Here is a 61,866-nt window from a genome sequence, read left to right as displayed (position 1 = left end):
CACATGCTTTGCTAAAGCGCTATTTGATTCAGTTTCTGCATTTGTTCTTTTAGGGTTCATATTGCATTGAATGAAACCAAGAAAAAACATACTGATCTGAGTGAAGTTGGCCCCCCCACCTTCTTCAAATCAGACAAAATTGGTGTCAAACGTTTGTGCTACGTTTGTGCTGGTTTGTGCAGCAAAAATTTTCGTTTGTGCCGCTATCATTTTAAAGATATAAAGAAATGTTTCCAGAGGTCATCCAAGGTCAATCAACCCCCCACCTTCTTCAAATCAGACAAAATGGGTGTCAATCAACTCAGCTACGTTTGTGTTGATTTGTGCAGCAAAAATTTTCGTTTGTGCTGCTATGGCTTTGAAGATATTAATGAAAGTGTAAAGGTCAAAAGGTCAACCAGCCCGTGAACTTTTATGAAATCCAACTTTCTTTATATCTTTAAAATGTCAGCGGCACAAACGAAAATTTTTGCTGCACAAACCAGCACAAACGTAGCACAAACGTTTGACACCAATTTTGTCTGATTTGAAGAAGGTGGGGGGGCCAACTTCACTCAGGTAACATACTGTCCTAGTTGGATTTGTCCATTTGTATTCCTTCAGTTAAAACTACAGCTTGCTGACAGATTGTTAAATTAGAGGAATTGTACAAAAAGGTTCACAGGAACCAAGCCACAATGTAGAAATTAATAATTTGAGAAAATGTAGAACAGCACTGATATCATGAAAGCTGGCTATTTTACTTAAGTTAGTTTAAAAAAAAAGGAATACGAAATCTGGTCAGGCAGTTTGCAAAGATGCTGACACCAAAAGTTTCAAATAATTGTATGACGCAAAATCAACACAGCATAATCAAACAAGTATCATGCCCTCAGTGAAATGGAAGGGTGGACACATCATGGTCTAGGCTTTCTTTTTGAATAACTCCAATGTCTAATTTTTGATCCAAAAAGTAGAGGATGTGAGCTATAAAGCTGAAGATAAAGAGTGACTTAATTTTTTTCAGCATCACTGAGTCCAACCATACAGCTAAATCTGGGAGGAAATTTTAAGTTTTCTAATGGCCTATCAGCAACTAAAACTGACTAAAAATTTGTTTAAATAACTATGCAATCAGCCATAAGCAAGTACTCTCAGCCCATACTTTAACGGGCTCTTAGCACCTCAGCTTCCGCGTTCGGGGTAAAGCGGCTCGATTGTTTCCGATCCAATACAAATATCATTTACATTAGGTGCTTGCAGTGCTTGGCCAAAGTTTGTACATCGATCCGAAGCCCCAACAAGTCAGCTGGAGAAAGGTTTTAAGATGTTCGCCTCGTTATACATTCACTGACACGAAGGTGAGTTTTACTTAAACTTTGTGGCTAACATTAACGTTAGCTTATGCTAGTAGGCAATATTCTCGGACATTGTTCTTGTAAAATGTGCTATTTAAGTATCTAAACATTCTAACGGACAATGTATTTATCATATTTTCAAGTATATTATGTGTGTTTATTGTCGTTAGTGTCACAGACTAACGGGGAGGTTACGGTTCGGGCTTTTTACTTCCGAAGCCTGACGGAGCTCAACAAGCCTCATAGCTTGACAGTAGCGCAGCTCTGGTGTCAGAGATCTGGTTCAGCTGTTCAGGTTCAAAGTTGCTGCTTTTAGAAAAATATGACCGTGTTGCTTCATGTCTCCATGTTATTTCGTTTTATTACCTTTGCATGTTTCTTGTGAAGAGCTCAGATAGGACGGTGTTTACAGCAGTATGTACAGGCGGATCAGTTGCTCGGCTGTCTGGCTCTGGTCTGCTCACTCGTTCCCATAAACTCTTTCAGGCTGAATACAGAAGTGATTCCATGTAAATAACTCAGGGAGGCTCCTTTGTTTATCATCCGTATCCCTGGTATTTTTAGGCTGATCCGGAGTGAAGTGAAGGCTGCAAACTTTGCTGTGCGGTGTTAGCTGGTAGCCACAGATATTTACAAGCCATCTTCTTAATTCAGGATCGCTTGGAAATTAACGAAAACTTAAAAGCCCATTATATTAGGAAGACAACAATGTTAATAGTATTGATTTTTTGCATCTGAAATACGACTTAGTCTTTTCTACCAGTCATGGTAACTCAAAGCGGAAAAAAGTGAGCCGCATTAGCTCCTGGAGATGTGACGTCAACGCCTTAGGTGCAAAGAGCCCACTGTGCCAAAGTAGATCATTTTAACCATAGACATTGAAAGTGGAATTGAGGGTTTATTAAAAAAATTGTGATAGTCTTACAGTTTTATTTACCTATTTAAATTGTTCTTGCACAATTAGTTTATTGCTAATATCTGATCAATTTTGCTAATTGCATTCTAGGTGAAACATCAGCTTGTTAAAACAAACGGACATTGTTTATATTTTATTTTGAAAATCCGCAGCGGAAGCTTGCTTTTTGACTCTGCTTGGGATGATGCTGCTGCCGGTGGACTGAGAGGGGGGAAGGGCCTCCGCTGGTTGGATCCGAGAACAGACAAACTTACGTAGTCTTGGCTCACCGCTGCCTGCCTCTCTCTATGGACGGCTGGAGGGGAGAGGGGGGAATTGCTGGGATTGTAGCTGTTGTCGTCGGCTTCGTGGTGCCTTCAGAGGGCCTGGTGATGATTTAATTCACGGAAAACCCGGGTCCGCGGAGTGGAAAAGGAGCAGGAGAAAGAAGGACGAGGGGAGTCGGGCTAGAGGAGAAAGGAGGAGCAGCCGTTAGAGATGTGCGGTCGGGCCGAGATTGCTGCGGTAGGTAGTTACGGAGCTCCCCTGCTCCTGCTACGTGTTGTTCCCCCCCCCCCCCCTCCTTGTTAATTTCTCCCGGGGCGTTAAGAGTAATAAAGAGGGATGAGAAAAAGCCAGGGTAGCTGCTGCTACCTGTTTTTTTCGGAAAAATCCAGCCATATTCTCCTGTCGGCCCAGACAAAATGCTAGCAGCCTCCGGCCCCATTTCCACGCTGGTAAAATAGTGAAAAGCTCCTTGTTAGACCGCTTGTCCCCCTTTGCTGCTTTATCACCGTCGTTTCTTAAAACTTGCTGTATTCAGAGGGGGGCTTTGTTTTCCTGCATGGCACGGGCCTGTTGTCTTCTTTTACATAATTCTAGATTAAAATAAACCTGACATCCTCCGGATTAAATTGAAGAAAAAAAAATCCTTATTTTAAAGTTATGTAGTGTTGTTAATTTAAAACCTCTAATGATAGAAAAACAGTTTTGTGGAGGTAATGAGCTGTCATTTGTCTACTGCTAATGATAATTAAAGAATTCTCCTGTCTGTATGTAAAGTTGTGTAAAAAAGTCAGCAGCATAAATGAAATGACTAAAAATGTATGTTTTTCCTTATGAATCTATATTTTTCTTTTCTAATCTATATTCTAATGTGATACAGATGTATACCCTGCACTTACTTATTGAAGGGATTTGTGCTGAGAAATCTGGGGGAAAAGGCGCAAGAAGTCAAGAATGTGTAATTCATCAAGATCCAGAAATCCCAATTTTATTCAGTTTTTCTTTTCTTTTTTTTAGCCTACTTACTATTTTTAGCAAAATAGTAAGCAGCAATTATGTTTACATTGCATTAATTTACTTTCTGGAAGGATTTTTTTTTTAGTGTTTAATATAAATAGAGGTAATAACTTCGTCTTAAGATGTCTATTTTTAGGCTCTGGGTGCTCAACATTTGAGAGCATTTCTGATTTTAAATAAGTATGTAAAGCACTTCTACAGGAGTTGCATGCCGAAAAAGATGATTTATTCAATAGGTGTACTAAATTAACATTTAAGTGATCTCAAGATTATGTGTAGGTTTAAAATGGAAGACAATTGAAACTTCATTCATGGGTTATTTGCATTGAAAACTCTTTAGATAATTCAATAAAGGACTCGGCAAAGGGCATTGTACGAATGCACAGATTTATATATAGTAGTTAGAACAAGTATAAGCATGTTACAGTCTTTTTATTCAACCTAAACATCACAGTCATCACTATAGAAAATAACATTTTCACCATTTACAGCAGCAGTGGTTATTGTGACTTGAACAAAAACTGTTCAGCTTGTATTTTGTTTCCAATGAAACCCAATACAGTTAAATCCTGAAATTAGATTGTAAGTTATTGTTTTTGTTTTTTTCTGCTGGATAAGCCGCTGGGCAAGCTAATCATGTTATATATTTTTAGATGATGCGTATGATTTTCGCCATGCTGAAACGTCAACAATAATAAGTAATGCAATCAGCAAGAATGAATGAATGAATGGGGAGAAAATGGATATATAATAACCTGGGCATGTCTGTTTTACATTATCATTGAAAATTAGCACCTCATCATGCAAACAAAAAGCTTTTTCTTCTTTTTTGTTTTTTTGTTTGTTTTTAGGAGATTGAATCAACCAGTAGCATAAGAGAGTTGAGCACAATCAATAGCCGAAGTTCAACTGACGCATTAAAACAATGCTGCGTAATATTAGAGTAATCTTGCTTTTGATTTTAGTCTCTAGGATCTAAATCAGATGAAGACATAAGCAGATTAAGTTCCTCCAATGCTTAGCAGCTGAAATATTGTAGCTAATCGAATATTTCACCCAGACAGACGATGACGATGTTGGACAAATTGAAGCTGCATTGCTCATTGGGATCCAGTATATTGTGCAGCTCTGGTTCCAGTATTATTTTTTCCAGGTTTTAACATCCAAGTCTTTGCCCCAGTTTAATGTACATACAGGATTGCAATACTCTGGGGAACTGTTGTTTCATGCTTTCCCCCCTCCCCTCCTCCTTCTCCTGTAGGTAACCCTGTCTAGGCCTGGACCGAGCAGATTGTTCTGAGAGGAAACGGATAACAAACGGGGGAAGTGAACATGGCTGGGACCTCTGGCTTCTTGTCCAACGGACCTGTTCCGTGGATGGACGACACGGAGATGAACAACCTGTACCGAGACCTGGAGCTGGGCACAGTAATGACTCTGTTTTACTCCAAGAAGTCCCAGAGGCCGGAGAGACGGACTTTTCAAGTAAAACTGGAGACGCGGACTATTATCTGGACGCGAAGCACTGACAAAATTGAAGGAGAGAGTGAGTAGCTTGCAGAGACACGCTCACACACTGAAATGTTAGTGATTTTCCTTTTGAACAATGTTAGGATGGAATGCCATTTGTGCCAGAACTGGTTTATGTGCACGAAAGTAGGCACGGCGGAAAACGAACCGTGTTAATTTGAAAATACAATAGTGGTTCCCAAAGCCTCCTAATTTGTTTTCTTAATGCTTCAGACTATTTTCTGGGTTGACAGGTCTGACCAGCATATTTTCCGGTTTCTGCGTCCATGCGTCATTGTCGACAAGTTGTTCTTAAGTAGTACGTGCTTGATGAGGTTTGGGATTATCTCAGTGAAATGAGCAGGAGTTTTGTTGAAAAGAGCACGATAAAGTTACTTTTATTTATTTTTCTCCAGCATGTTTTTAAGCAACCAATCGCATCCCCAGAAAACCAAACAAAAACAGTGACACAACACATGACGTCATTTTCAGGAATTTCTCAGTCATCATGAATATTTTTGAAATCCCTGGAAGTGATTTAATTTTAGAATCGCATCACTGGGTCTGCAGCCAGCAACTTGAGCAGATGGAGCTCAGAATAAGCTCCTTTGCGCACACACATGCACACATGGCGCAAAGGATGTGCGATATGTGCAAGCGGCTTCACCATATTATTTAGGGTGCTGGCTGGTGGTTCAGTGGGTGTGAAACTGCTACATTTTAAGAAAGAGGTGCAAGTGTTTCCAATTTGACCTCATGTAAGCGATGATGGGATTCTTTATGCTTTTGTGCATATTGTTGGGATTTATGGGTATGGCTCTCAGGGATTGCTATCTAGTGGAAGATGGTTCTCCCTTTCTTACCACTACATGACCGTCACATGTTTTTCACAACTAGAAATATTTCCAAAGAACTGATTCAAATGATTTGGAATCGAATGAATAATTCAAGAGCCTTCTGTTTACGAGCTGCTGGGCAGTGAGCAGCACTGTATTATGCCAAATTAATTTCAGGTCTACTCAACTTTTTGTAGGATTTATATCGAAAATGTAAACTTTTAGATACAATATAAAATATTACAAAGCGGGCTTAATGAGGCAGTGAACATGAGCCTGTTACAGTGGGTCCCAAGTATTTGCGGGTTTCAAGGACTTAAACCAATACTTTAGACCCCCTACTAAAAAGTGCTTTTAACTCCATTTTTAATTGTTAAAACACCAAATATACCTTAATATTAGGGCAATTGATTAAAATACTTAATCATAATTAACTGTACGTTGTCCATTATTAACTCATGACTAATCACAAATTAATCAGGTTTTTATAGATGTTTTTCATATACTTTTAACTTAGTATTGTTATGCTTGTAAAACAATATACTTATTTTATGCAAATGTATGTTTTAATTTCATCGATGCCAAACATGACAAAAAATATTAAGAATATTTTGCAAAAAGAAAATCCACAAAGGTAACACATTCTCTTGCCAAAAATGCTCTTATGCATATACTCCCACAGATAAATGCATTTTTCCATCATGTAGGAATATTAACCAGGACAACAGATTTTAAGTGGGATTAAGGCAAGGAAACAAAGAAAGTACAGTGAATGAAATGTGACAGTGGGGAGTGAAATACAGAACTAGGACTCTTTTTATAAAGTGCTAGACTAAGACTGGTTTTTGGGAGGTTTTCACATGTATTTGTTTGAGGTCTGATTTAAAGGAAACTGACTAATATAATCATGACAAGTGTTTTCCTGAGAAAGGTTCTTTAGTAGGTGCTTATTAAAAGGGACTTTTAAAAGGGACTTTTAATAATGCTGTTCAAAGCAAGTCATTTTTTAAGCAGGACAGATGTAACATTGGATCCTTTCTCATGTCTGTTGCTTTCGTATTTATCCTTTTTTTTATGTTTTTCATTTGTTTCAAGATATCTAGTGTTGCTTCAGTAATGAATAATGGGATGTAAAATGACGCCTTGCTGCTTTTTTTTATTTTTGCCTGCAACAGTAACATAATTCCAGAGGTTTATCCCGTTGCTAGTGAGCAGCACTCAGAGCTGTTCTTAGTGTAGCGCACAATTAGCGCCGAGTGGGACAGGAGGGTGGGACAGAGAGTGAAAACGACGTTTTAGGAAACAGGGGATTAGCCCCACTGAGAAAGAGCTGAAACAAAGAAGGAAATTACATTTAAAACAGCAGTAGATAATTTTTGTTTAAAAAAAAAAAGAAGTAGGGGTTTTTTACATTTTTGTCTGACTACTAAGGGCGGTTCAATACGAGACAATCTGGAAAAAAAAAAAAATCAAAAAAATCAAGCTCCTTCAAGTTACAAAGCCTGTCTGTTAAACCTATGTTAAATAAAGTAACGACACTAAAAGAAATTTGGGTTATGATTAACAAGTTAACTTTGAAAAGCCTGCTAAATATACCTTAATACCAAGTGGATGCTTCCTTAGCACCACCTCTCCTTTGCAAGTTTTAGTCAATCATGTGCCACATAGCATTGAACTTATGTATTTCAGCTGCACACCTGCTTTTTTCTAAGAAGCAGGTGTTAAATTTTTCTGTCAGTGCACAGATTTTTTTTTTTTTCCCACAGAACCGAGTGTTTTTATGCAGCCAAAGTTCTGGAGAGCTGGACTGTTTTCTCACTTCCCTTTGCTTCTAGCTTTTTTTTTTTTTGTTTGTTTGTTTCTTAACTCAGATCCCTTGATTTAGAGATTTGTGCTTTTGTTTTTCAAGCAAAAACGTGTTTACAATGAAGACAGTTTTTTATGAAATTAACGACATGAATATGTCTTTTACTGGATCAATACGATTGATCCAGTAAAAGACCTCTCCAGTCCACTCCAACTTTTTGCTCCCCCCCCCCTCCCCCAAGTTTAGACGTGAGTATTTGACAAAATTACATTTATAACGTATACATTACATAAAGATAAATCCTGGGTCATTGACAAGAAGACTTAGTAATTCATTTTCCCTATCTAATCCATTAATAAGAATTTTACAGTAATGGGTGTCGAGCTGAAGACACACAGGCCTTCGGTGAGTCGTTAAGTCTCCTGTCTGTCGGCTTGAGCACAGCTGCGGTCTGCTCCGGATGCAACGAGAGCGAGAGCACGCTAAAAAAAGAAAAAAGATGAAGAAATAAAATGAAATGATGGGAAGCTTAGTTGCCTTTTTTAACAGTGAAGGGTTTCATACACCCATGTGCTATGAGCTCATAGATGTTATTCGATACTCATGGAGAGGTGAAATTAGCTTAGGCTGTTCATTAATGTACAGAAATAGAGTCTTTGGGATTTGCTGGAAGTATGTCATCAATCAGGATCAGTCTGGCCTGGAGTATTTACCGCTTATCATATCAGTGGTGTTGAGGAATGATGCACACCTATCGTAGAAGGAAACGGCCATAATAGCTGAAGACTGTTTTTCACGTGAATTTTCTGCGTGAAAGTTGTGTGAATTAGCCTTCATCTGTTTTTTTTTTCTTCTTCTAGCATATTTTTCAAACCTAATAACTTGTGGAAACGCATGATATGATGCTGTAAGATTTACCTGTGGCTTGGTAAAGCAGGATGTGGTTATTTACAGAAAATTGGGGGTTGTTAAATATGAACTGAATTTCAAATTAAAAAGTATCAGATCTCAGTCTTTTTAAGAGGTGAGGGTCTCACTTCACTCTGTACTTGTGCATAAAGTCTGAGTCAAAAATAGATTTGTTGCAACATCATGCTCAGCAGATCCACTCTATATCTCACAGATGATCTGTAGACATTCTGGTTGGGCATGGTCCTGATAACAAGTGACATGAGCATGCATCAAAGCCATTTGCCACTTTTAACTTCTGAGATGTAAAGCGAAAGTTGCACTGTCTTTATTTTGAAACCTAAAGGCAACGATTTTGCTCGGTCTTCTATAGCAGACTTTGGTGCGCATACTTAAACATTTCCCTGACTTGTTGCCAACTGTGCAAAATAATATTAAACTTGCATAATTACTTTCATTCATGTTAAGGCATGCAGCTGACTGAGCAGCATCAACAGAAATGTCTTATGTCTACAGGTGGTCAAATATATTTGAACTGAAAACCTTTGCTGTAATGCTTTCGGCTCCCTATTGCCATCAAACATCTGACCTCCAGTAACCTGAAGGAGCAGCCAACACGCCTTTAAAGAAACGTTTTACACCTTTCGTAGTTTCCCTAATGTAATTCTTAAGCTCTTCACTGATTCCGAACATGGTTAACGAAGTCCACTTCCCTGGACTAAGGGACTTCCACATAAAAGTTTGTCAGTATGACATGATGGTGCTTAGTAGTATGATATGTAAGCCTGTCGCAAGAAATCAATTAATCGTATAATAAATTAAAACTGGTAGTTTTGTCTGTTTACCTGTCTGAGCTTAATTATTGATAGTTTACAGAGACTTTATAATCCATTATGTTTATGGTTTTGGTTGCGTTTTGATTTTATTTCCGTTTTATTTTTTGTTTAGAGTTTTTTATTTTGGGTATTTAAAATTATTAAATTGTATTTTAATTGTTCTTAGAAATTCAATCTTATCGATGTTTGAGAGACTAATAAATAGTGCAATTCTTGGATTATTATGCCAATATCATATTATTTAAAATTCATCTCAAATCAAAAATATTATTGCTTATCCCAATAATTTCTGGGACAATTTATCATCCAGTAAAATTTTATAATCGTGACAGACTTGATATGTTTGGGAAAAGGATAAACTCTTACTATCAAACCACTGGATGACCTATCAGGGTGACTTTTACTAGTAAAAGCTGCACTTTTCTTGAATTTCTGTACATTTTTACCACTGGGACAGTCACCTCTTGAGATTAATTTGTCTTTGCTGTGTCAGCCGGGGTCTTTATCTCTGGATGTAGAAGGTCAGTGGGGTCAGAGCTGCATGACAAGGTTCAAAAGAGTCTCATAGTAGTCCCAAATATTCGCAATGTGATTACAAAGTGCTCCAAAATACAAGTGCTGATTGGATTCTTAAAGCACAAACGATCACAAATGCAGGTGGTGATATGTTTTATGTACACATTTACCCAAATAATGAGGTTACAAAAATCTGTCAGCTGCAGAAAAGTGACAGCCATATATTGTGACACTTAAGTTTAAAATGAAACCTAATGATTAAAGATTGTTTCTATGTAAGTTACAGAATGTGATGAAAGAAACGATTGTAGAAAGGTTTCGCTTTATTGGGCTTGACAAAGTCAAGTTTCTATGACTCGCATGTGAGCAATAGAAACTAATCATTTGTTAAATTATTCTGTGGATTCATTTTCAGTCACAGCCTTTTCACTGTTTCATATATATTTTTTTGCAATTGACATTCTTTCAAAAAATAGCTATATTGTGGACCTTTTTGAAATTGTGATGTGAAGCTTATCATAACCTATTCTGACTGGGTTCTATAAACTTTGTGTTGCTCTCTCTCACTGTCTCACAGCCTGAATAACCCTCTGACATGTCTTAGCATGTTGCAGCAAGTAGAGTTTCATTTTAAATAACTTCAGGTTCTATAAATGGTTTCTATTTCTTGGAGAAATAGAAACTATAATCAAAGTTTTTCTGGCCTTCCGGAATGGTAGTTGATTATTTAAATAAGGAGCAGAAGCAACATCAGTATCTAAGAGAGCAGAATGCTAAGCACCGTTTTGCTGTAAAGGTGAAATAATTACAGTTTAATTTTAAAATTGTAGCATCTCTGAAATTAGCACAGTTAGCAGTGTGTGCATTACTAAAACGGCTTTCTCCAAAAGTATTCTGTGAGACTTCTATAAAGGCTGTCTTCATTAGCAACAACAATTTTGTGCAAGTGTTGCCCTCTCTCACTGTCTCACAGCCCGAATAACCCACTGACATGACTTGGCATGCTGCAGCAAGTAGAGTTTCATTTTAAATAACTTCTTGCGTCTGTTTGTGTTTTTTTGACTTTGTTTTCATTATGAAACTAAAAATGGCTAACGTCAAGTTTTCTCTTAACATTGTCCGCAGCAATAGGTCTTGTGTATTGTGCATTCACCAATTGGAAAAATAAACATTTGAGTTTATTATTGTTAAGCTATTACTAATCAAGGCTGATTAGGCTGAAAATTGTGCTTTTTCTGTCAACAGTTCAATTTTAGGTGCATCTCTATTGAGCGCAAACATGAGCTCACCAGCTGTTACTTATTTTATCTGTTGTTTGCAAAAGGCTTGAAAGAGTAGATTTCTTCCTAGATGTCACTTCTAAAGTGAATGATTTTAAAAGTAACAGTTGTTACTGCTAGCGTTTTATTATTATACTATTTGGAATGCAATAGCCACTGGCTAACAATGCCAATGAATACATATTTTGCATTGCAGTAGGATATTCAATCTGCTGGATGGACTCTAATCTGCACTTCAGAGATTATTGTCCAAGGTCCTGATTGTTACACAGAGCGCTGAGAGGACTCGAGTTAAGCAAAAAATGTACATTTATCACAGTATTTGCCAGCAATGTTGCCATTGCATGGATTTCTATTTAGGACTTCTACCAACAGTTATTTTAGTAATCGATTATTCTGTCAAGTATTCTGACAATCAGATTTTAGAAATACAATATTAGACATGCATGAATGTAAAAAAAAATAATTCATTCCCATAAACATGTTATTGCCAGAAATGTGGCATTCCTTTAGTAAAAAAAGTAAAAAAAAAATTTAAAAAAACAGAAAAAAAACTTCTTACATCAACATGTGAAAAGCTCGGCCCTTTCTCCTTGACTTATCATGAATAGTGTGGAGATAATATCTTGATGCTTTTTTGAATTAACCGAGTGGCACTTAATATGAAATTATTTTTTTTACAGTATTTGAACCAGTTTAAACTGAAACTTTAAACGCCACTTGAGGAAATCTGAGTTGAGCACATTTACAGACGAACAGTTTTTGTGTCTTTAATGCAAAATGTATAGATTTTTCTTTTCTTGACAGTTTTGGCATAATTTCTGCACTGGCCTTTTTTGAGTCTGTGTGCTATACTTAACAATTAATCAGTTAAAACAATTAGTTGATTAATCTGATTAATCATTCCAGCGTCATTTCTCATATCATGCAGCGATCTGTGCAACAGCATACGGAGTGATGACGTACCGTGTGGGAGTGCATTCAGAGTACTTTTGCACTTTATTCTAACAGGAATATGTGATGAATCTGTGTGTCGTGTCCTATTGCACCATTACGATCTGCTCAGAGACCAAAAAGTGGTTTCAGTGAAGCCAGGTGAATGTGTAGTGTTGTTTCACTTGCAGCTGTTTACTCTCACATCTTATTTGTGTGTTTTCTCACAACGATCATATTTTCTGTAATCTGACAGTCTGACCCCATAGCAACAGCTGTTTACCGTTTACCCTAAAGTTTATTTATCAGGATTTTCGGCTGCATTTAGCTCAAATTTGCCTTTTAAAAAAAAAACTCTTGTTTTACTTTGCTGAGAATAGAACAGAGCTAAAGCGCTATTTTGTCACAAGTTTCTGCCTCTTGTTAGTCCCTTAACTATTTCAAGACTTTAAACACGGACATGAACGTAAGAGCAATCAGTTAAAAAAAAAATCAGAAAATATGTCCTATTTTCTTTTTAAGTAGCAAGTCATTCATTCGGGTCTGTGTAGCTGATTTGTAGAAATGCAGAGTGAATTACCTGCGTTCATGTGTGGAAAGTTTTTTGTCGCTGTGACCTGCTTTTTCCAGCCCTCCTGCAAAAGAAGGGCACATGCACTCAGCTCAGACCTCTCGTCTCTTTTCTAGGTGACGCACTTTTTTTGGGTTTTTTACAGTCTTGACACTCATTTCAGTGTTTTTTATGAGATCTGTATCAACAAATTAGTGGGACACAAGCACGCAAGCAGAAACGTGCTTCTGAATGAGCTCCAATAAAAATGTTGCCAATTTCGTCTTTTATTTTCTTCCCCCATTGGAAAACGAGCTCAGCTCTGGAGCAGAATCGATCCAGTTTAAGTGTTCTGGAGAAGGTTGAGTTATGTTGTTGTGGGCAGCTGTTTGAGAAAAGAGGAGTCTCCAGTTTAACTTAAGCCAATAAACTTACTAATGGGGATTGTGTAGTGTCAGATTGTGAGCTATAGTGTTTCTTGAAGGATCCACTTAAACAAATGATACGGCAGTAGTCCTAAATATTTAAATAAAAACCTGAAGCCATATTAGTTGCTCGTTCATGAGCATTTTTAGTTAAAAGAAACAAATATGAGGACTTTGTTGTGGAACTGGGGTTTGCCCGATATGGGAGGAGGACCTGAAGAGGGTGTGTTGCAGGAATACCTTCTGTCAACTCCCCGGGTTAGGTCACACCTCTGGCTATCTCCTTTACTTCCTGACACAAGCCTCCAAATATTTTTGACTCAAAACGACTAACAGTAACTCCAGCTCCTCTGCAGTCAACGGATGTCTGCTGGCTGTGCAGTGGGTGAAGTGAACTGAGACGTGAGGTATGACTGGCAAGCTACGAGAAGACCTAGTTTTAAACTACACGACAAAAGAGCATGCACACTGTCACCTATGCACAAGCACAGATGTGGTGTGTAGGCGACAAAAGCACAGGATGTGTGGTACGGGGGCAGGAAGAGGAGCAGGAGCTGAAAGAAATGTGTGTTTTTAGCAGGAGAGTTTTGGGTTTTCAAAAGTTACTAAAGTAGTACCGACAGGGACCCAACGAGTTTCTTCAAGCCTTTTACTCTTGGAAAGTTCCAGACTACTTGATAATCACACACCAAGACACACCTTGGAGATGACAGAATCTATTTGCTGTGTCTCTTTGTGCCATAGTTGGCTCAGTTTCCTGTTAGAATACGGATTCTATGTAGAAGTGTCTATGATGCAATATGCAATTTGAAGTGAATTTATTGGTGGCAAGCTTCATATTTGTCTCATTCGTGTTGATCGTTATCTTTGTACTGTATGGCACGTAAAGTGATCATTTGTGGTTTGGCTGATGCTCTCAGCCTGTGCTTCATGTCATTAGAGGGCGTATAAAACATGTTACTCTGTTAGCTCAATTGTTATTTTTAACATTTCTATATATAAGATTTAAATGAAAAGAAGAGAAACATTTCTTAGGAAGCTTGAAGCTATTTCAGTAGGTATATAACATTAACACAGAATTATGTCTTAGAAAATGTTGTCATTTACAGGCCCAGAATGGAAAAGGTTGTTTCTTATTCTTATTTTTCTTTGTCCCTGTCAGGCAAATGTTGGTATGAGTTTCTGACTATAATAACCTGGAGTAAAAATTGTATTTTCACATCACAAGATTTATATCCAGTCAAAATAATCCAAATTATTTTATTTAAAATAAAAACTACCAATAATTCTTGCTTGCAATAACATCTATTCCTAAAATAATTTAACGATGGTTGTATTGTTATGATGCTCTTCTTAACTATAAAATGTTTTTTTTTGTTTGTTTTTTTTTTACTGTAATGTAGAACAATAAGATAAATATGATGCAGACTTGCTAATATTAGTAGTAGTTTTCAGCTGCTTATTGCACAAAATATGAGAAGTTTTTGATGGGGATGCAAAAAAAAATATCAACATTAACACGATGTTGGTCTTTTTTTTTTTTTTTTTTTTTTTGTTCTGTTTTGTTTTTTATATCTATGTTGGTCCCATAACTAAAACCGTGCTGAAATCAATATCCAGTGTTTATTTCCAACTTGTTACCGTTTCTGTTTCGGGAGGGAGAAGGAAGCGAGGTCACTATGTGGTATTTGTTTGCTCATTATGACAGTGATGCAGTGCAGGATTGTGGGATTTTTGTAACTGCAGCAGAGAAGCAATGGCAGCGGTGTGGTCGTCTTTTGACTCTTACGAAATCTAGATGTAATATAAAAGACATTGTTAAATATTGGCCATAACTGCAATATTAATGCTGGATATTGATATAGGCAAAAAAAAAATATATTGGTGGATCTCTAGTTGTTGACATTTTGCTAGTCGGGCTGTCTGCTCCAGCAACTAGCCTGTGGTCGGCTGCTAAACACTAGTGGATAGGACTCACCCTTTTACTTTCCACACCCTGAATGACTGTGTTTTTCCTATTTTTGAAATATCCCCAAACACTGAATATAGTTTTTCTTAAGAAGGTCAAAGGGTAATGATGTTCCTACAGGCAGTTGTCTGGCAGTACGTTACATCAGATTAGTAGAGGCGACACCGCATTATTCCCTGAAAGGATGTCAAGGGGTGGAAAATTCCCAGAAACCTTTCATGGGAATTTTGGTTGGGAATTTGTGGAAATATTACAAATTGTAAACTTTCCATGAGAAAATAAATAGAATGTTTGTTTTTTTTAAATTCATATGCTTTCATGGAATATTCTCAAACAATACCATATATAAAATATATTTACCCTATCATGTCATCAAAGCTGACTTCATGAAGTTCACAGACTCATCTGCGCGTTCCTTAGTCTTGTGTTCTGGGCTTCAAAGTGCAGGTTCAGTGGCAGAAACCTTGCAGGCATGTGATGAAGGAATGCACAGTGCATGCAGGGGATGTTTACTTAATAGCCCAGCAGTGAGTAGAGTACTAAGTGCATGTAATTAAGGAAATGGAATGGCAAAAAGTGTTTTTATCAGTTTTTAAAAGCTTGGGTGTATCTGGATTCCAGTGAATGGCCCCGTGCCTAGTTTCCCTTCGTCTTTGGAAACGGTCTTGAAAAGAAATGGCGGCTGTTTTGTTTTGCTCACTGTTTTCCGTGTGTCTGCTCCTACAGTTGACATTCGAGAGATCAAGGAGATCCGTCCTGGTCAGAAGTCCCGGGACTTTGAGCGCTATGTCGAGGACTCAGCAGTACGGCTTGACAACTTCTGCTTCGTTATTCTCTATGGCACGGAGTTTCGCCTTAAATCCCTCAGCTTGGCAGGTATGCGCACAAACATTCTTCATCTGTCATTGTAGCAAACCTCGGTCAGTGGAAAAAGGGACATTTTGTTTAAACTATGACTGTTTTTTATATGTAATGCCTTCATATTTGTGACTCTTGTTTCTTACTAACTACTTTCCTCAGCAACGTCTGATGAGGAGATGTCCATGTGGGTGAAGGGGTTAAAGTGGCTCAGGGACGATACATTGAAATCACCAACACCATTACAAATAGAAAGGTACCCTAAAGCAAACACGTCATTATCATCCAATTTTTTTTTTTTTTATTAAAAATGTTAAGTCCATTCATTCTCATCTTCCAGGTGGTTACGCAAGCAGTTCTATGCTGCTGATCGCAACAGAGAGGACAGGTGAGTTCTAGACAGCACAACTAAATATTTGTCATTTATACTGAGCATATAATCCATATATGCTCTCTATGCACAAAAAGTGGAATATTTCAAGCCTGTGTTTCTTGTAATTTTGATGATTATGGCTCACAGATCACAAAGTCTGTGTCATGGAAGCGGTAGATCTGGTGTCCCTTATCTTCCTCTTGACAACAGCACCTAGATTCTCTGTGGCACAGGCTCATTCCAAAATTGCTCTCAAATACTTTGTCTAAAAATGATATAGAATCAATTGTTTTCAAATAAAGATATAATAATAAATGCAGGTTTTAGCAGTTTTTCTTTTTTTTTATGGAATTATTGCTTCGGAGTTCCACAACAGAACTACACTAAGAGTACAAATTATATTTGTTTAGATCTCTTTTTGCTGCCATTAAATTGAATACTAGATGCTTTTTTAATGTTTTCACAAATCCCATCAAAGAAAATGTAACTATCTTCTTTTTGCAAAGGTTTTAACTTTGTATGTCAACACATTATTACCTGCTGTAGGTATTTCTCAAGAATTGTCAGTTGCACTTTTTTCAAAAGGACTCTAGTGTTGATTTAAAAACAAAAAGCTTACTTTCCTTTGAAATGAGGACTTTTGGCCACTGAGCAACAGTCCAGTAATTTTTTCTGTCCAGTCAGCAGTTTTCGCCCCCCCATTACCGTGTCCTACTGACCCAGACTGAGACGGGCTCAGAAAACCTTTGCAGGTGTTTGTGGTTGATTAACTGATTAGTCACTCAATGGGCAACTTTTACACAATGTTCTAAATTTCTATAATCCATCTACAAGCCACAATTATCGAAATTATGAGAAATAAAGCCTTAAAGTGTTTATCTCTGTATAGGGATTTTGTATGATGTTATATGATCTTCACTATTTGAATTTAAGTTTTTAAAATTGATTTCATTCATTCAACAGGTTCATTGTTATTATTTTTAAATCACTTGGCACTTTTAACTTTATGGTTTTGGCAAAAAAACAAACAAAAAAAAACAGTTTGGTCGCCATTGCAACATAGAACAAGATATTTTCTTTTAGTTTGCTTTGTGAAATGCCTTTTTTTAGATCAGCAGCAAGTAACTTTCCTTTTTCAAGTGGTTGTTTAATAATCAAGAGTAAAGTGAACTGGTTCTATCTGGATGCTGGGTGTTTTTGTCAGCGCTCAGTTGAGGTGTAGTGAAGGAACTGACCTAAGAGCCAAACACTAGCCCCTCTTCCTGCAGCAGGAAACAGACCGCAGAGCACGAAGGAGATGTGCAGAGATGTTTGTCTGTAACATCCCTGTCTTTGTTATTTTTTAAGGCTATTCTCATCGCCTGCCAACGATTCCAGGCTCTGTAGTAAAAGCGAAGCAGTAGAAAAATAAATCTGATCCGACGGCGTCCAGGCTTGGGCGGATTTTACGTGCTCATGCATTTTAGTGTTTAATCATTTTTGTTTTCACAAAACGTGCCTGTGTGTGTGTGCGTAGGATATCCTATAAGGATCTGAAGAACATGCTGAGCCAGGTCAACTACAAGGTGCCAAACATGAGGTTCATTAAAGACAAACTTCCGGTAACCTCTCTCCGTCTTATCACAGACCACCTTTCCATTCTCTCTCCCTGCCCACTTCCTGCTCCACCATAAGATTTATGATTTTTATCGTGACGGTTCTTCCTTACACACTCATCCTTCTCGTCTTGCTTTGTAAGGACTCTGAAACCAGGAATGGAGACGTAACCTTCAGCCAGTTCGCCCAGCTTTATCGTAACCTCATGTTCGATGCGCAGAAAAACGTAAGTGCAGACATTTTATGTGCTCCCATCGCTCTTCCCCTCCTGCGATCCCCTGCTGAGGCCCACTTCATCCCCCATCTGTGTGTTCTCAAATGGCTGCAAGATCAATATGCACCGGCTGAAACCCACCAAACCCCTCTAGTGGAGGCCATTAGGACACACAGATGAGCAAGCAGACAGACTCTGGTCACATTAAATGGATGACCCCAGTGGCCTCACCCAACCTGCTGGAAGTCTGTGTCTGTCTACATAAGCTGAACTGCACACAGAATTAGTACAGTACTGTGATGGAAATTAACTAAAATATTCTGTTTTCTTTTTTTTTTTTTAACCTCTTTTCAGGTGGAGATCCCTTTTATGCAAAGGTAGGTCCTAAAAACGAGACTCTGATGTGAACAGTGAATCTTTTTCTTGAATGTCAGTTGTTAATTTCCTGCTTCCTTCTCATACAGGTTCATGGGTAACGTAGTTGATGAAAGGATCACCCTGGAGGATTTCCAGAGCTTCCTCGTAGAATGCCAGAAGGTAATCCCTCAGCTATTTAACATGTCACTGAATTTGTTTTGGTTCGTGCTCTAATCTGACTGTATTTTTTATTTATCGTTTGGGCATTTAAGGAACTGTGGGCCTCGGACAACAACAAGGTTCAAGAGTTTATGTTCAGCTACCTGAAAGACCCCCTAAGGGAAGTGGAGGATCCATATTTCCATCCAGAGGAGGTAAATAAATTACCCTCTTCTGTTCTAAGGGTTTCACCTGTTAATGGAAACATTTCAGATGTTTTCAGAAGTAAAGTTTTCCAATGCCCCTCATTGTGCTACAGCTGTGGGTGGGAGTTTATTCAGACACTGATATGGTGGATACCGGTGATCTCGGCCTAAAATACCATCTCCTACGCATTCAGAAAAGGTTATTTACCAAACTGGTGCATGACAGTTCTGCAGAATGCGAAGGATGCTTTTGTGGTCACCAATAATGTAATGACTTAAGAGGAAAGGAAGCTGGTGAGAACCAGTCTGCTGGAGACGCTGGCAGAAGTTAGACAATGCCTTCGTCTAACAAGCAGGAATGCAGTCTTCAGCTGGACCAGAAACTCACTTCAGTTCATTAAAGTCATTTTGCTTTGTTAGCAGTTTGCAAAGTTTGCAAGATGCTGCATTATATCTCATGTGTCACCACTGACTTGTAATGAAAGTCAGGGTAAATCATCTAAAAACCACTGCAGAAACAAAGTAGCACCGAAACCGTACATTCCACACAGAAAGGCCTCAACTTGGGTTTGACTCAATAAACTTCTTCCTGTGCAGAAACAGTTGAACCTGCACTACTGCCTGAATATTTTTTTAAAGCATTTGCAGCACTCTGTAGAATAATTGATTCCAAGATTGACTTTGTCCAGAACTGCTGTTTCAACCAGGACCTCATCTGAAATGGCACCAGTGCTAAATTAGTAGTACAATCACCCTGTTTTTTTTTCTGTTTCTGTTTTAAAAATATATTTAGTGTGTCCTGTCGAACAATGTGGTTTTAAGGATAGTTGTCAGTGGAGCGTTGTCGCTTTCAGTCAAATTCTACATTTGATTTTTATAAAACACTTCAAATGTAGTAGACAGAGACTGTAAATAAAGGAAAAAAGGGAGAGAGGTGAGATAAAAAGTTTAAGAGGAAATGAGACAATACTAGAGAAACAGAAGGATAAAGAGAAAATACCCTAGAAGTCTGCTACTACACCTTCAGAAAGAGAGAGAAAAAAACTGAACCGAGAAACCACAGTGACAAACATCCACCTGGGACGGCGTTGTCACTGATAGATGATTGGAGCCACAGACATTCAAAGATCTTAAACCAACCCGCTGACGCAGGAGGCAATCCTGTTCATTCCAGGGTGGACCACCCAAAGGTTTTTAGATTTTAAGCCAGAGATTATCAGGGGATACGTATAACGGTGAAACGGGCCTGAACTATCTTTCCTTTAGCCCACAAACAAAATCCAACAACTTCTTGTTGCGTTTTCATATACTGACTCAAAGTTGAAAAAGCTTTGCCGTAGTTACATTTCAAACAATCTGTAATTATTCTAAAAGCACCCAGGATGTAATTTTGTTTGTTTGTTCATTTTAAGTAATTGCAAAACATTCTCGTCTACCCCTCTGTTTCTGATTATTTTATTTATGTGTTTTAGTGCTGAATGCAAGCTTAGTATTAGGAAGTTGGGCAGATGGAAATAAATGTGGTGGAAAATGTGTCAAAGCAGAAGGAATAACTGCATCCTGGAGACTGCTGAAGGAAAAGCTTTTAAAAAGGGAGTGGACTGCAGCTTACAGTCTGGTTCACGAAGTCCGTTTACACACATCATCTGTTGATGTTGCTCCACTGTATTTTATGAAGTAAGGTGTTAGTGCCATCCATCAGAACATTTTAGACCACTTTATGTCTCTCCTGACGAGCTTTATGGAGATGCTGGTTTAAATTTTCCATCTGCACTTGATACCTTCTCATACTGCCAAAGGTTCCAATACCTGGTTTAATCACCATGCAGTTCAGACAGGAAAAACCTGTCTGATCTTAAGGTCATCTATTGTCTGACGTTCTTGTCAAAATGAAAAGGAGAGACATCACACCCAACAATGTAATGGCTAATGGTGGCTAATTAAGCATCCTGAGCTTTTTAATGCAGTAATTTATGCAAAATCAGGCCTGATCAAGCATTACATACATGCTCTTCAGTGACCTGACATTTAAGAATTAAATATAATGTGTTATTGCAGTGTAATTTTGAGTTTTCATCTGCAAGCCGTAACCAGTTTAAGATATATCTGCGTGTTCGATACACGCAGATATTCACTTTTTGAACTGGGCTAACTGTGGATAAACCAAGCCAGGATTTCTGAAATGGTTTCATTCACAAACTTTTGCTCTTTTCTCCTCTCCGCAGTTCCTCACGTACCTCTTCTCCAAAGAGAACACCATCTGGGATTCCTCCCTGGACATGGTGTGTGCCGAAAACATGAACAACCCCTTGTCCCACTACTGGATCTCCTCTTCGCACAACACGTAAGAAAAGCTGCCCCCATGAAGAACGTTTTCTTCTGTCAATTGTAGTCGGGTCCTGGGAATGCTGAAGCCTGGCATCCTCTTCCCCAAACAAGCCTTTTACACTGACTTCTTGTATCAGATAAAAGCGTATTATTTCCTCATTATGTCCCAGAATAATATTCATGCTGGTATTCAGTAAGAAGAAGAAGTATTTTTCCAGGCATTGAAAAGTGTGAGAAAGGCACTTCTGATGATAACCTTTTTGTCCTGGAAGTGAAACAATACTTTCTGAGGGGGTGAAGTGAAAATTTCCCATGTTCCTTTGAGTCTGTTTGAATGGATATGAAACAAGAACTTCTGTTGACAGAAGAGAAACAGGACTTGTAATTTTGCTGTGCTTTTTTTTGTTGTTTGCTTAATACATAAACAAAGACACTGTGTGTCTGTTCTTTCTGGTTGACTGTTAATGTATGAACTTGCTCTGTGTGCATAAGTTATAATTGCGTGGTTATTTTTAGCTACCTGACGGGAGACCAGTTTGCCAGCGAGTCGTCGTTGGAGGCGTACGCCCGCTGTTTGAGAATGGGATGTCGCTGCATCGAATGTACGTAAGCACACATGACCTGCTCTGTCATCATAACTGTCAGATTACTTTTCAGCCTTCTAGCTGAACCGTGACAGTGACAGTTTCTTGGGTGTATGCACATAACGTCATGTTTTCCTCGCTGCGCGTTACTAAGAATAAAGCCCTGTGTTTGCTTTCAGTGGATTGCTGGGACGGTCCCGACTCGATGCCGGTTATTTATCACGGACACACCCTCACGACGAAAATCAAGTTCAACGATGTTCTGAACACCATCAAAGACCACGCTTTTGTCACATCCGAGTGAGTCTTCCCGTCTTCGCCAGCTTGTGTTTCTCCTTTTCGATTTTTATTCTCGATAAGATAACGGAAGACTGAGAAAAGACTGAGATCAGAAGATTACACAGAGGAAAGAATCTAGATGCGTCATCCTTTATCAATATGTCTGTCTGCAGTAGCAGATATTTTAGGAAATGTTCAACCTATCTCGGTTTAATCTGTACATCTCCGTCAGGTATCCCATCATCCTGTCCATCGAGGATCACTGTAGCATTGTTCAACAGAGGAATATGGCCACCCAGTTCAAGAAAGTGTTTGGAGACATGCTGCTGACCAAAGCAGTAGATATGGCTGCAGACGGCCTGCCTTCACCCAACCAGCTCAAAAAGAAGATTCTCATTAAGGTCAGGCCTTAAGAAAGCAATAAAGGGCTTTTAATATTATTATTTTTATATCTTTTTGCAAGAATTCTGGATCTTAGCTTCATCCTCCCTACGGTTGGGTGGGTGGGAAGAGAATCTTTTTTAGCAAACATGCTCATTCCATCCAAATAAATCTAACATTTAAAAAGAAAATAAGTTATTTTTTTTAATCAAGAAAACAATCCTTATCCTATTTGTAATCATGGCTTATCAGACAGGGTGGATCCAGGTGTTGCACTAATACCCATATGATATGGTTCTCACTTCCTGGTTCTTTGAGTGCTCTGGCTCTAGTTTGTCAGTTTTTTTTAGTTACTTATCTGACCATTTCTTTATGTCGAATCTTTTCTATATTTAGATATTGTGTTGCTCTAACATATATTTGTCCTTTAACACTCTTAGTCTTTTAGGAATAAGATTTCTACGCAGGTTAAAATGTTGCTGCTCCTGACTGTCCTTCTCTGTTTTTGTGCCTCAGCATAAGAAGCTGGCAGAGGGCAGCGCCTACGAGGAGGTGCCGACAGCCACACCTTATTCTGAGAATGATATCAGCAACTCCATCAAAAACGGCATCCTTTACCTGGAAGATCCCATTAACCATGTAAGCATTGTTACTGCCTGGAAACTGCAGAGCTGCCGCCACATGAAAGGCCGTTCAGAGACAGATGGGTGGCTGGAAAGTTGGAGCTCATATCCCCAAGTCTTCCAGTCGTTTTAAATGTTGTAGATGTAATGAAGACACAAAGTGCTGCAGTTTTTCCTTATCTGTTTGTTTTGAAAGTGTTATACACTTTTTTTTATTTTATTACATCTTTTATCTCCTTATTTTTACAGGAGTGGTACCCTCATTTCTTTGTCCTGACTCACAATAAGATCTACTATTCAGAGGAGACCACCAATAACCTGGGTAATGATGAGGATGAGGAGCTCAAAGAGGTTAGTACATTCTGTTCAAAGTGGGGCCCAGGAACTATTTGTGGCCCTGAATTGATTTTATGTGTGTCCTCCCTCCCCGTACCACAATTCAATTCAAGAATAAATTAAATAAATTGGGACAAAACTACAACTTTTACTTTAAAATCTACTTACAAAAATATTAGATGCAACTCAAAGTGAGTATCTTTGTCCAGCTTTCTGAATTCTTACTATTTCCTTAGCAAATAAGTCCACATCTACTCATTGACTTATACAATAAAGTACAGCTTGGTGCCCTCAAATCTGATTTTAGTTTCTGTATTAAAACAACTAAACACAGAAATGTTCTCAAGTGAAGACTGGCCTAGATCCTGTTTTTATTGCTGAGAAGAGACGATATTTTTTTCAGTTTTCTTGAGCCCAAAATAATAAGCAAGCTAGTTGCTTTTCATTAAACAAGGAAAATGTGGAAAAAAAAAAACTTTTTTGGATCTATGATCCCGTTCCTAGAAACAAAAATTGCATTAATGTATTTGTTTAATTAAAATAGCTCATGCTTAGTTTATTGTTGCGTTGGTGATATATATAAAAAAAATCACTATTTTTGGTCATTTTATTTTTAAAAAAGTTTTTTTTTTTTTTTGTTTGCCCTGCATGTACTTTTGAGCTGACCAGTTCTATGGAGGTTATTTTAATGCTGAATGCAGGGTTTCTGCTGGGTGCTAAAATGTCTTAAATTTAATCATTTCAATGCTAGACGTTCAAAAGTTGGGCCCAAATTTTCCATATTAGTTACATTTAGATGCGTTTAAACTTTCTTTGTTTATCCGTTCTCTGCTCTTCGTTAACTTTTTCCGTGTTCAAATCCATCATTACATGCGAGTTTTGTAATTCTGGCTGATACAAAACTACAAGATTTGAAAGCAAACAGCGCATTAGGAAGGGCTTAATTGCAAAACGTTTGAGCTATTTTTAACGTTTTTATGCAAATTTAAGCAGACTACTAATTAGGCGTACAACTTACTTACATATTTCTAAGTGTATGTTTGGTCTTAAATTGAAATAATGATGGTCCTAAAAAGCATTTAATTGAAGTTAGTGAAACTTGCACAACCACACCTGCTACTCCAGGAGATAAAGGTGGCCAATGAGGAAACGGTATTAAAGCTGATGTTTTCTGCAGAGTATGGAAACACGGTAGCTGCAGTTTGACTGATGTCTTTGTTTCTGTTAAGGTGCTCAATACTATGGACCAGCATGTGACGGAGAAATGGTTTCACGGAAAGCTTGGCGCTGGGCGGGACGGTCGGCAGATCGCCGAGAGGCTCCTGTCGGATTACTGCCAAGAGACCGGAGCTCCTGACGGCTCCTTCCTGGTCCGGGAGAGCGAAACCTTTGTAGGAGACTACACACTGTCGTTCTGGTAAATGCTACAGTCACAATGCTTTAAGACTTTTCTATGAGACTAGGAAAAAAAAAAAACTGAGAGAAGAAACTGAGATCGATCTGTTATAAATGTTAAACACTGATGTTATAAATACATCAGTGTTTAACATGTATTAAACACATGTTAAACAGCAGCCGGGCTGCTGGTTCCGGCTGGTGTTTCTATCTTGAATCTGCAACACAGTTGAGCAGAAAACAAACTTAAAAAAATAAATAAATAAAGATTTTGCATTGACCAGTCAAAGTTCAGCCTTGAATTGGAATGCACTGTGATGAGCTCAGGAGGCCGGTGCAGAAATAAACGTCTAAAACAGTCAATGAAAGGAAGCAACGTCTAAAATAGCAGCCACCATTTCTCCTCAGAGATATTAGAGGCTGATGAGGTCATACAGAAACGCTTCAATAATTTTACAGATAAACGTGGCCCTGCATGCTGCTCAGACATCCATTGCTTTTCATTTTGAACAAATTATGCACCAAATTTTTACGATAAATTTGTAAAATAAATGTGTGTTAGTAACGATAGGCAATATGATTTTATTTACTTTTGTCTTAGGGGTCAGTCAGGGTAGGCGTCATTTTTACAACGCCCAGTGTCAGGGAAACATTTTGCCATACTGAGATTAATCGAGGTAACTTTCTGCCAAAGCACGAACAGTGAAAATACGAAGCGGCACCCGGTTGTTCTGACTTCCTCTCCTGTCCTCCCCTGCGGTACGCTAGGCGGTTGGGGCGCGTGCAGCACTGCCGCATCCACTCTCGCCAGGAAGCTGGCAGCCCCAAGTTCTACCTGACGGATAACCTGGTGTTCGACTCGCTCTTCGCTCTGATCACCCACTACCAGCATGTGGCGCTACGCTGCAATGAGTTTGAGATGAAGCTGACCGAGCCAGTGCCTCAGACCAACGCTCACGAGAGCAAGGAGTGAGTTTGCAGGAAATCTTTTAAATTCCTAGAGAATGTTTTGATGGTGTTGTTCACGGGTGTATTCACTGTGTTCTTATTTAAACTCAGATTTTACCCGGCTTTGTTTTCTCTGATAAATCGATAACTTAGAACCATAGAATCGGAATGAAGTTATTCATGGTGTGTTTTGGGTTGTTTGTAGATGGTACCATGCCAACCTTTCCAGGAGCCAGGCAGAGAACATGCTGATGAGAGTTCCTCGTGATGGGGCTTTCCTAGTCAGGAAAAGGACAGAGCCCAACTCTTTTGCCATTTCATTCAGGTAACTCCATCCTGATGCCCTGTTGATTGATGCCTATATTATCCTTTTTAATCTATATAGAGCTTTTATTTAAATTCACTAGACCTGGTTTAGCCATTAGCTGTTAGTGCAGCTCTCCAGTATTGATGCCCCTGCATCCTTTCTATGTTTTGTCTTGTCACTCTTAACTGCAGTGTTTTATTGGGTTTTTATGTGATAGGCAAACACAATCTACTATTAATAAAGTGGAAGGGAAATTACATGTTGTTAATCTAAACTAAAGTGAGGGTAACACTTTATTTGAAGGGGGGTGAATAAGACTGTCGTGACACTTTCATAAACATTAACCAGGAAATCATTACTGTTTAAACTTTACCTTTAATAACATAAAGTTATCTCATTTTTAAAGTGCAATCAGTAATACTTTTATAAAAAAACTTATATCAGTAATGATTTCTTGGTCAATGTCAAGTTGTCATAATAAAGACATTTTGAATAATGTCAACTTTGTATTAAAAGTGTCATAATTTACCGAATGACGCTCTATGATAAAGGTCATAAATATTCATGAAGGCTTATTCATGTTCATGACAGATGTTTATGACCCCCCTTCAAATAAAGTGTTACCAAAGTGAGCAGTCTGTTTGCATTCACCTCTCTTTACTCCGATACCCCTAATACATTTCTGTGCAGCTCATTTCCTACAGCAGTTGCCTAATATTCAGAGTCCACCTGTGTGGTTAATCTTGGTATGAATACCACAGGATACACTGAGCATGTAAAAGAAGTTGTTTTGAACATACACTAAGATATTGTAAGATCTTACAGTAATATCTTATATTTTGATATTAAGATATTGTAATTTAATGTGACAGAAATCCCTAGGTTTAAAAACTGCACATAATGCAGAAATGGGTGATTCTACATAGCAATGAGTAATAGTAACTGGATTCAAGTGTAAACTACAATTTTTGATTTTTAATTTCTAAAAAAAAATAGTGAAATTAAAAGACTAATTTTCTATCGTTGTGTTTGTCCAAATACATTTAAATGTGGCTGCAAAACGTCAAACCTTTGTCGGGCATTGCACGCTTCTAAACTTTATTCCTCATGTTCTCATTGTGACCGTGTGGATTCTTGTTTGGTTTCAGGGCCGAGGGTAAAATCAAGCACTGCCGAGTGCTGCAGGAAGGTCAGGTTGTGTTGCTGGGCACCTCAGAGTTCGACAGCCTCGTCGATCTCATCAGTTATTATGAAAAGCACCCCCTGTATCGGAAAATGAAGCTACGCTATCCCATCAACGACGACACACTGGAGAAGATAGGCACTGCTGTGAGTGCTATCCGCTGCGTGTTTACTAGACATTAATTAAAAATAAACAAACTCCACCGGTCGGAACGCTCCACAGTCTGTAAACACTGCATGTTGACCAACAGGAGCCAGACTACGGGTCGCTGTATGAGGGCAGGAATCCGGGCTTTTACGTGGAGGCCAATCAAATGCCAACTTTGAAGGTGAGTTTCCAGCGTCTCTGAACACTCGCGCTTCCTCACCGGTGGCATTTGTCCGTCTAATAAGTCTCTCTTGTTGTTCCAGTGCACAGTCAAAGCCATGTACGAGTATAAAGCTCAGAGAGACGACGAGCTCTCCTTCTCCAAGAACGCCGTCATCACCAACGTAGACAAACAGGAAGGTGGATGGTGAGTGAGAAGTGCAGGAAATTGTTTTTCCATTTGCAGAGATTGCATTTTTTTCTAGGAAGAGAACAAGAGCAGTGAGTGTATTATAACAGAGTGGTGCTGTGTTATAAATGCACTTTAACTTTTTGTGTTTGGCACAGGTGGAAAGGTGACTGTGGGGGGAAGAAGCAGATGTGGTTCCCTGCAAACTACGTTGAGGAGATCAGCCAAGCGGCAGCAGAGCCGGACAGAACTGTGAGGATCGTCGCCTTGTTGTTTATTCTGCTGATCATCACTGATCTCTCTCATTGGATCCCTGCATAATGTGGAATAAAATGTCGACGGAGATCAAACACTTTGTAATCTGTTTCTTTTTTTTGTCTTCTCTGTCATGCAGGAGATGACAGAAAACAGCCCTCTCGGAGATCTGCTGAGAGGAAGTGTGGATGTAACTTCCTGCCAGATTAGTGAGTAGCCCCTCCACTTCCTGTCAGCCTCTGCTGCAGGGCTGCAGAGCAACCTGCTACCTTGACAGCGGGCCCCATTTCAGGCTGAAAAATGGAGGCGCCTGCTTTCTGCGTTATTACTTTCCTGACTGCCGTTTTATCGGCCTCCTTCTTAATTCATTGCTCATAGGGCTTGATTATTTTTTTTATATAGGTTTTCACACGTTTTTATCTCATAGTTTGATCATGTTCAGACTAGGAAAACCACAGTGAATTAAAAGATAAGGTTCAAATTTTACCCACAGAGCATTCATTTGGAAACCAACATAAAGCTTCTGTGCAGACCTGTTTTATCAGTTTGCCTTTAAGCCACCAGACTGCCGAGTTTTGACAGTTTCATGAAGAAAACGATAAAGTTTACTGTGCTGGTTTTCATTTTATTCTCTCATTGTGAGGAGAATAACATTTGTCTTTAAGTATCAAAGGGTCAATTTTTTTTTTAAATAGGCAGATAAGCTGAGTTATTTACTGAGGAAAACATTTAATCCAAACTAATCGGATCCTGTGTGAAAAGGGGGTCAGGTGTAAACCTCATCACTGCGCTTCAGGTTTGCTTCCCCTGCAAACACCCAGATAGTTTTGCAGTGAATTCAACGAAGCCTCTGACTGAAGACTGTTGCTGTATGAGCGTGTCATGACTGTCAGAACATGCTTCCAGTTCAGTTTCAAGGCAGCAGAGATGATATTCCACAGTAACCCTCTCTGTCTGATGACATCATCGTCACTTACCGTGTTTTCGCTTTTTGCCACCGCTCTTTATCTGACCATGTGGTTAGAAAGCTGGGCAGAGAAACGCTGGAGTCAATCTTTGCCCTTTATCGATATAACAGATAGTTTGAACTTCCTCTTTCTTTCTCTTCTCTTTAGTTCTGCTCTGAATCCATGAAGTCTCCTCTTCAATTCCTCTAGGATTTGGAATTGTAGTTTACGTATTATCTGAGCCGTTGAGATGCTTATCAGCTGCTCTCGATTGTAAAAACTACACCTTGTTGTCAAAGTTACACATCACAACAACTGGAAAAAAGTTTAAAAAAACAAAAAGACAAAAAAAAGAAAAAAATCTGTCCAGCTGCACAGCATCCAAAACAAGAGGAAACAATTATCCTAACATCCAGTGTCTCAGACAAAAAAAAAGGAAGTATGAACAAATTAAGTTAAATATTGTCCCAGCAGATTCTCTTATTGTATTGTTTTGTGGCTCAACATCTCCATCTAGTGGCATTAAAATAAATCATTTTCATTTTTAAAAAAAAGTGAAGCAAAACATCTTCATCACAATTCTTAGTTCTTTGCACATAATCTAGATTTAACTTTATTATTTGGTAACTTATGCAATTTGTGTTGCTTTTATTTAGTTTTTAACCATGGCCTAATGGAAGCCCAACATGATATGGTAATGTATTATTTTCCCCCCTTTTTTTCTTTTTCTTTTCTCCTCTCCAGTCACCCGCACTGAAGGGAAGGGCAGCAGACCGTTTGTCTTCTCTCTGGTTCAGAATAACACGGTGCAGGCCACTTTGCTGGACGTGGCTGCCAACAGCTTAGAGGAACTTCAAGACTGGAAGACGAAAATCCAGGAAGTGGCTGCGACTTCTGAGGCCAAGGTGAAGATGCATATATGAGATATGCGTATCAGGAAATGCACAGAAACATGAAGTCTGTCTCCTTTATAGTAGCTGTAAATATTTAACCCCTAGAACCCGACGGACCCACCGGTGGGTCCAGCTGCCGGGACCTCGGCTCGCTCTGTAAACAAAGGCTCCACGTGCCTTTAAATTTTTTTTTATTTTTTATTATCCGCTAAAAGAGGCTTTTTTTCTTTCAAAAACTATTCCGCATAAAGGTTTTGCCCAAAATGTTAAGTTTAAATTTATTTATACCCCCTGAGGGTGTAAGAGGTTAATAAGCACCAACAGCGCGGTGCAGTGAATGCTAATGTTGTTTTCACACACACACTGAGCTGTATGCTACCCTCACTGCTGCCATGTTTACATTTTTGTGTTTCTTTGCTCAGCTGGAAGAGGGCAAGATAATGGAGAGGAGGAAGAAGATTGCGTTGGAGCTATCAGACCTGGTCATCTACTGCAGGCCGGTCCCGTTTGATGAAGAAAGTGAGGACAACACACAACCTCCAGATAGCGATCTGTGATGAAGTTAAACCTGTTCTGAGATCAGCCGCGGTTCCCTCCCTCTCTGCCTCACTCAGAGATCGGCACGGAGCGGGCCTGTTTCCAGGACATGTCGTCCTTTCCCGAGACCAAAGCGGAGAAGTACGTCAACAAAACCAAGGGGAAGAAGTTCCTGCAGTACAACCGGCTGCAGCTGTCCAGAATCTACCCCAGAGGCCAGCGGCTCGACTCCTCCAACTACGACCCGTTCCCCATGTGGCTCTGCGGCTCTCAGCTGGTCGCGCTCAACTTTCAGACTGCTGGTAAGTCGAAGTGCAGACAGGAGAATTCATCTTTGGGGTTTTTTTTTTTTTTTTTTTTTTCCCTCACTCATTTCACCTTCGTTGTCTATTTCCGCTCCGTCTGCCCACAGACAAGCCGATGCAGATGAACCAGGCGCTGTTCATGCTGAATGGAAGGAGCGGCTACGTCCTCCAGCCTCCCATCATGAGAGACGACTCCTTTGATCCCTTCGACAAAAACACACTACGCGGCGTAGACCAAGTCTCAATGAAAATAGAGGTAAAGTCAAAGGTTTAATTCTAGTAAAAGACGATAAGGAGAATTTATGAAGACGGCTTGGAAAAGTTGATTAATTGTGGTTTAGCTTCGTTACTTACGAAATAAAATTAAAAGACTTAAGACATGTTTAGGTACAACAGCAATAGTTATAATTTTGCCTGACAAAAATAAATGTAGTGAAGTTATTATTTTTGAATTCAAGTGTAAAAAAAAGCCTGGAGGTGAAATATAATTAGAAAGAGCTGGAAATGAACTGCAATAGAACCGAAAGGGGGGAAAAAAAAGAGTCTTTATTTAAAATGTAACTTTGACATTTTATTAGATTTTTTTTTTAAATGTGTGGTGCACCGATAATTTTTTTTCTTGAACTGTGCATTCATGCTTAAAGTAATTAAAATCAATTAAACCCACTTTAAATCCGAGGCTTTTAATCATTTCTGTACATTTAGGGTTTGATTAATTTTCCACAGAGGTTTCTATTTTGATTTACTTTGGTTCAGGAGGTAAGGACTTGATGGAGTCGATCATGTGTGATTTTATACACTTCAGCTATAAAAGTTAAATAACTTTAAAAACGGAAAAGACCCTCTTTTTTATCATAAATTTGTTATTCCAGGTGCATGGGGGATTGCTGTTGCATTTTTTATTTTTTTTTACACTTTTGAAATGAAAGTTATTTCTACCTTTAGGTAGAAAAAGGATTAGAGCAATAGAAGCGATTCTTTACGGTCAGAAATCCTGTTTTCCATCTTTAGTCAATTCTTCAGCTACTTTCAATCAGAAGAAACATGCTGGTAAAATGAAGAGATTATTTTAAATTTAATTTTGCCCTTTACTGTGTCGCTGTCTTTGTTTTGTTTGACTTCGACACGGTAAGCGTTGCAGCGACATAGTAAGACAACTTTCAGCAATGTTTTTATACTTCAGTCGGCTGTTGTAGGGAGCACAACTCGGCAAGAAGGCTGCAAAGATGGGAAACCACCTCCTAAGAGGAGCTGTGAGATTGTTGTTCCCCCTCAGCTCAGTCTAACCAGGGCTGTCTTTCACATGCTTTCAGTTCTTTGTGGTAATTTGCCACAGAAAAACTTTGCTCACAGCAACCTGGTTTTTTTTTTTTTTTTTCGTCTTCTGCATGCATTCTTCACCACGCTGCACGTTTTCTATGCTTGCAAAATCCCAGACTGCATCCGCATCTCAGAGATGTGAATTTTTTTTTTTAAATTAAAGTCTAAATACCTCAAAATAAGTCAAAAGCAGTTTTGCAAAAATTGTAAATCAAGCAGTGTGAGAAATCATAAACTTCAAGCTGACTGAAATTATATGCAAAAACTAGAAACAAGTTGTATAAGTCCAGCTCAGCATAACAAATCTAGATATATATATATAAAAAGAGTCTAATGAATGATTGCATATGTATTTGTAGTTTGAGGTATGATGAATGTGAATTTCGTTGCTTTTTCTTTCAAGGTTTTGGGCGCTCGGCACCTCCCGAAGCACGGCAGAGGCATCGTCTCTCCTCTCATCGAGATCGAGGTGTGTGGGGCGGACTACGACAACGACAAGCAGAAAACGGAATCCGCAGGTGAGCGCCGCTTCAACTGCAGCCGCAGATCTCTCTTCCAGGAATGGGCCTGTGCGCCAAAACCGTAGGAAGGAGTTATTTTTAAATGTATTTTTTCATTGTTTATTGGATCAATTACCTTTTGTGTAAAAAGTCCTTTGTGGTCCTAGAAAAACAGGAAGTTGTGCAAACAATTTGGCCTTGTCTGGGAATACAAAAGCAAAACATTGTGCAGCGTTGACATCATCGTAGTTTGTCAGGTGGAATGGTTAGCGTTGAAACTTGTGGGGCTTTTTTCTAAAAATGTTGTAGATTTTTGGTTTTGTATTTTTCAAATGAATCCAGTTGATTGAGTCATCAGAGCTTCTATTAATGCAGTGATGCTCTGATCAGACAACATGCCTAATAGCATGTGGCTCCTTCATGTCAATAAAAGCCGGTTGGCAACGTTGTTGTAGTTGGTGGATTGTGAGAAGGGAGCGCCACACTGCCCCCTGGTGGCAGAGCCACGATGGTGTCTCCAAAGTAAGCATCATTCACCCAGATTTTATTTTAAAAAATCTTATTAATCAGATCCAATTCAGATCCTCTGTTTGGGCTGGTGATGTAAAGACCAAATATTATGTAGTATATTCCAGTCATTATACGGGAAAATCTTCTCTTAGCTGTTATCAATAATATTGATCTGACTGAATGTTTTGGACCAGATTTTTCTTTTGGAGGGAGTAATAAATGAATGCAAACAGTTCGTCACAGGTTTCCAGCTGGTTTTGTTTTAGTCCAATTATTCTGCATATCTTGTTTTGAGGAAAATGTAATTTTGATTAAATCATATGTGGATACATATTGTAGAGTTCTCATGTTTCTCTGATCATTTCTTATTTTGTATCAGTTAATGAGACTGCTCAGCGATTATTTATGAAAACTTCTCATAAGCCTCGTATCTATGAATCGGTTTGTGAGCTCTGATTACATAACTTATCAAAAGGGCTGATATTGGTACACAACAATGGGTCTCTGAAGAATAGTAATAGAATGATTATTGGAAATGATTCCCTCATACAATCAATTAATCCATTCTAACTCAAATTAACCTAATGCAATGATTCAGTAAAGAAACAAACCAAAAAGCTCAGCTCAGTATTCCTGGATTTCTGAGTGTCTCCTGCGGTCTCTTCCAGCTGACAACGGCCTGAACCCGACCTGGCCCAGGAAGTCCTTCTCCTTCACCGTCTGCAACTCCGCCTTTGCTTTCCTGCGCTTCGGGGTTTATGAAATCGACATGTTCAATGACCAAAACTTTCTGGCTCAGGCGACGTTCCCCATTCAGAGCCTCAAGACAGGTGTGTGTGTGCGTGTGTGTGTGTGTTCCCCAGATCTTTGTCTTTGAGAGGAAACTCTTGATGCTGCGTGGATGTAAGCAGCTGTAAATGTGCGTGTTTGTGTTTTTCAGGCTACAGGTCGGTACCGCTGAAGAACAGCTACAGTGAAGATCTGGAGTTGGCTTCTCTGTTGGTCCACATGGAAATCACCAGAGGCAGGGTGGGTTAGTCTCTTTAACCGAGCTCCTTCTAAACCTGCCGGGTTATAAAAGCCATAAGGCATCATGCACTTGCTTCGTATAGATGTTATTGTTTTGTGATTTTAATGCTAAACCAGGAGGTTTGCTGTTTTTAATCGAGGAAAGCCGCAAGAGTATTTTATTTTCTTGGCTTTATGCAAAGACGGTTAAAAGTGTCCAGACACTCTCAACTCTGGGAGAGTCGATTCTCTCACCTATGAAGAAGTGATACTCGTCTATTTACAGATGCATATCTGGAGCTGCATGTTCACACCTGCTCTAGGTGCGAGACCATGTCGCTGACCAGTGTGAGATGAGGGGAAAAACGTGTATATATTTTACAAATTGTTAAATGTAATTCCAACCTACTAGATTTACATTGATATTTTGTATGTAAGTGTTATATTCTAGGTTTTAAAATGCCTTAATTTATTATTTTAGACAAAATCTTCAAATCAATATCTTCATTGATGTTAAACCCTGAAGAGATTATGGCATCTCCATAAGACAGCTTCTGCCACTTCTGTAGCTTTGCACCAAAAACCTAAACTTTATGTTGTAAATGGGGAATTTTATTTCGGTGTCGGTGGTGGTGTTCACTATTTAAAATGTAAATACTATTTTTAAGTCAATTGTACTTGACACCAAATGGCAGAATTGTACAAACTGAATAAAATATGTTGAGAAATGTTCCAGTTTAGTTTTTTTTTTCTTTTAAGTCTTCAGTTTTTACCATTGGATCGGGTTTTGGGGGGGACGACGATAGTTTCAACACACCGCCTTCACCGACGTTTGTTTGTAACCTTTACTTAACGAGGAAGAGGAAAAACTCACCGAGATTAAAAATGTAATTTACCAGCGTCCTGGGCTACACAACAGCAAACCGAGACAATTTCAGCCTTTGAAGCGTTTTAAATATAGTTTAAAACTGTACAACGAAACAATTTCCTCAATCTGTTCGATCCTGCTATAATCCCCTCCAGTAATGAGGAGCAGAATATTTAAAGCGCTCTTTCCCAGTTCTGTCCTGGTAATTTGAATCTCACTTCAGAGTAAGACTAGACGGAGGAGCTGACTGGAAATTCACACCAGGTAGAAAAAAAAAATCCTCAGAGTAGAAGGGTGAGAGTAGCGACTGATGAACAGTCAGTCGCCTCCTCCTGTCATCAGCCGGTGAATCAATCAGACTTTGAACTGGAGACGAATTCAAGCCGTTTGGTGCAAAGAGTTACAAAAATAGATAAAAAAATGTGAATACCGTGAAAGTTCATTACTTTCTGTTTCTCGTTTGCAAAAGTTAAACCTTCATGCACGTTCCTTTGGTCAGACTACAAAACAAAATATACTGGCTGGCACAAAAAAGAGAGAGAGAATCCTTTTCATGTTTTGTAAGAACGAGTTTCGCTTTTATTACGGCATTTTCTGTGACATCGTTTCAGCCCAGTGAGTCGCTGTCACCTTGTAAAATTCCCCCACGTCATCAGGGAAGAACAAATCATTTGATAAAATAATCTGGTCCTTCAGGTCAGCTGACCTCATAATGTTGCTGAACTTTGACCTGACCACCCCCTCCAGATCACAGTGCTGCCCTAACAGGCTTGATATGGGTGCTTCACTTCATCTGCCTCTCTTCTTACCCTGATGCGCCTGTCGCTCTGGAAGAGAGTAAATCTGGACTCATCAGGTTACATCTTTATGCCTCCGTCCAAATTAAAGCCTCCCCCCCCCCCCCTCCGGTTAGCCTCACTGATTAGTGGTTTTATGGTCACACAGCTGTTCAGTCCCAGTTCATTGAGTTTCCCTTGACGAAATGCTTCTACTCTGGTTTTTCTTTAATTTGGTGTCGCCAAACGTTCAGTTGACCACGATCACAAATTCCTTTTATCCACCCACATTTCTTCCTCAAAGAAATTAATAATGTATTGATATTAGTTTCTCCAGCCTCTTTAGGTGATTGGTCTGCTTGATGCCAATGATTGGACTCGTCTTAAACAGACTGACATCCTTGTTTAAGAAATGAGAGGCGGCTACTCTTTGCATCAGCTGGGGTGGAAAAACTTTCCAGCTGGAAGACGGTCACCAGTGTAACAATAGGAAAGTCCTGCTGGACAAAGAACCTGGCATCTCCATGCGGCTTGTCAACAGAAGGAAGTGTGAGCTGCTGTAAAACTTCCAGGTAGACGGAGGCGTTTGGTGCTGGAAACGTCACACTGGACTTTAAGCAACGAGGCTTCTGTGCCTCTTCACTTTTCCTCAAAATTCTGCGACCTTCATTTCCAAATGAAATGTGAAGTTTACTTTCATTTGAAAGGATGACTTTGAACATCTAAACGACAGCGTGGTTAATTTCCTCCTTAGCCCAGGTAAGATGCTTCTGACGTCTCTTGATCAGCCATTGATCGATGTGTGCGCTGGAACTTGATGACTCCAGCCTCAGTCCACTGAATGGATTTTGCTTTTCCTTTCACCCAGCTTTCTGCGAATTATGCTTTAGCTCTTTCCACAATATTCTACTTTCCTGAGGCACTGAATTTTGAGTTTTCGTCACCTGTGAGCGACAATCTCTAAAACTACAAGAAATGTCGGCTCGTAATAGTTTGAAAGTTTCACTTCCTAAATTAATGACAAAATTGTTTAACTTTTTCTTCATATTCTAAAATTTTGAGCTGTGTCTGTAATAGAAGTCGCTTCAGATTTCTGCTGAACGTCCAGCCTCGACTGACAGTTTCTCTTTAAATAGCTTCAGGCTTCCTGTCCCTTCATTCTCACCTCCCCGATGATGAAAATAGCGCCGAGTCGTCTTTACTTTGTAACAAGCTGCATCCTGTTTAAACAAGTCATTATAACTCCTCTAACTTAGAAGACCTGATGATCGCTCAGCTTCATCGCCTCTTCTCTTACCTGTTGAGGAAATCTCTCGTCTTCCTTTAGTTTTTTAGACCCGAACCCGGTGAAATCAAAAGCTTTTACTGTCGGACCAGCTGCTGTGCTGATCCTGGATCATCTCTCCTGTTTTGCTCCGTGGTTTCCAGGATGAGAACGGGGAAGTCCTGAGCCCGTTCTCCGCGGCGGGGAGCGCGTCGGCGCCGGCGTCGGCGGCACAGGTGGGACGAGAGCTGGGCTCCGTGTCCTCGACGTCGTCCACCACGTCCCCACTGCCCCAGTCGCCGGCTCAGGCCATGTCCTACAGAGGGAGGGAGGGCTCGTTCGAATCCCGCTACCAGTCACCCATCGACGACTTCAGGGTGTCCCAGGAGGCGCTGCTGGACCAGATGGACCCTCAGAACCGAAGGTGAGCGTGTGGACAGCTGGACAGCTGCTGCTGTTGGTGGTGTTAGGAAGACGTGGAGCTCACCCCGTGGAGCTCACCCTCCTCTCCGTCTTCTCTCCAGGATGCTGCGGAGGACCAGTCGCCTCTCCCCGTACTGATGATGTCACTGACTGCTGTGTGATTGCTGTTTCCATGGAAACGCCCACCACCGCTTTGGCCTACATTTCAGGCAGCTCTCCCTCCTTCGATTCCTCCTACAAACCCCCCCCCCCCCCCCGCCCCCTCCTCCACTTCCCACATCACCGCCTCTGTGTCCCACTGAGGAGGAGGGAAAGGACGCTGCGGGGTGGAGGGGCGCTTGACAGGAAGCAGACGGCGGCAGACAGGAAGAAGAAACTGGAAGGCTGGAGGAGTCCTGGACTGTGATTTCCAGTGTTGTTGTTGTTGTCGTCGTGACAACAGCTGCTGAGTTTGGAGACCAAGTGGAAGAAAAGGGATAGAGCTGGTTCCGGTTCCGGTTCCTCCTCTCTCTGCTGCTTGGACAGATATTTATTCCTGCTGCGCCGTCGGCCGGAGAGCAGCAGCAGCAGCAGCAGCAGCAGCCGGCCTGCTCTCAAAGAGCTCCTGTCTCCATGTTTTTAAATATTCCAGTTATTTAAACCTTTAAACATTCATAATGTGACTTCATGTCGGCGTGAACCATGAGGGCTTTCTACGGCTACGTTTTAACCTCACTCTGCTTCGTGACAGACATTTTACGTGCCTCCGCTCTGACGCCGACTTACGACCTGGACTGAAATCTCAGAGGCGTTTCTGTTTTTATTGTAATTATTAAAAGGAAGAGGAAGAGGCCGTGGCCTGTTTTTTGCGTTCCAAGGAGCATCGCGTTTCTCACTTACATTCCAGCAAAAACAAAAGCTGCACATCATTCCATCGTCTTGCTTTGCTAACTGGCTCCACTGACCCTTCTGGCACTTCGGCCGCGTGGTGATGGAGGTCAGGCCCTGGACTCTGATGGTGACTGTTGTTTGTTTTTGGTTTTTCTGTTTGCACCCGCTACCATCACGTTCTTATCCACATCAGTGTCTTAAAACACGCAACTTGGTAAACGATACATGTTTAAGATGTTCAAAATTCATCTGAGGAATGTCAGAGAGCAGGGATAACCTGGTTTCATAAACACACCGTTCAGCTTTTTAGTTTTGAGGAAGTATGTCGCATATTTGGCCTCTACTTTTCAAAATGGCCTCCAAACTTATCATCCCTCAGGTGGAGCCAAAACTTTTATTTCTGGCGAAGAGATTCTTTTGTCTCTTGCCTGATTTAGTGAAATCTTAAATCGACTTGATTTCCAGCAGACGTCTGAATTTTAACGACCCCAGATCATAATGCTGCCACCACCATGTTTCACTGTGTTCTGCCAGAGGTGCTTTGTGTTTTTCCTGTTCAAATTCTAACTTATGGTAGTTATGTTTAAGTTCGTAGCAGATTCTCTTATGGTGTTTTGAGAGATTTTATCCAAGCCTTTATTTTTAATCTAGCATTTTTAAAAAAAAAATCCGGACAGTTGGAGAAATACAAGAAATGTTTGGAACAGAACCAGAATATTCAGCTTTCTCGGAGGTCCTGACAGCGACTTTGCAGCCACACTGACTGGTCTTAAATATGTTTAGTCAATAACTAAAATGAAACTTAGGTTTTAAACTTAACTTCTGAAACCAATTAGGAAAAATAAAACTCTGTCAGCCAGAAATAAAACATAATTTAAGGGCACCAGTGCAGTTTTCTTTTGGAAAATGAAATCTTGTGTATTTAAGAATCAACAAATGGATTAAAGGGCATAAATATCTGCAGATTATTTGTAATGGCTCATAATACACATTTCTCTAAAACGTTTTAATGCGTAAAATTGAGATTCTTAACTGTAAGACACTTACAGACCCCCAGAAACTGTGAGTCTCTTATCTAGTTTCTCCAGTTTAACGTCTGCAGACGTCAGAAAATGCCTCCTCCGGGAGGAAGGTGTGCTAACTTATGCAACGAGGTTCAAGCGGATTTGTTTATGTTTAAGTTCAATCATACAGGCTGCGTCACATTAAAAGTGTAAAGGCCTTTAAAAAAAAAATCATCTTTTTTTTATCAAAACAACATGAATATTAATAGCAGTGTGTGAACTTAAGATTCACACAGGAGTCTGCATTGATGCTGATCATTCTGCTCATTCCTAATACAGGATATTCATGCAGGAATTATGGGTAAAAAAAAAAAAAAAAAAAAAAAGATGGGACTTTGTAACAGTGACCCGGCTTTGCAGCCCAGTATCCCAGTCTGCATCGCTTTCTGCTGATGAATTCAGATGTAGGTCGATTCTGAGGCGTCACTGAAAAAGTTTTAGCTCTGCTCACGTGGCTTTCTGCTCTTCCCCCCCCGTGTGTTTTTGGTGCAGGTGGAGTCACAGTATTAAGATAAACGAGTATTGAAGACCAGCAGTGACCAAATGATAATGAATGAAAGGTCCAAAGAGTTCTGCTCACCGCTGCGTCTCGTCGTTACATGCCTGGAAACGGATTAGCCTTTAGCTGGGCTCAGGGTCCAGGCTCGCTGAACAAACAGTGTTTTCCCTGATTTGACTGAACGGTCGATGATATTCAGATTCTTGCTCAGTGTTTTGAGACGCATTTTAAGCCATAAAGGACAATGAAAGGTGAAGGGCGGGGTCATCATGCTGGACGGCTGGGGCATTTTGTTGCATTTGCACTTGATTGTTTCCCAAAGCTCCTTTTGTGTTACATGTACTCTTCCTCCAGTGTGTTTAGTTTTTTTTAATGTGTGTGTGTGTGTGTGTGTGTGGAACAATGCATTGCTCTCATTTCTGGCCTATCTCCACACACACACCACATTGAAGCCACATTTCCCACAGCCCATGGTCACGTATTTTGATGGTTTGCTGCTCGGCACCGTGTGAGCATGTGCAGAACGACTCAACTGTTTGATGTTGTCGGACTATTCTCCATAGTGACATCAAATCAAGCTGAATAACAAAGGACGCCTGTGTGGGGCCTTTAACTGTAATTTGTTTCGCTTTTTGTTGTAATTTTATCGATTTTTCTTCCTGCTAGCGTCGGCCTCATTTTACATTTGCCTTCCTGTAATGTGCCTAAACCTCAATGACGAGAAGTATTAATTTTTATTTTTTTTTTGCCTTTCATATGGAACATATTCAAGCCTGAAAAGTAAATAAAATACTCACTGCTTTATACATCCTTACTGGTCCTTATTTTTCTTATCAAATTGTTCATTGAGGCGCAGATACTTGTCTTTTTAAACTTCCGGGAAAACTGAACGGAAACGAACGGCTTTAAGACGCGTGAGCAGCCGACAAACATGAGGATGAATAATCGAACGGAACCGAAAATGAGTCACGTGGAAGCAAAGGGCATGAACTTTTAAAACTTTTCTGAAATAATTTGGTATTTCAAATGGGAAAAATCAAGTATTTATGGAAGTTGAGCTTTTTTCATTTTTTTTTTTTGTTCAAAGCAAAAAGTGAATTTTGTTGGAATTTTATGTGATTAACCAACATAAAATGATGCACAACTACCAGATGGAAGGAAACACAGTTTTCAAAAATGGTTCCAAAGTAAAATATGAAATTTGTTGCATGTGTATAAATGTATTACTTTGTAAATTCACACTTTTACAGCTGCAGACGTTTTGAGGCATGTCAATTATCTGTGTACATCTAAATACTAAACATTTTCAGCTATTCTTTGCAGAACAGCAACTAGGAGCATGTATTTGTGAGTCTGGACTTTGACTGAGCCATTCTCTCCCACATATTTGCTTTAAACTAACCCTGGGTTGACCAAAGGTTGGGCTTTTTGCAGCCATCAGAATGAGTTTGTGCTGCCCTGAATCCCTGATTTAAAAAAAGTGAATCTTTAAGGTCCAGGAAGCCTTTGAAAAATGCAAAATGCTAAAATTGAAAATGCTAGGTACAACTTAAGACATTTAGGTTGCTATGCATTCTTTTTGCTTTCATTTTAATGTAAGTAGGACCACATACATCCAGCAACTCTTGCTTAGAAGCGGATTAAGAAAACTCAATTACAAACCACAATAAATGATCACCTTTACTTATCAACTGCTGTATTTATCAAACCTAACTTAATAGAAATCTGACTGCAATTGGCCCGTGTCTTTTTAAGCACGTCAACCTCCACGCAGTTTATATCACATTAAATCTCAGTAAAATTCAGTTTAAAGTTTCTGTATTTTGTCTCCTAAACAAATTATCCTTCAAACATTAAAAGGTTTCAGGTGGTTTTGTTTGGTTCCCTCATCTTGGACCAGTGAAGGAGAAACGAGTTTGAATTCATTACATTCTGTTTATTCTCCAAATGCGTCTGTAAAAATTGTACATCGAGCATAAGTATGGAACTGTGGTAAAAGTTCAGATCTTTAGCATTTGTTCCTAAGAAAGTTCCATAAAAACAAACGAGACGTAGAGAAGCACGCGATGCTACGAGAAGATCCGAACTCCACGTGGTTTTAGAGCGACGTCCCATTCCTTCGGGCGTCGCAGGGTGCCCGCCTCCGTTCCAAACGTCTCCCAGACCAAAGTCCGTCCGTCCGATCCGAGCAGAGAAAACGCACCGACAGCAGCCGAGTTCCGACGTTTAGCTGAGCAGATAGAGCAAGACTGGGAAACAGAAAAAGTTCATCGAAGGCCTTGGCGAAAACGCCCAGCGGCGACGACTTGATAAACTTTCCCATCACTCTTTGTCAGACCTCCGTCCACCAAACATGTGGTCATCAAGTAAAACCGGGGTGATGGCGTCACGTGGCACACGGAGGGACCGAGGGCTGGCTCTGGTGTCCGTCTCTAGTAGAGGTCAGTTTCAAACCACTGATCCGGTTACAAACCATCTGCCGTCCTGCCGGAACAAAGACCACCTGCCTTGTGGTCCTCATACTAAGGCCTCTTCACTTCCTGTAGAGGAAAAAAAAAAAGCAACAAATGACTCAGAAAAGATGTAAATCTATAGTTGAGCTGTTCAGTTGGGCCAGACAGGCGGGAAGTGAATATCTGCCACAGCACGCCTCATTGCTCATCATCATAGTATTGGTGTGTTTGTAGGTTCCACCCTGGTATTTCTGTGCCACCTGATCATTACACACACACACACACACACACACACACACACACACACACACACACACACACACACACACACACACACACACACACACACACACACACACACACACACACACACACACACACAGCTGTTGACGCAGCACTCAATTTCTCCCACAAATGACGTCAGTCTTTCAAATGTCTTCCAGTTTTTCTTTGTTGCATTTAGTTATTAAAAGGTGTGTGAGCGGTAGCTTCTTTAAAAAATCTAATTTTACTTTACACACACACACGCACACATTTTTCTTGTAGTTAAAAAAAAAAAAAAAAAAAACAACCATGGAGTCCAGGACTACCTGTAGCAGCAGCAGAGCTGTCGGCGTCGGCCTCCGCCCCGCACACCGACTGCTCCATCTTCTCCTCCGTCCCGCCGCCCGGCTGTGGCTCCGGAGCCGAGGATCCTGTTGGCGCCGCCGCTTCCTCTGCGCCGATGGCTCCCGTTCCCGCCCGCTGTGCAGCGCTTTGCTTAGCGTCGGGCATCGCTCCCCTGGTAGAGAACCAATGCCGCACCAAGTCGCTCGTCAGACCAGTCTTCTCAGCCAGCTCCTTTAACTAGGACGGAATAATAAAGGTTTTATTAACTAGATGCAGGCGAATGTTAAAGCTGAACACCTCGAGACTGCAAGGAAACCATTAGGTTGGTTCTGATTTATCCTTGGTTCAATTTTAAGACTTTTCTTGTTTAGACAGTTATTCACTCTGGTTAGAACATCTTGACTTCTTTCCGCTCTCTCTCCGATGTGGAACTGAATCTCTTATTGTGATCCAACTAATTATTTCTTCTAATCTAACAGAAAACAAATACTGCATGCAAAGAGTCCTTCCAGATATTGATATGGTGATGACGTGAGAATATTGTGCAGCTCTAATCATTATAAATGTCATATTAAATATTTACTATAGTTGTTTATACCGGGTGTTTTGTTTTGCTACTTTGCTTTAATCAAATAATTTCCGTCATACAGAGGGGACATGGATAATAGATGAGGACGAGAAAGAATGTTTATTAAACCAAAATAAAATACCAAAAGGAGAAACTTTTTTTTTTTCTCCATACAAATTAACAAAACTACTACTTGAAGTTTGCGTCTCTGGAGTGGGAGGATAAAAACAGCAAAGAGATGATTTCACTCACAATAAAAACATCTAAAACTTTGCTCTTTCATCAGGAGGTTTTTCTTTTTTTTTCCATGTAGTTCAGTGAACAAAAGACTTATCTCTCTTGAGATAAAAGACGACAGATGAATTTAGGAGGAATCGAGACCTGAGGTGTGTCTTAAACTTCAAAGATCTCAGCAACGAAGGAGCTTCCTGAGAATCCCCTCAGCAAACAGAGCAGCACGGCTCGTATCTGAACAAAACACTTATATACATATATATATATATATATATATTTTTTTTTTTTTAAACTATCTAAAACATCACTCACTGTGCTAGGAGAGTTTCATGGTACGACGACGACGACAGTTTTACAGCTTCATGGTGCCTAATGTGAACCAACTGCAGTTACTCAAAAGCAGAAAAGCCTCAGCTACACCTGCTGCTGCCAAAATGACAGCCACCAGTTTTATTAGACTCATATTATTGTTGATATTTATATAGAGACGAAAACAAAAAAAAATACAGGATTAACACCTGTAAGTTTAGAAAACGCTTTCACAAAACGTTTCACCTCCTTGTTGTTCTGCTCGCTGGTTGGTCAGCTGAGCTGCTCGACCAATTAAAAACCAGCGTTACAAACGCAAATAAATCACAGGAATGTTGATCACTTGGGTAGTTAACCTTTGAACTTCTGATTGAAAATCAATCATTATTATTCAAACTAATAAATGTTGTAACATTATTACTAAACACTATCAAATCCTTTTTTTTTTTTTTTTTACACCATTTGGTTTTTATGCGTCAAATGGAGCTGGGACTTTAACATGCTCATTTTGATTAATTAATTACATTCATTTTGACATGTTAAAACATTTTAATGCAGTTAATCACATTACACATACAGAACTCGTGAGTCAGAAGCTTTTTATACATGCGTTTCTGGTACGCTCATGAATCCGATGCACAAATTAGACGGACGACAAAGCGGCTTTTCCTCATTTGTGCTTCAAAAAGCGATTTGGTGAAAGAAGTTGTGTGAAAGCTGTGCAAACAGGAGGAGAGCAGACGTTCCCAACGACAACGTCCACATTTCTAGTTGTTATAGTAATTATTTTTTCATAGAAATAACATGAAGGTTCAGCTGAATGTGTATATTGGCACTTTGCACCAATCTGATGGTTTAGTGGCCTGAATAATTAAAAACAATACATTTTTGTTGTTGAGCTTACATGCATCTATTTATTCAAAAATGTATGCAAAAAGGGGCTATGAAGTTAAAATGATTGTTTTATTGATTCATTGTACTTTCGATTGAAGTACAATGAATTTTTAATAATTGCTGATCCTGCAATTAACTTCATAATTTTCTTTTTGGTTTTGTTGGCTCTAGTGTCCGTTTTTTTTTAGAGTGGTCAGACAGGAAAGTGAGTAATGAGAGAGGGGGGAAGACATGACCTGTACCTGGGAGTCGTCCAGCCTGCCGTGGGCGTCCAGATGGTCCTGCAGGACCTTGGAGCCGTCCCTCTGCAGCTCCTCCTCCAGGGCCAGGTTCTGGTACTCCTCCAGCCACTTCAGCAGCCCGTTCTTCTGGACGTAGCGGGAGTCCCCGAACCAGCGCACCACCTCGGGTCGGGGCAGCCCTGTTCCTGAGATGAGCTCATCGTACTGAGTGGCGCTGGGCCACTGGGTTCGGGCGTAGACTTGCTTTAGCAGGTGGAGCTGCTCCGCCGTCTTCTTCCCTCGGACGGTTGTGGGTTTGGGGGAGTGGGAGGTTTTCTGTGTTGGGGTGGAAGGTTGGGAAGGTTTAGTGGTGGTGGAAGAGGTGGGGCCCTGGGAGGAGGCAGGCGTGCTGCCGGGCTGAGAGCTCGTACTACCAGATCCCTCCCCCTCTGCTTTACTGCTAGCCTCAGTCACCTTCAGCATCTTCAGATTTATTTTGATGGGGTTCACTTTCGGTTCCCCTGAACCGTCATCCCTCTGCCTCTCTTCTCCATCCACCTCCATCTCCTCCTCGTCCTCCTTCGGCTCCCGCTCCGCCTCCTCCTTCTTCTTCTCGGCAGCCACTCGCTTCCTCTTCTCAGCAAACCAGCCGTGTATCTCCCGCCGCGTCATCTTGGTCTCGGAGCGCAGCCTGTCCACTTCTTCTCCTGACGGGTCGGCGTTCTGGGCAAAGCTGGCCTCCAGGGCTATCACCTGAGCGTAGCACACGCAAAGAGATGAATATTACTGTCGAAATCATGAGAAGGTTGATTTATTTTAGTTATTTAGTGTTCCCATGTACCGTACTCGTGCACCGATTAAGTAGTCGGAGCTCATTTTGCGTGATTTACTGCATCGACGATGTGAGAGGGATTAGCCAGCCAATCAAACGCAGTCGGGTTTTGGTACAAAGTCTACCAGGATCTCCATAAAGCTTATCAGCGGCAAAGAGAACTCCTACAGATGACACAGCTACCCAAATCATCAATGGTTCTCTGGGTTTCAAATTTCAAATAAAGAGAAAAATGTGCTTTTATCTGAAAAGTCACAGTTAAGGCCTTTTTCTCCCGAGTTAGCTTTTGACCTCGTCTCTGGGTCAGGATGGCTGACCACAAGAAAAGCAGGAGTTGAAGACCAAATGAATCTCTGCTTCAGACACGCTTCAGTTTCTCCAGGATCATGAAAAGTATTTTGCGTGTGTGATTGTTGCGGCCTAAAATGACTGATTTTTGACACCCTTTTCAAAAGCTTTTAGTCAAATTTGCACATTTTTATTTTGCCTTATTTTTGGCCTGATGTGGTCTTGCAAAAAAGTTTCAATTGCTGCACATAATCTTCCCAAATGACAGAATTTGAACTATTTTAAGTATCTTCTTGAAATGGCACCTTTAATCCATATGAAGTAATGGACATGAAGATTTTGGCAAGTGTTAACATTTAGCGTTATTTAGGTTTTCTTCTTACAGATTAGGCTTTCAAGAGACATTGTGAAACAGGAAGTGAAATTAGCAGAGGGCTAACGGGATTGGTCAAAATTCAGCAGAGTTGCAGTGAGAGAGAGTTTGGGTCTCACCTGGTGGGGGTCTCTCTCCTTATAGCGGACGGCTGTGAAATCAGGTGAGTGCAACCTGAAGAGCCTCTTGGAAGGAGCTGTGGGCGATGTGGGGGTCTGTGTTGGCGGTGGGCTCTGGGTGGCGGTGCTGGAGCTGTGCTGGGGAGTTTTGGCACCAGAGTTGCTGCTGCTACTTTCCGACAGATCAACGGGGGCGTTACAGCCGGCGGCGCTGCTACCAGGCGTACCTCCGCCATTCCCCGCTCCACCACTGGTCTTACTGTGCCCACCCGTGCTGGAGCGGGAGCTCTTGCAGTTGCGGAAGTGATAGCGTCTGTCGCTGAACCACTTGCGGACCTCGCGCACCGTGAGGCCGGTGAGGCCGATGAGGCGGTCGACCTCCTCCTGGTCGGGCCACTGGCTCACCAGGAAGCTGTCCTTCAGGGTACTGAGCTGCTCCTGGGACTTCTTGCCTTTGTAAAAGCTGGGGTCCAGGAAGGCGCTGGAGGGGGTCCGGGAGCCGGAGCTGCTGCCCGGACCTGCAGGAGTCGGGGAGGAGGACTTGGAGGCGGGGGATGAAGCATCCTCCATTTTGATGGTTGGAGAGTCACAACCAGAAGGATCTGCATCCTCGGTTCCTGCACTGGCCAGGTTGTGATGGTTGCTGCTACCATTAGCATCTTTGCTCTTCAGGTTTTCACAGCTGCTGATGACAGCTTTGTTTTCCGTGGGGGTCTTACTGTCCGTCTGACCCGCGCCGCCGCTGCCCGGTTTACTGTCCGTGTTTCTGGCGCTAGCACGGCTGCTAACATCACTGCTGTTTTTCTCGCTGGAGTTAGCATTAGCACTGCCATGTTTAGCATTGACACTGCTTCCCTTAGCGTTGCCATGACTACTGCTTCCAAGGCTAAGGTTGATGACGCCGCCCTCAGTGCTGCTGGTGCCCCCTCCCACAGCTTTACTGCTGCCCACCGTTCCCACCAGCATGCTGGGGCTTTTGTCCGCCACCAGAGCGGCGGCGGGTCGGGCCTGCATCGTGGGCCGAGCCGCCGCCTGGGGCTTCGGCGTGACCGCCAGGGCCACGGGGGCACTGCTGACCTGGATTCCATTTGCCACGACAGGCTGCGTGACGATTACGCCGCCTGGGCTGACGAGAGACCCCTGCAGGAACTGAGGGATCCCGGTGGGCCCCAGGGAGGCGGGCAGCACTGTGATGGTGTGTGGCGCCGGGCTGTGGTGACTCTGGGTTTGGTTCTGGGAGCTGACCGGCGCCGTCTGGATGATGGTGTTGAACATCTTCCTCCTGGCCTCCTCGATCTCCTCCGGGGACCAGCTGATGCCTTGCTTCAGCCGCTGAGCGGTGAACCAGATCTTGATCTGCTCCTCGGGGAATTTGGTGACCACGGTCAGGTAGCACAGCTCAGCCTTGGTGGGGTACGGGAACTTGCTGAAAGAGGTCTTCAGGAAGGAGGAGGAGTCCATGGAGGCACTGTAGGTGGGGATGCTGCTCAGAGGGATCATCACCTGCAGGGAGAGACGGAAAATCAGTGCGGAGTCGGATTGAACCATACAGGTTTAATCACACTTAGGGCTGGACGACATGGATGAAAAACGTATGAAAATATAAGGGTTTCATATCAGTCAATATCGATAATTATTGATATTATTTTAAATATCTGAAATATTGCTAAAACTAGAGGCATAACCTTTTCCTGTTTCATCCACAACAGGATGAAACTACTTATCCTGATGTTCCTGCAAGTTCCACATTGTTATAGGCTCAGTTGGCTGTTCCAACAAGACAATGATTGTGGAAAAAAATTTACATAATAATAATAATTTGTATTGAGTATATATGACGATGTTTACTTGCAAACTGTTTAAGCCACGTTTTTCAAGCTGGACCTCATTGAAACAAACTTTCCTGTCCAACTTATTTTTGTTGGATTTTTTTTAAGAGCCCACAGAAACACTGATGACCTAAAGCACACATCAAACTAGTTTTGCATTAACCCCTTAACGATCACTCCAAAAGCACTTACTTGCAAGTCAATGGGTTCATTGAGGACATCGCTGTTCTCATGAATGTTAAAGGGCTTCCTGAACGGCCGACCCAACCTTCTGACCTCAATCACATTCAAATTGAGTGGATTACTCTTCAAAACCAGATCCGCAGCAGAAAGGCAACCATTTTAAAATAGCTACAAAGGAGAAGCGCAAAGTATTCCACAAAAATGTGAGATTTCAAATTATCTGACCTAAATGTTGTTTTTAATTCACTGTTGTGTTTTCATACCATCCTGGAATATTGTTTATATTATAAAACCCATAATTAAAAAAAGGAATAAAATGTACGTTTCCTTTCACTGATGATTGCATATAACCCGTTTACTTGAATGGTAAATTGCGCAACACTGACACAAAAGCCAATTCGTACCTTGGGAAGATTTTGCGAGGATGAGGATGAAGAAGCGGAAGAAGCAGTAGAGGAAGCTGTGATGGGTGCAGAATGGTGAAGACTTCGGTTCTGAGCTACAGAAACAACCTGAAAGGAATTTAAAAACACAATTAATAAAGTAAATTCACTTAAAACAAATAAAAAAAGCATCAGTATCCGGGCCACCTGTGTGATGGGCGTCTTCAGAAGGGGTAACCCCGTAGAGCCGTTGACAATCTGGATGGCCGAGGGCAGGGTGGTCTTGCTCGTTCCGTTGTGGACGATCGTGGAGACGTGGGTGACTGTAACAGCAGAAGATTCCTTTCTTTCAGACTCCCTGGATATGGAGGCAGAATGCACGTCCGAGGCGGGCTCGTCTGACACCGAGTGAGACACCACAATCCTTTTGGGTTCAGATTTGCCCTTCAGCATCCTCATGATTGGCGTCTTAGTGATGGAGATTTCGCTGTCCCTGCACAGCTCTGTCCCTATCAGCAGGTTCTGCTCCACCACCGCCCTCCTCTCCCTCCTCCTCAGCTGCAGGGTGGTATTCAAAGTGCTGGGGTGGACCCTGGCGTTGTGCAAAGCTAGCCCCTCAAACTTTGGCGCCGAAACGCCGCAGCTCATGCAGACGAAGCCAGGGTCCGCCCTAAAGTCCGGGTGCCCCGTGTAGACGTGATCTAGGAACAGGTTGAGGTCGTGAGTTTCAAAATTGCACAGCTTGCAAGTGTAAATGCCACCGTCCTTATCTGCATCCCCCGCCTCCTGTTTCGGGTCGCTGCTGGCGTCCAAAGGGCTGCGTCTGTCGCCTCCAGAAACCCTGGAGTGACGGAGCGGAACCGGAGAGTCCCGCTCCGCCTCCTCCACAGAGCGGATGACCTTACTGGGGATCATGCAGGGTGTAGTGGACTTCCGTTTGCTGGCCATGGTGAGACCAGAGGGACAGGAGGTGGGGGGGGGGTCAAATGGCTGAGGGGCTGAGAGAGAGAAGATGGATTCCTCCTTCACTATCGACCAGACATGGGGGAAGGAGAGTGGACGGGCTCGTCCATAAGTCCCTGAGTGATTCTCTGCAGAGGTTTTAGTAGAATCCTGAAAAAGAAAGGAGAGAAAATGAAAATATCTGAGATCACCTGGAATTTAGACAAGAAGATAGGCGAACAAAAATAAAAGGATTTCTTACAGAAGTTTCAGGTAATATCTGGATCTTCAGGGTAAAAAGAACATCTTTAAGGTATTAAAGCCAAAAGTAAGGGTAAACTTTTCTGTCCCCTGAAACTCAATCTCATTTATGATGCTATTCAGTCTCAGTCTGCCTCCTCACTACAGGGCTTTTGGGAGAGCCCCTGTCCCACCCCTACTACTCCCCTCCCCCATGCTGCTGCGTCTCACTTCCTCTCTTTCAGACACACCCCCACAGAGACTGTGAGCTGTGTGCCTCTGAAGTGGCACTAAACACATTTCCAAGCACTTTGAATATATTTTTCTTTGAAATTTGCTGCTCAATACAGCTGGGAACTTGACAATGAAGCAACACAGAATTTCATCAAATATTTCCTGGAAAGCCACATTCCTGAGCAACCAGGACCAACAGCAACACACCTGCATCTCAAAAAAAAAAAAATAAAATAAATAAAATCGTCCCACGTCCAGAGTCCGGGTCTTTACGGGGAGATGGCGTAGCTTCCTGTGGAGTGGAGGGGTTCGCTCCTCCCTTTCTCTCCACCTAACATGGAGGCAACGATGCAGGATTGAAGGACGGCTCTAGGGCAATTACTCTCCCAGCCATTCTGCCCTGACATGACATCTCATGCAGAGCACGAGAAACTCACCGAGCCTCCTCAGTTGAAACGCAGAACAGCGTTTCTTGGTGCAAAAACACATTCCTTAAACACTGTTAAACACTGAACACAAAATTCACCTAATAGAAGAGGCTCCAAACTGAAACAAGATGCAAACCTCTTCCTGCAACGTATTTGTGCCAAGGTGTGAAAGAAACCAAGATTGCATGTGGTCATTAAATAGACCCCTCCTTTTCTGGTTGCATATCTCTTTCTCTAATTGCAAACCTGCTGCTTTTCTCTGCACCTACAACGGCATGAGTAAATGCTTGGTTTGCCCCACACATGGGTCATGGTACATTAGCTCGGCGCTCAGTTAACCCCCACAGGACTGGGGTGTGACACAACGTACAAAGAGTTCACTTTGACTCAGGCACCAGAACGAAGTCAGCCTCCAGATTTAACTTAAAAGAAATAAATCTGCATTAAAGGAGGACTCTTTGGCCCTTTTAAAAGGTAAATAAGGGGTCAGTGTGTGTGTGTGTGTGTGTGTGTGTGTGCGTGCGCGCGCTTGCATGTGTGTGAGGGGTTAACAGGCGATTGAGGTTTGCCTCTGAGGGAACGTGATGCCCCCTCTTCCCCCCTTCTTCCACCCCACTGAGAGCAGCAACTGCCCTCGGTTTGAGCCGCCGTCTGCCCCTCCTACCTAGACCCCCACCCCAACCACCACTGCCATTCAGTTCTGCATCAGGGGGCACCGTTCTGCCAAGCCAGGCTGGTCACATGACCAACACAATGGCTTATGGGTGGGCAGTCGCAGTCATCCATCACGTGGTTGTGCTGGGTGTGGGTGGCAGGCGAGAGTAGAGAGAGAGAGAGAGCGAACGGTAGATGCTGATGATGGTGGGGGGATGGGCAGGCCGTTTGGGGTGGGGTGTGTGTGTGGGGGGGGTGATGGTGGTGTTAACTATCGTGAAGGAATCACTGAGGTGTTTCAGTGAGGAATTTTCCTTCATGATACACCCCCCCCCCCGCCCCACCATCTCCACCACTGCAACCAGTCTACCCCCGCACTTCCGAGCCCCCGTCGAGCTCCGAGGTTCAGTCACACACTGTTTCCCTCCCTCCCTCCCCACCTCGCTGTGAAGCCTGGAATGTTCTGCCAATGGACACAACCTGGAGCTCATGAAAACCAGCTTACAGTGTCTTTCGAAACCGAACTGACGAGTTTAAAACAGATCAAGAGACATCACTTAACTCAGGTGACGGCTGAAACAAAGTCCCCTGACCTCACATCAGCTTTTGCTTGGGCAACTTCGGTCGACTTGAACACCAATTCTGTGCGTCGACATTCACCGACTGACCATCCTAGCCATGATGGCAATGCGGATGTGTTTTATGTGACACCGTCAACGTTTGTATGTGTGAATTTCCTGTGAGGTTGAGAGTAAAGTGCAGGGAGGTGGGTGTGTGTGTGTGTGTGTGCATGTGCATGAAACGTGCGGGGGTGGGTGTCTGCATGCCTGTGTGAAGCCTGTTTACGAAGGTGGTGAGGCTGACATTTTTTACTGTGCAAGAGATCACACGTCTCCCAGTCCCTCACACACACACGCGCGCACACGCACACACACACACATAAAAACAAAGTCTTAAATGTCTGAGTTTGAAACTAGAGATGCATCGAGAGGATGAGATTGGGTCTATTTTTTTCCTTGATTGGCTCAGATCGGAAATCAATAAGTGAAATAGAGAAGAAAAAAACTTTTTTTTAAATTCTCTATAATAAAAAAAAAACAGATTAAAACTGATAAATACCTCCATACCCTAAGTTCAAAAACTACCAATGCACAAAGTCAACAAGAGAGTAGAATAAACACAAATTTCCCCTCGATTGGCTCTGATCTTTGATAAGTGAAGTACTTTCCTTTGCCCAATAAATGAAACAAAGCTAAAGTCTGTGAATGCATCAAGAGAATGAACTTCTATGCACATTTTTTCAATGTTATTAAAAGATCCAGTTTAAGTAGTAGTGTTAAGTAATACTTAAACTTTAAAGCAGTAGTAAAGTATTATTTCCTTTGTTTTCTATTGGGTTGCTAACCGCTACCACTGACAAAAACAAAAGACAAAATAACAGATATTTTATCTTTGTGTGTCACCAGGTTCCAGAAAAAGTCTGGTCTTTTTAAAACCAAAGGCATCTTCGCTTTAGCAGAGTATGACGCCAAATAATCAGCTCACCTGAGTAATGCTGCAGCTGATCACCTGAGATTACAGATGCTGCTCTAGGATCTGTGCAGGGAAACAAACCTTACCCTAATGAGTGTTCTGCACAGGCCTTTCCTCGGCTGCTCCCATTTTATTCCTCCCTCTTCCCCCTCCTGCTGTTCCCTCACCCCGCCTCCCTCTCCGAACAAGTTTGGCACTCGGAGACAGGTCGGCAGCGGCACTGGTGTGTTACTGTCCCCATGGCAACCACCTCCTAGCCCCCCGCCTTCTCTCACCAGCTCACTTCTCTAAAGCACACACATGTGGGTAAACACACACGCGCACATGCACACACACACACACACACACACACACACACACACACGCACACACACACACGCACACACACACACGCACACACACACACACTCACACACAGAGAGACCTCCTGTGCCATGCAGTCCCAGGCCAGAGTGGGGCTTGTTTGTTCCACACACCCCTCAGAGTGGTATTTGGAGAGTCCCTGCCCTGCTCCTATTTCAGTGCAGCTTCCCGCACCGAGTGTTCCCGTCTCTCCAATAGGTGTGGCTGCCGTCTCCATTGGCCGGAGCCGACGGCGTCTCTTCCTGTCAGGGTTGTGTCCAGACATCTGCCATCCTGCCCCTGTGCCCCCCTCCCCCCCTCTCTCCCCCACAGCACTCTGTGGTCCTGCAGGGGCCTCGGTCACACAGGGTTGCTATGTTCTACGCTGCAAGAGCTACGCCAGATGCTATCTTACTCATTCAGCGGAGGAGGGCCCTAAAAACGGCCTCAAACCCCAAGTGTGTTCCAACCAATTATCAAGACTGCACCAACGCGGCGGCATACACCCGGTTCCATCTTCCAGTGTCTGTCTCTACGTCCTCCGCCATGTTTTTCTTTGTCTTAGTACAAGATAAAAGTGCTTGTTTCAGCTACTTTTTCCCACCATAAACCAGCACCTTTCAGCTAACCTCCAGCTGTCAATCACGCTCGCATCATGTGTGCATCTCGACTTGTGTCTTCCACAACAATCGGGAAACCGCAATTACAGCGTTCCTACATCGTCCTTCCTTCCTTCCCTCGGATCCCTGAGTGTCAATGTGGGCTGCTCCTCGGGTCAGAGAGAGGATGGGCTGCGTGGGCTGCACCACTGTGGCTGCTGCCGCTGCATGGATTTAAACTGGACTGCTGAGAGGGGAGGGAGAGAAACATGGCGGTTGCTCTTTGTAGTCCAACCTAAAATGGCCGACATCACAGGCTGTTCCCCAGTCCAGCAGACTGAAGAGATTGCGATGATCCAAACCAGTCGGCTACAGGCCCTGTCGGGTTTTTCTTGGTCATAACTGGTAAGAAGTTAATTATAAATCACACGGTTGGATACAGGAAAGACAAAGCGACTCAACTCGCCTGACGCAGTCAGAACATTTCTCATGTTAACCGATTCATTAGAAGAGTTATTAGCTAAATAAATCTTGAGCTACTCAGGCAAAAATAAAGCAGCCTGTAGAGCAAAGTGGCCATAGCGAGGGCGGAAGCAATTAATCGGATAAATTTATCAATAAATTATTATTTCAATAATCGACTAATCGTTCCCTGGAGCATACATAAAAAAGGCTATCTGCTGACAAAAACAACACACTTAGAGCAGTAGTTAAGCCAAAATTATCCAAAGAATGTCTTCATTTCACAATCAAGATAAAAAAAAGAAACACATTTTGCTAAGTGCCTTTTACTACTGAATTTTTAATTGGTTAATTCAAAACAACAGTCAACAGATCAGCCCTATGCCGTGTTGACGTTGAGTCAAGCAGAAAGGGTTGAGCTTTTCACATGTTGATGTTAAAAGTATTTTCAGCTGCAAATGGATCCTTTGCTACAAATGATCAAGCATGCAGTAAGGAAAGACTTTTGTATCGAATTTTAGGCAAGGTTTTTTTTTTTTTTTTGCTGCATCAATTTGCATCTTCTAGTGTATTTCTAATGTATAAAAAAGGCTTAAGTGGGTAAGCAAAAAATCTGCACAATGTCACTTGTTTTTTTTTTTATTCATATTAATTGGTTGAATAGTAAAAGACAAAAATAATCATTAGCTGCAGCCCTAGTTTTAACATTACTTTATATACCATTGGATTTGGTAAATTAAACCACAGGATCAAAGACAGCAGCGAGGGAATAACACAAATATGGAAAGCCATATTGTATTCTAGCTGTGTTAAACCTAAGGTTAAACTGGGCTGCGTGTTACTGAATCTTTCTATAGGATTGGACTGTATCAGATTAATACATTATGGACATGAACTGGACCTGCATTTTTTATAAAATGCCTTGAGATTTTTATGTCCTACAGGAAGAACATGAAACATAATTCTAGTTACACACCAAGATGAGACACAGCACCAACGAGACCTTTTTTTTTGTGAGAATCAAACTCAGTTTAGTTACAGTTTGTCACTTCCACAACACCACCATTTGTTTTGCTATGTTGTTGTAAATTGTTACATAACTTGGATAAAATCTAACCTCCCACAAACCAGCTTCCAAACGCACACGCCTCTCGTGACGTCACATAAGGCAACCGATTGTGGGGATTTTGTTGTTAATTTGTCACTTTATTTTTAATCCAATTCCTCATTTAAATGTGTTTATTTGTATTTCTGTGCAGCTGCAGCGAAGTGCTTTAGCTCTATTTGACAACACTGCCTTTGAAAGAAAGATTTGGCAACAATAAAACAAACGTAAGCAGTTTGTGAAGAGAAGGGGAGCACATTGGAATAGGACGCTTCACATTATATGCCAACTTCTGTCAAAAGTCGTTTGTCTCCGACAGTGTTTCCTAACGCCAGATGATCAGCCCGTTTCTTTTTAAAGAGGCAGCAAGAGATCAGGTGGTGACCGGAGTCGCCCAACTTCTAGCTTCATCAGCTCCGACCACTGGAGGTCAGATGAAAACTCAAAAATGTTATGTTTTCCTGAGAACATCAACACTTCCCAGTATGGAAGTTACTACTGAGTGAAAAGGACTCCAAGTGTGCTCTTTTTCATAAGTGATGTGAGCTGTTTAAGAATGAGACTGTATTTTCTGTTATCGAGACAGGTCTGTTATTCAGTCAAGCTGCTGGAGAGATCAAAACTTTCAGAGGATAACAGTAAGGTTTAACAGAATAAAGCGGTTGATTTGTTTTTAATCCATATAAAAACCATATTTTAAAGTGGAAATCATCACCCAGCTGTGTTTCTAATGTCAATTTAATTTTTAAAAAATTGCACACCACTGGACAGTTATTATGAGTTCAACATATTTTCTCGCATGATTGATAAGTTGATCCACCTCAAGCTTTTCATGAGTCCTTATTTTCATCAGCAATAACGAGGCAAGCGGCCACTACTGAGAGTGGACCGTTGGTGATAAACAGAAAGCTGGATTAAGCTGTGCGTCGAACCTGAGACTCACGTGGACGTCAGACACAAATTAGCTTCCTGGGAAAGCTTTGGTCTAATCCTAGGAGTGACACACACTAATGACAACACTATCAAGATAAACAGAAATGCACAGACCAGGCTTTTCTTGGTCGACAGCAATATCCGGTTTCCTTTGAGATCTGACCTGCTGGTTCTGGTCATTTTTATATCTAAAGGGCTAAAACACAGTAAAGGGAAAGGTGTGCTGCAGATTTCACTAAGATTAAAAGCAGTTTTCACTATCAGAAAGCAAATGTTTATCTCTGCTTATGCATCATAGCCTCCATGACATTATCTAATTTTTAGTCAACCCATTAAGTGCATAAAAAATAAATGTTGGTTGACGTCATACTCTGAAAAGGATTTGAGTTCTAAGTTGGGATGAATTTAATCAATACAAAAAAATTTCTGTTCCTCACTTTAGTACTGTGTAGTAGTTAAAAGTGCTTTATAAATAAAGATGGACTGCAATGTTTATTTCAGAAACAACTAACGAGACCCAATTAGGGGGAAATTGGCCGATTACGATCTCTAATGATAAACAATCACTTGAACGCTTCATGAAATAATAATAAAAACAAACACTGCTGCTTATTGTTTGTGGACTCTGGGTCAGTCTTGATTAAAACTAAAGTCGGTCTGAGCCAAAATATAACTTTTTATAAACTGTAAAATCCTTTTATGGTTCACAGAGGAAAACGGAGAGAGGGGTGCTTGGGACGGCTGTGATTTCTAATTTCTATTGTGATGAAATACTGATTTGGGGAAAAATTTGGGAATATTTTTCTAACAGGTTGAGATTTAACGTAAACAGAAAACGTATATTTACTACTTCTTTGAAATAGTATTTTCTAGAAATGCAGTGTTGGTGTGGAAAAGTGTCTCGACGAGTCCCTGAGCGCAGCAGCTTTAAACGTATCCGAAAATGATGCATCTTCCGCTCAACTTAAGGCGGAGTAATCCCCAACTTAATTCGCTCATGTGCATTATTAAGGGTTGCAAGCAGTGTAGCCAATTCAGATCGGAGAAAAGAGGCGAGCCCCCAGAGTACCCCCCCAAAAAACTACACCGTCTCTCTCTTTTTCCCACCCCCGTCGGCTGTCGCCATTTTAAGCAGGCGACATGCAGCTGGCCAGCGCTGCTGAGCCAAAGCCCACAAAGGTGAGGCTTTCCCTCAGCTCGGATAAGTTTTAGTTGAGATGAAACACTGAAATAGATGAGTATCAACAAACCACACTCACCTCGCTTTGTTGGATCTCACTGTGCGCAGTGAACGTTCTTTAAAAATAAAAAGTTTACATTGATACGGGCTCACACAGGAGCCACTAACGGACTTCACTGATGGCAACTTATAGGTGTAAGACCCCTACGTCCATCGGCTGCAGACAAACGTGACACCCGGCGTCCGGACGGCGACACTCCGTCTTGGGTTCGTGTTTAATTCGCCAGGCTCGGCTCGGCTCTGCTCTGTCTCGGTGTTGGAGCAGACAGCGGAGGGGAGGAAAATACGACGGACGTACCGAGGGAAGAGACGCACACGTGACGCAGACGTCACTGACGGTTGAGTTGGCGTGAGGGCTCGAGCTCGGAGATGCGGAGTGAGAGAAAGTGAGTCAGATTCACCGTCTCGACCCTGACCCTGCGGAACCTGTGCTCTGAACTCCTCGTGAAGTGTCTCTAAGAGGAGCAGAAACTAACAGAGTTGCGGATTAGCGTGATGTTCAAGCAGCTCACACCTGTCCCCCTCCTCTCAGGTAACTTCTCTTAAAGGGATAGTCCCCAAAAGACACCCCGAACTATAAAATCCTGATTATATCTGACTGCGGTAAATTCTGCAACTAATAAACCAGTTCAACAACAGATTTAGCTTAAAAAAAACAAAAAAACTCTACGCTTCATATTCTTTTGACATGGCAAAAATATGCCAGTAATATTTAAATCATATCTGACAGAATGGTCTCAAAAGTATTCGCACCATCAACCTTTCCGCATTGCGTGACATCATAACAACTGATGTCAGTTATTGGGACCTTTTATGCTAGCAATTATGAGAATACCCTTTTGCTGCACATAAAAGTCTTTTGTTTTGTTTTTTTTCCTGTTGGCTCTGCACATATACAGCTTGAACTTTTGCCCCTTTTTTTGTTCAAAAATGCCTCTCCTCAGTCAGTGTGGGCACTGACTGATTATCTGTGAACATCAGTTTCCAAGTTTTTCCACAACTTCTCATTTTAATTTATGTCTGGACTTTGACTAGGCCATTCTGATAGATGACTACTCTTTGATCTTAACTATTCCAATGTAGTTCTGGCAGTATGTTTGGTTTACTGTACAGACTTTCTTCCAGGATTATCCTGTATTTAGCTGTATTCACCCATTGTAACTAACTTCTTTGCCTCTGCTGAAAAAATGCATCTCCACAGTCCTTAGGTTGGCAGTGTGCTTTTCTACTTAAAAGCATACTTTACAAAAACTTATTTTTTTCATGACTGAATCATGATATAATACTTTAATAATATTTTATAACCTAACTCAATATTTTATGACCTAAGAAAAGAAAGAGTGATTATTCTTTTCTCACTATTTTCACAATAGTTAAACAACTGATTCAATGCAAAAGAGGGCAAGTTATAAAGTGGTTAATGCAGAAATGTGTCATTTCAGTTGCATAACCATTATTTTGAAAATCCCAACCAAATGTAACAAGCATATATAACTGATAACTAAACCAGCCCTCATTTATCTAATTACATGAGAGTATCAAGATAAAGCATTTGTTATAGAATATTTTTATATCCAATACCTCAGGTACAATGTTCTGTACCTGAGTACTTGTACTTTCATGCTTATTGGCAATGATGGAAATGTAGAGAGTCGCTAAAGTTGTGTATCAGATCCCCCCATTTTACTGTTAAGATAGATTGCCACATGTTGCACATCATTTTCATTCCCCGGGCCATTACCGTCAGGGAAGAGCATCCTCCTGTCAATCAAAATGATTCACCAGTGACCTCTCAGAACAATGTTACACTGATTTGTTATAGGCCATAAATGGACAGTAAATGTGTTGTGAATCATGGTGGCAGCGTCACCATTCTGTGTGTTTTCTTTAATTTATGTCATTATGGGATGGATATTAAAAGGTTATTACACTTTAAAATATAGCATTACTTTTTTAAATCTGAAAATATGTTTTGATATAATTTATTATCAGCCCCAAGAATAAAATAGTTATAGTGACACAAATATCAGTGTCACTACAGTGTATATCTGAAGGCTAATTTTTTTTTTTTTTTTTTTTTTTTTTTTTGTTAGTTGTTGACTTTTTGTCATTATATGAAGGGTATGTCTGAATACCTAACAGAAAAAAATAATTACATTTAGGAAAATGGATTTATATATCCTTTTTCAGAATAACAGTGTTCATTTCAGTTCAAGTGAGTTTAATTCAATTCATTCCAATTTAATTTAAAGCAATTCAAAATACTTCATTAATTCCCAAGAGAAATTAATTGTAGTTTTCACTCTCATTTCTCCAAAGGGTAATCGCTTCAATAAGAAATTCAATGATTACGTCGGACTCATTTGTTAATAGACTCTAGAATCACCCGTTTGTAGTCACACTAATTTATTTTATTGATTAATCAATGCTCCTATTACCCACCCATCAGTACAGACAGGATTTGGCATGCGTTTTTGCTTGTTTGTTTTGAACTTTAAACTTTTACTTCATTTTCCAAACCACACAGTAATACTGAACTGGCTAATACCTAAAGCTGAAGCTGTCTCAGAAAAAGGAGCAGAGACATGGTACCCTGGTTATAAAATGTGTAAAATTCTGGTTATAAAGGGCTAAGGAAAGAAGCAAAGTTGAATGTAAACAAACATGAAATTAGTACCTACTTAAAAAGAAATTTGATCTGAATCCAGCGTCCTACAGCGACTCAACATTGATGTGCAACTCCAGCATGTATTTGGGTTTGCAGAAGCTAAGTAATTTTTTTACTAGGAGATTCAAGCTCATAAAATAAAAATTAGTTCGTTGTTAGCGATAGCATCGTTATCATATTTAAAATAGCACAATTCACTACTCACCCGGCAGAAAGAAGTTGACAGCCATTAATGCTTTTTTTATCCTAAATGCTTGACCCACCTTGAAACTAAATGATTGTATTCTCCAGGCTTTTGAAAACTTTCTTCTGGCTCATCGTATAATACGAGGTCTGCAGCTCCAGGTAGTTGGTTATGTGGATTGCCTGGACACCGGGTAAATTCTCAAGATTATAAGAAAAGTCTTTTTTTTTTTTAACCGATATTATACGGATCATATCCTAAATATATGCATATTTTTTTTCGAGATGCCTCGTCTGTTCCAGTCTATTTAGGGCTATTTGCTTTGTTTTGAACCGTAAAACTCCCGGCCCTCCATCTGAATTTTGCGCGTCATCTGATTCACGTGACTGAAACCCAGCATCCGCGCTTGTATCCTTCGCTCTGTTTTTTTCTTTCTTCCTCTGCTCTGTTTACAACGGTGTATATGGTGCTGTGTAGCTACTTCTACTGGCTTGACCAGGCAGCCTGTTGATTAGTTTGAACACTGCTTCCACCTAGTGACCGGAGGCTTGTTTATCAGTTAAGCATGAATAAAGACAATTATAAAGTCCTGCTTCTCGCGCTCCCCACTGACACGTCGCCACACCCCCTGGGATGGGGGGGTGCCCCACTATTTGAGAAGTACTGCATTAAACAATGTGAAATAGCTTTAAATTTTGAGAGAGGGACACTTTGAAAACACTAAGTAGCAATATATTTTATCATGTGGTCCACTTCATGGCTGCTGGTTTTCATCCAGCAACAAACTTATGCACATATGCTGTAAAACTGTCATAAGAAAATAGCCTTAGAATTGTTCAAAGTGTAGTCTCTATACAGGTACATGACTTTATTATTGGAAGCCAAAAGAAAAGGATAAGTTACTTTGTGAAAGTCTTTGCACTGAAATATATCACCTTCATGGTCATAGATTCTGAACAGTTTGAAGATCTCAGGATCATCATTTGTGGCATAAAGAAAATCCACAGATATAAAAATAATGGAGATTTAGTGGAATCTGAGGGAGGATAGCTTGCTATAACATTCACAGACATGTATAGTGGATCAAAACAAAATATTGTTAATGCACCAGAAGAAATCAGCATTTTTCTGGCTCAAGGTATTTAAAAAGTGCCAGGAGAACATAATGTGTTGAATAATTGTCATTTTTACTATAAAACAGCCTTAATGATTCCTTAGCAGCCAAAGGTTCAACAGAATAG

The 61,866-nt window shown here is 41.0% G+C and overlaps 2 protein-coding genes across 3 annotated transcripts; one reads left to right on the top strand and one right to left on the bottom strand.

Moving 5' to 3' along the window:
- Window positions 1-2,446: 2,446 nt before the first annotated feature.
- plcg1 (phospholipase C, gamma 1) lies at window positions 2,447-40,572 on the top strand. Its single transcript, XM_088007298.1, has 33 exons — window positions 2,447-2,757; window positions 4,796-5,080; window positions 15,831-15,980; window positions 16,125-16,218; window positions 16,303-16,350; window positions 17,852-17,936; window positions 18,074-18,157; window positions 18,500-18,522; window positions 18,610-18,682; window positions 18,775-18,876; window positions 21,093-21,211; window positions 21,712-21,797; window positions 21,959-22,079; window positions 22,291-22,459; window positions 22,956-23,078; window positions 23,312-23,413; window positions 24,628-24,815; window positions 25,562-25,762; window positions 25,947-26,066; window positions 27,197-27,377; window positions 27,482-27,559; window positions 27,642-27,745; window positions 27,886-27,979; window positions 28,122-28,191; window positions 29,674-29,834; window positions 30,245-30,341; window positions 30,437-30,661; window positions 30,772-30,920; window positions 32,388-32,502; window positions 33,663-33,824; window positions 33,935-34,023; window positions 37,075-37,334; window positions 37,435-40,572. The coding sequence occupies exons 2-33, from the start codon at window positions 4,867-4,869 to the stop codon at window positions 37,469-37,471; spliced, it is 3,924 nt and encodes a 1,307-aa protein (XP_087863424.1). The 5' UTR covers window positions 2,447-2,757; window positions 4,796-4,866; the 3' UTR covers window positions 37,472-40,572.
- Window positions 40,573-41,681: 1,109 nt separating this feature from the next.
- zhx3b (zinc fingers and homeoboxes 3b) lies at window positions 41,682-58,548 on the bottom strand. 2 transcript variants are annotated; one of them, XM_014975804.2, is made up of 8 exons: window positions 57,793-58,548; window positions 49,269-50,174; window positions 49,083-49,190; window positions 46,667-48,169; window positions 45,529-45,807; window positions 45,076-45,390; window positions 42,810-43,065; window positions 41,682-42,306 (listed from the first exon to the last, which is right to left on the bottom strand). In XM_014975804.2, exons 2-8 carry the CDS (start codon window positions 50,007-50,009, stop codon window positions 42,284-42,286), a joined length of 3,225 nt encoding a protein of 1,074 aa, XP_014831290.2. In that variant the 5' UTR covers window positions 50,010-50,174; window positions 57,793-58,548; the 3' UTR covers window positions 41,682-42,283. The 2 variants fall into 2 exon arrangements, with proteins under 2 accessions (XP_014831290.2, XP_014831286.2); XM_014975800.2 differs by having other exon boundaries at window positions 45,076-45,807.
- Between the last annotated feature and the right edge of the window lie 3,318 nt (window positions 58,549-61,866).

This window comes from Poecilia mexicana, unplaced genomic scaffold, assembly GCF_051168715.1.
Source record: "Poecilia mexicana isolate PSO_F unplaced genomic scaffold, ASM5116871v1 scaffold_7, whole genome shotgun sequence".
NCBI classification, from domain to species: Eukaryota; Metazoa; Chordata; class Actinopteri; order Cyprinodontiformes; family Poeciliidae; genus Poecilia; species Poecilia mexicana.
This window is presented reverse-complemented; position numbering and strand designations above follow the sequence as displayed.

Excerpts from the sequence above, each read along its gene's own strand:
- plcg1 (XM_088007298.1), top strand. The coding sequence starts at position 4,867 with ATGGCTGGGACCTCTGGCTTCTTGTCCAACGGACCTGTTCCGTGGATG. Across the intron at positions 18,683-18,774 it reads TCCTCGTAGAATGCCAGAAG|GAACTGTGGGCCTCGGACAA; the intron begins GTAATCCCTCAG and ends TGGGCATTTAAG. Across the intron at positions 32,503-33,662 it reads GCAGAAAACGGAATCCGCAG|CTGACAACGGCCTGAACCCG; the intron begins GTGAGCGCCGCT and ends GGTCTCTTCCAG.
- zhx3b (XM_014975800.2), bottom strand. The coding sequence starts at position 50,009 with ATGGCCAGCAAACGGAAGTCCACTACACCCTGCATGATCCCCAGTAAG. Across the intron at positions 49,191-49,268 it reads TGAAGACGCCCATCACACAG|GTTGTTTCTGTAGCTCAGAA; the intron begins GTGGCCCGGATA and ends AATTCCTTTCAG. Across the intron at positions 42,307-42,809 it reads CAGCTCTGCTGCTGCTACAG|GAAGTGAAGAGGCCTTAGTA; the intron begins GTAGTCCTGGAC and ends TTTCCTCTACAG.